The sequence below is a fragment of the Triplophysa rosa genome, linkage group LG20 (genome assembly GCF_024868665.1).
Source record: "Triplophysa rosa linkage group LG20, Trosa_1v2, whole genome shotgun sequence".
Lineage (NCBI taxonomy): Eukaryota > Metazoa > Chordata > Actinopteri > Cypriniformes > Nemacheilidae > Triplophysa > Triplophysa rosa.
The window spans coordinates 15,169,720-15,226,065 of NC_079909.1; the positions used below are offsets into that span (position 1 = coordinate 15,169,720).

At 37.9% G+C, this 56,346-nt stretch overlaps 2 protein-coding genes across 6 annotated transcripts; one reads left to right on the plus strand and one right to left on the minus strand.

Moving 5' to 3' along the window:
- Nucleotides 1-2,271: 2,271 nt before the first annotated feature.
- Nucleotides 2,272-27,968, minus strand: scml2 (Scm polycomb group protein like 2). 4 transcript variants are annotated; one of them, XM_057362690.1, is made up of 16 exons: nt 27,881-27,908; nt 26,771-26,845; nt 25,627-25,709; nt 25,456-25,527; nt 25,294-25,364; nt 24,866-25,100; nt 24,599-24,687; nt 23,777-24,020; nt 11,136-11,434; nt 10,085-10,196; nt 9,120-9,323; nt 7,948-8,124; nt 7,420-7,548; nt 5,547-5,789; nt 3,789-3,949; nt 2,272-3,658 (listed from the first exon to the last, which is right to left on the minus strand). In XM_057362690.1, exons 3-16 carry the CDS (start codon nt 25,646-25,648, stop codon nt 3,536-3,538), a joined length of 2,181 nt encoding a protein of 726 aa, XP_057218673.1. In that variant the 5' UTR covers nt 25,649-25,709; nt 26,771-26,845; nt 27,881-27,908; the 3' UTR covers nt 2,272-3,535. The 4 variants fall into 4 exon arrangements, with proteins under 4 accessions (XP_057218673.1, XP_057218672.1, XP_057218671.1 ...); XM_057362689.1 differs by lacking the exon at nt 26,771-26,845 and having other exon boundaries at nt 5,556-5,789; nt 27,881-27,968; XM_057362688.1 differs by lacking the exon at nt 26,771-26,845 and having other exon boundaries at nt 27,881-27,968.
- Nucleotides 27,969-30,365: 2,397 nt separating this feature from the next.
- Nucleotides 30,366-56,046, plus strand: cdkl5 (cyclin dependent kinase like 5). Of its 2 annotated transcripts, XM_057361779.1 has the most exons (19): nt 30,366-30,532; nt 31,474-31,740; nt 31,937-31,971; nt 39,589-39,634; nt 39,915-40,051; nt 40,320-40,440; nt 41,108-41,167; nt 41,745-41,835; nt 43,254-43,443; nt 43,908-43,988; nt 44,158-44,324; nt 44,865-45,966; nt 48,073-48,174; nt 48,980-49,109; nt 50,373-50,496; nt 51,085-51,190; nt 51,957-52,079; nt 53,807-54,022; nt 54,138-56,046. In XM_057361779.1, the coding sequence occupies exons 2-19, from the start codon at nt 31,677-31,679 to the stop codon at nt 54,513-54,515; spliced, it is 3,273 nt and encodes a 1,090-aa protein (XP_057217762.1). In that variant the 5' UTR covers nt 30,366-30,532; nt 31,474-31,676; the 3' UTR covers nt 54,516-56,046. The 2 variants fall into 2 exon arrangements, with proteins under 2 accessions (XP_057217762.1, XP_057217763.1); XM_057361780.1 differs by lacking the exon at nt 51,957-52,079 and having other exon boundaries at nt 30,367-30,532.
- The last annotated feature ends 300 nt before the right edge of the window (nt 56,047-56,346 follow it).

Here is a 56,346-nt window from a genome sequence, read left to right on the forward strand (position 1 = left end):
AGATTTGCTATAACTATGATCAGCACAGGAGAGTTCCAGTTCCCGTTTAATTTGCCGAGCCACAGATCTTTAGCAAACAGACTGAGCTGACTTCGGCTTTGTCTTTGTTTCAGACTTAAAAATGGTTCTACAACACATCAAAAAAGGAGACTTCTTTATGTGTTTTGCTCTTCAGTTATTCATTTCTGTCGCTTACATCAAACATTTCCAACGTTTTATTAAAAACATCAATAAACCTAAAGATTTAATAAACTGATCCGGACAATAAAAGAACCAAAACCGTTTAAGGCATATTTTCAGAGCGATTTTTAAAATAAAAGTCCTCGCTGAAATGTGTAGTTTGCGAAAACGTTTATAAACGAGTAAAATAAACAAACACGGAATTCTGAATTGATATTTAATTAAGTTGTAACATTGAACGTGATATTTTTTTCTTGTGACACCACATGCGAGTCTTACTGCACACAGAGCTTTAAAGAATTGTCAAACCACTCAAGACTTTGCACGCTTGTTTGAAAGTTCCACATAATGCAGATTTTTTTCATTACATTTTAACCCAAAGCAGCTCTAGCATCTGTTCAATGTTAGTCATTTATATTAGTGTCAACCAAGAGCTTCTGTTGGTTAAATTTCCCAAAAACTAGCGACTGCCTAAACATCTCAAATGCTCTGCTATGATACATTAACATGTTTCATAATTTCTACCTGATGTTATGGACCTTTTTTGCTATGCATTTTACTTTATACATCTGTAATTGTTAACGGTATATAGTGTAAAATGTTTTTTAACATGAACCACATGTGTAAGACATGTAAATAATATTAAACGGATACTCAGAAAAGACATCGTTGGATTAAAGTATTGCACTGCAGTGCTCAGGAAGTTTACAGTATTTGTTCTTGATAACACTGATGCCTGATATATTCATGCATTGAGTTATTATAGATTACAATGAAATGAAATGGATCATACTGTGGAATGTAAAACATCGAGAAAAAAACCTAAATCTGTTCTAGAGAAAACTGTGACCATAAGTATGACCATATTCTGATACGAATGTGTTATTTTCCGATGTTTGGAAACATTTTTTCTCCTGGGGTCTTGACAATCATAAAGCTCTTAGCTGTTAAACCATTGGTACCACATAGTGACTTTTTAGCTTTCCCTGTTCAAAATCCTAATTTGTTTATTTAAAGCTCTTGGCAAGTATTTTAATGGCTTTTGGGCTTGTGGTTAGAGGAATGGGGAATTTATCAAGCTTATGTTTTTCTTTGAGTTTTAATAAATACAAATGCTATTTTTACACTATAAAACAGCATATTATGAAACTAATACATCATTTTCAACTATAGAAGAAAAGACAACACGCAATCAATTGATTTACACATTAGATTACTGTGAAGGGAATAGAACTGGTTATTTTGTGTTTATGTGTGTAGTCTCCAGAGGCAAATGCACTGCATGCTTTCTAGACACTAAGATATAGCAGTTTCTGTCTAAATAGTGACATATGGGCCTATTACCCTGCACTTGACCTCCTCAGATGAAGATTCCATTGGAGGAAAGGAAATAATAATGTGCTTGTTTCAAACAAAGATACTGTATACTGTTTTCAAGAAAGCTGAATGGATTTTGATCAGGGTTTGTCATAGTGCAGTGATTTTACTGCTTTTATATCTTGTATTTGATCACGATTATGAAACATTTACAGTTAAAGACCTTTAACTTGCAGAACGTTTTGTTCAGTGAAACAAATTACTTTCTTCTTAAATCCATCTGTCCAGACAGGTCAGCACAGAAATACCTGATGGAGATGGTACCAGGACTTTTGACCATGGCTTTAGACTCTTCAAAGGTCAATTCCATCTTCAGATGCTGTTTTGGACACTTCACCTGAATTCAGATCTGATGAACACTAAATGGACCTCGCTCTCTAAATGCCCACTGCAGTAATTCTGTCTCGGAAATATATCTTTTGAAGTGAAAGTGACCTATTAGTCAGATATGGTGACCCATACCCGAAATGTGACCTCTGCATTTAACCCATGCAGAGAGTAGTGAACACACGCACAGCAAGTGGTGAACACACGTACACCCGGAGCAGTGGGCAGCTATCAATGCAGCGCCCGGGGAGCAAGTAGGGGTAAGGTGCCTTGCTCAAGGTCACCTCAGTCGTTACCCGCTGGCCTTGGGAATCGACCGGCAACCTTCTGGTCACGAGTCTCTTGCCGCAAAACAAAAATGTGGCACAAAGGACAATTTTAGTAAAGCAATTATTTATTCAAATGGTAGAAAATTTTTCCAAAAAGTAAATACAAAATATTCCACCTGAGTATAAGAGCAAAGTAAATACAGTGTTTCTAAAATGAGCTAAAAACAAATGTATATAAATGTATATTGTAACAAAAATGCTCCATCCCTGGATAACAAAATCAATGAACATTAATACCAATTATATACTAAATGTGCTCAAAAGGGGCAGTTTCTACTTATTAAATAAATGCACTGAATGATAGAATACTGAACCAAAAACAAATGCACATTTATATGATACACAAACAAAATGAACTACACATCCAGATCTGCTGTGTTTGCCATTATTCTTATTCTCCTCTGCATGTTTGCCGCAAACCATTGTGTACGTCAGCAACACGTAACCATATTATCACTTAATTCAGTCACCTGACCATCTAGTGTCAACATTAGAGGAAAAAAAACATGACCTTTTCCAAAACAGGAATAATGAAATTTAATTGTATAAGGGCCCTGAGTCATCTTGAGATAGAGATGGGAATAACATTTCAGTAGAACGGTCAGCGAAACCAAAAGCTTCAAATGGGTTCCTTTTATAAACCAAAACAAAACCATCATCACTTAAAAAAAAAAACAAGTTCTGCGACTGTTAACAGCAGTACATTTAGAAACTATATGATTGTGGATTACAGTTTCCCCTCAGAGAATACAACAAGACATTCTGTCATTTGAAGAAAAATAAACACTGGTGAACAATGGATTTTCATTAAACAGCACCAAAACACGAGTTTCCAAAAACCTCAAATTTACATACATCCTGAACAGATGTAAACAGTATATAAAATACAGTGGGAAAACAACATTTGTGAAGTTGTCTGTGCGTGTTGACGGTACCAGAACATGTTACGTAAACAACACAGTGAAATCCTTTGGGATTCAGCTTTCTTCACTATTGTCTGTAAATGCGGAGCATCATATATTCTGAGGTACTAAAGTCTGTACTTGGCTGCAGTTTTCCACTGCCTTAATAAAGTCCATCAAATCAGATTATTAAAGGTTGCGTTTGTCTTTTCTTCAAAAAAATGAAATAATCCAATCCCTGTTTTTTCACTGATTAAACCAACAGCAGGGACTTCGGTTGAAGTGGGTCAGCATGCTGGACCCTTAACCCACGGCGCTGGTGGTAAATATTCTTTAGCTTCAACTCCAAACACTGAGTGAACCTCCGTTCTGCTTTGTCGCTCCCTGGTGGATGAGTGTTGGCCAGGAAGTTAAAGGCTACTATTTTGTTTGTTTGAGTTTCTCAATATGATGGCAGAGTTTGAGGGCTGGGCCAAGTTTCAGTCCCATGTACTTCATGATCATGTCACTCCGTAAGAGCATCAAAGCTTTGCCGTCAATCTCCTGAGGAAAGGCAAAACATCAGCAAAGGAAACATGAATCATCTTAGTTTCTAAGCATTTATAACCAAAACCGAACTGAAAGTATATTTACTTAATGGCTACTTCCTCTCAAAAGCAATGTTTCTACTCACATGTTTTCTGAAGAGTTCTGCATGTGGGCCCAGTGCCTGAGGATCGGCATCACGCACAAATTGCATCACTTCCTCTATACTCCAGGATGACGGACTCTTATTGGTCGATCTGGAGGATTCTCTTTCTGCTGCTTGATCCGGACCAGTGGTTGAGCTAGCAGCTAGAGAAGAATAAATAACAAAAAATAAACAAACAAAATACACATGGGCATGGCAAAGCAATGCCACACAAATCTAAAACTTTAAGCTTTTTTAAACAAAAATTGAGTGCTAATGAGTAATAAATCGGGCAATAAAAAACAAATAGCTTTACTCAAGGAAGTCTATAATTCCACAAGGGGGCACTGTCGTGACAAATGAACGTCTCTACTTCAACCTACTGAATAGCTTAAGTATTTATTCATATTTACTGATTAAGATATATGTTAACAAAAGCAGTTTACACATCACCGATTTTGTGTGAACACATCTTGGCTTTATGCAGTCAAGAAAGCTTGAATCACATTTTGGGTATGGGTCACCATACAGGTCAGGACAAATAGGTCACTTTCTGGTTCACAGAGCATTAAATTCATTGCAGTGTGCTTAGATGTAATAAGTGAAAATTTGCATACAATTTGTATATAACAGCCACAGACTGAAACTAGGGCATGACAGATGTCTAAAACAGGTTAAATGTTGTGGCTAATTGAACAGTAATTAAGCATTACTTGTTTTATAATCGGCAAGTGATTAAGTCCAGGCACTGGCTTCTTCCTCATCTGATGTTTATTTTAGGAAATTGAACATGCTCATTAAATATCTTTGCACGGATGTGCTGACACAGGATCAGTGCTGCTTTGACGGATTTAGTCCCAGTCACTTTATGGCAGAAAATGAAACTGAACCCCAAACAACACACCCACTCAGACGATTTGTAAAGAAATATGGCATCGGGAGCTGTAACGGGCTTTAATCCATATCAAAGCCTATTGTGCCACTTGACATTTGATTAGAGAAAATATATCGGTTCCACACAGAGCTCTTTTTTGAGGACCAGATGTGAGTGTTTATCCCAGAGTAGAAATACATCAGAGTCTCTTAAGAGCCACGGTGATCTTGTAAGCCAAGCAGCGAGAACAGATTCAGACAAACAATAACACAGCCTGCTTAGTGCTTTCAGTCATGAAAAACAGCGTAACAAACACACAAACAAAACATACAATAGAGGCTCAAACCCGATAAATAACCAAAAACCTTCTATGCTTCCAAAAAACCTGCACTTTATAATACTTTTTATAATTTTTTATCAATAACAAACACTATATAAGGAATAGGAAGACTAAGACAATTGTGTGCCAGATGTTTTTACAAATCGTATTTGTACTAGGTGTATTTAAAAACTGTACACTTTACAATCAGATTGTATTTGTTAACATTAGTTAAAGTATTAGTTAATCTGAATAATTCTTCTACATTTATTAGTCTTATTTCATGTTAATTTCAGCACTACATTTTTTAAATAATACGTCTGTTAACATTAGTTGATGCACAACATGAACAACCGATCACAACATTAACAACAATCAATACATGCTGAAAAACGATATTGCTCATTTTTAGTTCATGTTAGCTAATGCACTTACTCATGTTAACAAATATAACCTAAGTGCTACAAAAAAACGAATCAATTAAACAATACAATCAATAAACAAAACAGTCTAGTCACTCATTTACAAGCACTGTGTGTGTGAAGGTGCTTAAACAAAGCGTTCTTACATAGCCTACCTTCCAAACGTCTGTGTGTGCGTGCGGGACCCAGATCGGAGGGATTGGAGCAGAGTCTGCGGAGCGGTGGGGGCTGAGATGAGTAGTGTGGGCTGCTGCCGGCCGAGGTGTGATATTCAGACGGGCTCCGCAGCACAGGGGCACGAGGGGTCACAGAATTAGAGGATGAGTCCATAGACTCTTCTGAAAACTGCTGGTCTGTGGTCGCACCGTTTTCTACATGTGTGACGGTCTCTGTTGGGAAGACAGAAGTTTATAGTTGAGGTCACAAAGTACATACTATTTTGTTTTGGAAAAAAACACAAAGTACTCAACTGCATTTCATCTTAAAGCGGTTTCACCTGAAGCATGCGCCCGGACCGAAGATAACTTCCCGGTCTGTGTTTGGTTATCGGTCTAGCTAGTGGCTATTAAAAAATCATTTTATTTAATATTTAATTTGCACTAATTGTATTACAAATAAACATCAAACTTATTTTCCAGCAAAACCCAACAGCTCGAGTCATTTTAGGCTTACACTTGCGAATTAGGGTAAGATAAGGAGAACTTTTCCGTTTTTATCTACTAGCTCAATAAATTTGTTTATTTTTTAACCAGTTTTCATAATGAGCTTCCAATTGAAGTCCACACACATAGTATTTAATACATAAACCCACATGCAAAACAAACGGTAGAATGGGATTCCTGTGTTGTGCATAAATATAGCCAACGTAACAGGTAGAAACATGCCTCCAATCAGAGTTTATAATCTAACACCCATATGACAACACACAACCCCAAAGCAATTTTATAGTCTTTTTTTATCTGCAATTACAATGACCTTAAACTATGACACTTTAATAAGCACTGAAGACACTTGTCTGTCAAAATAATCATGATTAAACACACCCACCAGACCAAAATTTTACTTACGGGGTTGTGTACCGAAACTGTAACACAGATTTCGGTGCCACTTAAATGCTGACTGACTTTCGATTGAGACATTTGCCCTCATTCACGTGAACGAGTCGGAAAGCTCTGATAATACAGATTCAACACATCTTATATAATGGTTAAACGGATGGCGAATGATCTGTGATCCGCACTGACTGCATGTTTAGGCATATAATTATACTTATACATTATAGATACTGTCTGATTTTTAAAAGAATGCACATATAATGTAGCCTATAGAAGGCTCTCTGTAAATGGACGTAATCTGTTGATATGTTCAACGCATTTTCTGCCCATATTTAAGAATTTAGTTCTAGCTGTAGGGTAAACAAGGTAAACGGTAAACTTGACAGACAAATGAGAGAGAAAAAAAACTAACCCTCTCTCTTTCTCTCAAGAGGTAGTGGTCTAGCTTTTGTTGAAACTAGTAACTTTGTATTAGCACCTATTGTATTATTGCTCCTGTATGACATATCGCTTATTGCTCCCTGAACTCTCTGTAAGTCGCTTTGGATAAAAGCGTCTGCTAAATGACTAAATGTAAATACTATAACATCTTTCAATGTTAGTGTCCATGCTCATTTCACATTCACTTATATCTTTAATTGTGAAATTGTTTTAAATTATTTAATAAATGTTTTTAATTGAATATTATAGGCACCGTTTAAGCACCGGTACCGTTTTAAAAGTATCGCTTTGGCACCGGTATCGAAAAAGACCCAAACGATACCCAACCCTACTTACTTATAAGGTCATGAGTTGTTTGTGAGAGAATAAGTGAACTAAACTCAACCTTCAGTGAGGATAATCTCATTCAGTTTCAATTGAACCATTCAGAACTGACGTGGACCTGCTGCAGCTAGTGTGCACGAACAATTCACTCACAGATTTAGACATGTACAAACATTGAGAAGAGCTGAACGGGCCGTACCGTCAGAGGGCAGAGCTTCTGTTCGGTGTAGTTTAGGTGAGGGAGCAGCTGTGTAGGAAGCTGAATCTCTGCTGAAACGTCTCGTACCCCGTGCAACAGACAAAGCTTCTGATGTCTCCTCTTTTACAGCTAAAAGAATAACGAAAACATACATTTTAAATTGACATTATTTATTGATCATACCCCTTTTTTCTAAAGTGTCCTGCAAATGACTTGACTACGAACATCGCTGTTCTTCAAAAATCTTGGATTTCCAAATTCACTGTTTTTCAGGAAATTATTGAATATCGTGTAGTCAAAGTTGATTTTTTAAAATACTTTATTGGTTTGATATCTGCAAACCCAGTGACAAAGATAAAGGGTGACGAATAATGATTTATGGCAAAAACAAAATCACAAAATATGGAGAAGGTTATGGAGAATATCAAGGTTTCAGAAGGACAGCAACGATGTGAATCCGCAATGCACGTTACAATTTAAGACCGACCAAACCAAAAGTTTGTACAGCGCAAACACGAAACACTGTACCTGACTTGCTCCTGTCGTAGGATGTGTGTGTGTTGGCTGTTAGCGGACTGAACGGCTGGCTGCTGAACAGGTTGTCACACTGCAGGTGGTGACACAACGTTTCTAGAAAGCGCAAAACAAAGGATGCGCTGGAGGCTGTGGGGAGCTTGACGTAGTGAATTCCTCCTTCAGAACGAACTGAAAGACAAAGAGAGATTGTGCATTTATTTTATGTGTACATCTCAAATCAAACATACATCCCGTTACACACAACCGTGTTTACTGTACTAATAAATGAACATCTCCAAAAATGCACCCACCACCCAATTTTAAATTGTGGGGTTGGTTGGGGGGTTTGATCTGGCTAAATACGTGGCGATTAAGGGGCCAGGGAGTCTCGGCAGATGGCCCCGCAGTCTCGGCGTGGGCCTCGCCCCCTGCATGCACACAAATATAGACGCGAATACTTCCCCCGGGAGCGGCCCAATCAAACGCTCTAAACCAGGTTACACGCAGATGTCACCCCTTATTACTCGCAGTCTGATGACATCAGCTGTGCACACACACGCTTCACTATAAACACACACACCCTTCTCTCTTCAGCTCACACACACCCATGGTTTCACTTCCTTTAGAAAAAGACAAAAACTGTTGACAGCAGTTCGGCTTTTGTAGAATCGCCAATAGTGAAAGTGACCCATTTGTCAGGTATGGTGACCCATACCAGAAATGTGACATTATTTCGCCATCCAGAGAGTAGTGAACACAAGCTCAGCAAGTGGTGAACACACGTACACCCAGAGCAGTGGGCAGCTATCACTGCAAGTGGGGGTAAGGTGCCTTGCTTAAGGGCACCTCAGTCGTTACCCGCCGGCCCTGAGAATCGAACCGGCAACCTTCTGGCCATGAGTCCGACTCTCTAACCATTAGGATGATGATTCTTTCTTCATGTACTCATCCTCATGTCATTTCAAACCTGTATGACTTTCTTCTGCAGAACACAACACAAAACGTCAGTAACCGAACAACACTGGACCCCCATTGACTTCCATTGTAAGAACCACCGAGACATTTCTCAAAATATCTTCTTTTGTGTTTCATTTTGGGGTGAAATTTCCCTTTAAGAAGTCAATTTGGAAACCATAAGAATTAGAAAAGACTCATTTAAATGCTAGCATTAGATTTAGACTCACCTCTGATGATCTCGCCTCCGTCAGACTGCGACTGCAGGAAGCTGAACAAAACTTTGGGCTGAAATGCACAGTCCACGCAGGCTTGGACCGCATGCTGCAGAACCGTGTTCACGGGACCCGGCCCGAAATGATCCGGCAGCTGCAACAACAGCTTGCGGTCCAGGTGAGGCCCCGAAACTCCATGTTTATTCACATACACGCAAACTAAAGAGATGTGAGGGAGGACAGGCGGTCAGGTGAGGTATGTAGCGAACACAAAAAAACAAAGCCAACTGACATGTAGCTGTAACACTTCAGACACTTAAAATCGTTTGTGCCGCTTTAAAAAGATTTTTACATTCGGTTTACAAAAGCCAAGATAGTTCTGAGAAAACATCCAACATAATTCGCTTGCACTTGCTTTTAACTTACATAAAGAACTTTTAGCAAGTGTGTATTACAGCAACAGAATAAGGTGGAAAGTCACGATACAGAGGTTTATAAGGAAAGCAGTACAACAACCTGCCAAACCGCATTATTGAGTACCTGTGATACTATGCACACAAAAAAAAACACAAAACAATTTTAGAACTGATCAGACTTCTTGATGCATTTTAATACATGTAATGCAATCAACAACTGTAATGACACGCAGAAATGAGACACACCTTATAAAAGCCGGAAAATAAGATACTCAAACTAAGGCGGTTGTAGTTCTTAAAACCGTTGCTCAACAAACATAACCTTGGAATCTTCTGAAAAAAGAAAATGAATCAAAATCATATGAATGAGTCAGAGAACCTTAATAAATTGAAAAGTCATATGTCAAGAAATGGGGACCTTTCAAATAGCAATACTACTATTTAATTAGATTTTTGTCTAGATTTTGTCTATTTTTTCCTAATCTGTTCTTCTAATGTCTCTTTCGATTTTGGAGTGAAATCTTTTATTCCACTGAAAAGCAGTAAGACCGAACAGAAGCCTACCGGTGGACACGACTCCCGAGTCTCTCGTTGTCTGCAGGCTAGAAAGTCTCCCGTCTGACACAGAGGACGACAAAGTGGGACTTGAGAGTGAATGAGGAACCTTCGGTTTCCTCTGTGAAGGAGGAAGGCAGAAAATAAGAGATAAAACATGAATACACAAACCAACGCTAACCGTCAACATTTGCCCACAATGTAACAACGCCTGAAGATGACAAAGGCCTTATCTCGCCGGAGATGAAGACAATCCATGAATGTTTAACGGGCCGTTCACGTGGAATGATTCTAAAGGAGGTGTTAATGTCTCATTTGAATAATAGCTCATGACATGTGACACACCCTCAAATCACACAAAAGTAAACTATAATCGGTTACAGTTTTTCTTTCCATTTATTTCTTCCCATTTTTTATGAGCTCGGCTATTGCTGAAATTAGACTCTTAATAAAATGTCAATTGTTTGATGTGAGCTTGTCAGAAATAACCATCACCCCAAGCTTAAAAATAAGATACCCAAACCAAGTTGGTGGCTATTTACAAAACCTTCAAGTCAACAGAAATAATCGTGGTCTCTTTAAAAAAAAAAGATACTGGTTGCATAAAACTTGAAATTAAACAAATGATAAAGGAAACGTGCCAGAAAGACTTAAATATATTGAATAGAGCAAATATCTAAACTAGAGCTGTCAAACGATTAATCATGATTAATCGCATCCAGAATACAAGTTTGCATTTACATAATATATGTCTGTGTACTGTGTATATTTATTTTGTATTTATAAACACACGCATGTATTTAGGAAAAATATAAAAAATAAACATTTATATACAATTAAATGATTGTAATTATAAATAAATACATGTAAATATTACCTATATATGTATGCATGCATATGTGCTTATAAATACATACAATATGTAAACACAAACATTTATTCTGGATGCGATTAATCGTTTGACAGCCCTAACCTAAACACAAAAACTAAGCAAAAAAGGCACATTTCAATCATTCAAACTTATTAATTCACCCGCCCTACCACAAAAACAGATTTGTACCTTGCTGCCGGGTTTGGGTCCCCTCTTTTTATAAGGTTTGGGCATCAGCTGTGTGTTTATGGGGTTCTTGACTGCATGAGACTGCATTTGGTCGTTCTGTGTCGTGCCGGATGCAGCCGCTGCAGCTTCGGCCACTGCTTTCAGCATGGCGATAGTCTGGCTCTTTGGTCTTCTCCCACGTACCCCCTTGCGCACGGGCAGAGGGGGCAACGGGTGCGGCAGGCGGTAAGGGGACTGCATGGAGTGCAGGGACTTGCTGGATTGGCACAATGTTGGAATAAGTGTCTTCGGGAAAGTAACTACAAAGAGATACAACACAACCAATAAGAATTCTTCTGTGCAGATTTATATACATAATGTCATGATATTTACATTTACATTTATGCATTTGGCAGACGCTTTTATCCAAAGCGACTTACATTGCATTATCCTATACATTTGTTTAGGGCTGAAACAATTCTGAGTTACTCGAGTATTTTGAATACAAAAAATCATCGAGGCAAATTTGTTGCCTCGAAGCTTTGTTTAATCCATTTAACTACAGTACACACGGAGCGCTGCGATTCCCCACGGACCCTTATTACTGACGCACAGCCCGCTAAACTCTATTCATGTTACAGGGCTCTCAAGTCTCACGCATTTTGGTCTGTTCACACGTATTGCTCATGCTGATAAATAACTGATAGCTTATTGAAATGGTGAACTGCTATTTTACTTAGTTTTAGTCTATTTTGCGAGTGAAACTTGTTTTCCGGCTGCATTGAGTCCATCAAACTATATGCGGACTTGTGGATGCCGAATCCTGTTATTTACACATGTCATCTGTCTGTTCTGTGTGTCTGAGTGAATGAACTGCACAGTTTAATGTGCTACACGCGTGATGCTCATGAATTTGTCTGCGTCTGCGCTGAATGAGGACATGAACTTCACCTCCAGAGTTGCTCTGAGAGTTTATTTCATGAACATTTTATTGTTTGAGTGAAGAAACAGACATACTAAAAAATAATCGTCTTCCGACAACCTGCCAAAATAAGAGTCATAGGCTATATATTACCATTTAATAGTTAAAAAAAGAAACTAAAACTAATTTATATAAACTAAATGCATCATACATAAGCTGAAGTTAGTTGTTTACCTTTGAAATTATTCTTTCTATTTTTATTCATGTTTCTTATTTATACATTTGTATTATATTGCATTTTGAATTTAATATAGCAATGGAATGTTCAATGTACTAAATGGGTTAGTTTCCACAGATATTAATGTATGCAATTTCAGCAAAAAAAAAACTTAATTGTTCTAAAAAGGAAACAAATTAGTTGTTTTACTCATTTTAAGAGACCTGTCTGATTTTCTCTTGTATATTTAGTATTGCATTTAAAAAAAGAAAAAGTACGATTAATCGATGGAAAATCAGTAGAATACTCGATTAGTAAAAGAATCAATAGCTGCAGCCCTACATTTGTTTCTAAGTATGTGCTCTTACCACTGAGCTACAGGAAAGCTACGATATAATAATTATTATTATTATAATGAGTGATGCCAGTTAATGGGATAGTTCACCCAAAAATGGAAAATTCTGTCATCATTTACTCACCCTTTTGTCATTTCCAACCAGTATGGCTTTCTATCTTCTGCAGAACACAATAGAAGATATTTTGAAGAATGTTGGTAACTGAACAGCGGCGGTGCCCATTCACATCTATTGTATGGACACAAAACCAATGCACGTCAATGAGTACTCTCATTGTTCAGATACCAACATTCTTTAAAATATCTTGTTTTGTGTTCTGCAGAAGAAAGAAAGTCATACAGGTATGAAATGACAAGAGGGTGGGTAAATGACGACAGAATGTTCCATTTTTGGTGAACTATCCATTTCAGAAGCACCATGGTATCCTGCACAACATGATCATTCAGAGGTTTGAATGAAGCAGTTTAAGCAATTGGATCAAACCGAGAGAAAAAAATCCACAAAGAAAAAGCTACAACTTTGATCTTTTCTCTTTGATTCTGACCGCTTAATAGCTCTGCGCTCTTCATATGGCTGACTTTCCCATTTTGCATATTAGTAGCATCACGTTTGGGCCCTGAAAGCAGCACTGTTTGAAAACTGGGAGCCCAAAATTGAATCATCAGAAGATCCTCTTCAAGATGGATGTTTCAGCTTACCATTGTGCTTCTCAGGAGGTACGTGCCTTTCTACACTCCATTGTTTGTGGGCTTTTAACCCCTCCTGCTCTCTGGCCAAATAGGCTACCCCTTTCAGGGACCAACAGGTAATCCTTATTAACAGAGGGACTCAATCACACCACATCACCAGATGTGAGTGTTTCTATATTGTGAGAGAGGTTCACGCCTGGAAATTTTTTTTAATATTTCCAATTTGGTTTTATTATGTGCAACAATAAGCAATTTCCTATGAATACTAGGCAAGTTAATGTATTATTCATTTTGATGCTGGCTCGTAATAGAGCTGTCACGATTATTAAATAATCGTCTCATCGCGATTGTTTGACCTCATCGCGATGGTTTCAGATCATCGCAATTATCGCACATCTCTATAGAAGACACTAGGGGGAGCTGTAGTGCATCTGCATATTGCATATTTTAGTGTATATATTGTAACTAAAGTATGGTAATACTTGTAAAATGTACCACCACAACACAATCACTTAAAAAAAACTAATGCGTATACCATAAAAATAACCTGCAGTACAATTTAATGTTATTTCAGTGTGAAAACCAGTCTACCAAAATCTCATTAACATAGAAGTAAACTTTTAGTGTAGTCTTGCAAGTGAGAAAAAAACAGACTAGAAGCTTTTCTATGACTGATAGTATTTTAATGGTGGCTTCAATTCACTCCTGATCAATTTACTTCATTTACAAGTATTTGGCGGTTGTATTATTGACAGGTAAAAGCCTAAACCTTAAGTATGATGACCCAATTTTTTCCTATGTATTTCCAAGAAAAAGAACATAGTCTTTATATTCAGAACAATATGGTCGTTTCAAAGCTGAATAAAAAATGTATGAGAATTAAAAGTCAAAGCTCTAAAACAGACAATTAATCGTCATAATCGCAATGATTTATTAGACAATTAATCGTCAGCCAAATTTCATAATCGTGACAGCCCTAGCTCGTAATGCAGATGTTAATGCAGTGTCTATATTATAATGTTCATTCGGCTGTTTTTTAAAAGCGCTGACATTATTAGTATTTTCAGATGATGTATGTGTCTTAAAGAAAAGCAAATCTAATGTAATGACAAAACCATGCACAGAATCATTATCTTTTTTAACAAGAACTTGTGTGACCTTTTGAGTTAAATGCACACTGTAAATGCATCAAATGCATTCATGAGAGTATCCTAATAAAAAATGAATCTCCATGTTGTCGTGACTCCTCTCCGGGAGTCAAACAATGCACGTAAACCAAAATCACCAAATTCCCCCTTAACTGGCTCCGCATGAACCATCCCAATAAGATCAGATAAACTTCTCCTATTACAGGGTGGCTGAAGGAGGCGAGGGGGGGGTCAGGGTAAGTCAGCTTTGCTAAGTACATCTGGGAGCTTTCACAGCGTTCCTCATGCAGCTGCTCTTCAGGGCCTCGAGAGGGTACGGAAAGAGAAATGAAGCCCAAGGCGTGCAGACGTTTAATGAGGAGAAAAGGCGTGCGAGGAATGGACAAGCGCGTTCTTTCATTTAAGGGTCGTGACTGGACGATTCTCATTCAAATATCATTCAAAATGCATATTATGCACGTGCACAATGGGCATGCAAACAGACACAAACAGTTTCAGAAACTGCACAATGAAAGGCGCAGACATTGTAAAGCAAACTTTCCACACCCAGATCGACAAATGCTGCGTTTAAAGGTGTAGCATACTTTTTCTCAATGGCTAGATCACAAATGAAGGGGATCGCAATACTGCCTGCTGTGTGTGTGACCCAATGACCTGCAAGTTGACTTCCAATGCACAGCCACACACCCTTCAGCCCCAAAGGAGTGCCCTGTGCAGAAACCCAAGGGGCACACGAGATGCTGTGACTACCTAACAGATGCATTTATAAACTGTTTATTCAGTGCATCCACAGGTTCTTGAAATAGTATGTGTTCGAATTTCCAAAAGTTTGCAACGCTCTACCAATTGAGTTCCAGGAACTGATGTGGAAGGCATTCATGCACAACTAATATCTCATCCGCAATATTTACATTACACTCTACAATATACCTGAAAGACTGGACAATCGGTCTATGGTACTGCAGTTTGAGTTTAAGGAACTAAAACCACATGTTGTGGGGGAGTTACGCTGAAAAAAAGTGTGCATATGTGTGTGTGGTAAGAGGGGATATAGGGTTCCCTAACCCCAGGCGATTTAATGAAACAATGCAAGCTGTTAGGGGAACTACAGTCAAAACAGTTCAACAGAAGCTTGAAAATGTGCCACGTGTAGTTTTGTAAAAGAGAAAACACCAGAGATTTATAGATTTGTGACCCTTAGAAGAGGTTTTTTTTACAATTTATGAGTTTTGAAATGAATGAGAGGATTCAGTAACTAATGCAGAAACAAACTGGCAAGCTGACAAGTAAATTGAACGGCGCATAATCCAAGTATTAAATAAATAAAAACAAACTCTAAAGTAACTGCACACGACTTGACAGATAATAATAGACGAATGTAAACATTCAGCTATGTACAAGGATTAAAATGTTACCTCTTTCTAAGAGTGTTTCGAAACCACTTGCAACGAGACGAACGCTTTTATAAATAACGTTAGAAATAATAGTAAACAGCGTCTCTTACATTCGCAAACAATAAAACTATACCCGACAGTTATTAAACATTTTCTAAAACGAACTAAACAAACTCATGTGACCTACATGCACAAGCCACTAAAACAAAGCAACAGACATCAGAGACAAAAGCCTCGGAAATCCGCCAGAGGAACTCACCAAATCGCCAACTTTCAACTATATCCGCGTTGCACCAAACAATCCGGTGTTTGCGTTTCCCTCAGCCGATGTCGTTTATTTTAAACGCGGAATGAACAACCGGAGCCTGTGCTCACTTTTGCAACCGGGTTGAGGAGCAGCCGCGGCGGCAGAAGCGCATTGACAAAGCCCGTGCCGGTGGTTGGTGCTCTGCTACTCGGGCAATATCTGATTAACATGTAGGCGGGGAGGAGGAGGGGACGGAGGAGGGGGAGGAGGAGGAAAATTGGGGCTTATTCGTGTTATCAGAAGCCAGTAACGTTATTGACAACGCTTGGGCGCCAAATATAGAAAGTAGGTTACGAAAAAACATATAAAATGTCCTATTCGGAGAGATTAATATTTTGATACAGTATAATTTAATAGGCTACTTTATATTTTAATAAGTCTATTAAGATGCAGAGTTATAGATGATTTAGATATATTTTAATAATATTTTTTATTAAAAAATATAGAAAAAGATATTTAAAAACGCCTACTACAAAACAAATAAGAAAAATTACCGTTCTCGCTACGTCGTTTTTGCAGCAAAATTATTTTAAAAAACACGCTTACTACATTTACTGTATTAAAACCATGGTTTTTCTTTTTCCTACGGTTAATTCCTCGTTTAAAATCAACAGCAACGACATCAAGGGAATCAGCGGATCTAGGTAGGCATACATCTTGTTTTTTGCAGCTAAATTTGACAAAAGTTGGAAAGTTTGACCGAAAACCATTAGGCCCTCATCAGTTTCCTGTTGTTTCAGAGCCCCTCCCGCGCGTTCAGAGACATGGGGTGTATAACGGCCAACGGATTCAGCCCGATTTGAGGCAAACGAGTCCCGAGATCTCAAACCACATTTCTTTTTATCCGTATTCGTCCCATTTGTTTGATGCAACTGTATGTGAAATTACGCTTCCCAGCTACAATTATAGGATGGCACAAAAAGCAACCATGTAAAGGCAAATTGAATTTGTCGACTTTTGTCTCGCACATTTCTTTTTAAAGCCATTAATGCAAGTTACTCAGTCTGTGAAATGTGTAAAATCACCTTAAGAAAACCTACCCTTTTGTTCTCATTTTAGGTGTGAGAGCAGGAGCAGAGTTTAAAGCTGTGATAATAAACAACTCTAGAAATAACATATACAATGAGATTAGGCATTTGAGAGATTCATTATGTATTTTAAGAATAAAGGCTCTCAACAGGCATGTCATTGTTATGGAGAAAAGTAATTTAAAGATTTTTTTGCTCATTATCAAAAAACCATGTAAGCATTTGGTCATTCTGCTTAATAATTGAAAAACAAAATAATTTGTTGAAACTAACTCGCATTTGTAAATACTATTATAAACAATAGGTCAGTTCTGGTCCTTGATTCTGATTGGTTGAGCCGAGTTCTAAACCGTTAGAAAATACTCGTGTTACAAGTGCATAATTATAAACAGAGAGCGTCTTTGCAATAACCAAACACATATTTAGAAACTACAATACAAATTTCTCGCTAGAAATGCAATCAAAAGTTATTGAAAGTGAAAATTAAACTTACATTTATTCAAAACTATGCTCCAACGGGCGTTTTTCGAGCTTGAGCCTTCTCGACCAATCACGTTCCTTGCACGTTGTTATGGAAACGACAGGTCTCTGTTATTGGCTAGCTGTGTAAAAGGTGCTTGACGTAGAACGTGTTTTTTTTTTTAGAAAAGTTTAACTTTTTCAACCTCAAGAGACGCTCCGAGCTGCAGAAAAAGATGCTGGCGTTGGCGTTGGCGTTTAAAAAAGCGCTAAGGACTTTTTTCAAAAACATGGTTTACTCCATAGGAGTATAATGTAAAACAGACGCTATAGCAGTTTAAAAAAAGAAGTCAAGTGTGAAAACGACGCTTAGCGTCGTGCCACAACGCTTTATTAAATCCTCAATGTTTCTTTCAAATACTCTTTCAAATATTCAACTGAGATGAGAAGTCAAGGATTTGCAAATTTGGTCAGCCTGTTTTCTTTCAAAGCAAAAAAGATACCCTGAAAGACTGATTCAAGGTTAAGCACACTGCGTTTACCTATGGCGGCAAAACCAGAATTTTTCACCTCTTTCGTAAACCACTGAGAAACATAATCAAAAACTGAAACAAAGCAAACTCATTCTCAAAGACAGGAAATCGTTTTGTTTTTACATTAAAGACAATGACAGATTAGCTTTAACTATAACACCTCAAGTATAGGTTAACTAATCCTTTTTGTGTACAAGGCTTGCCTTACTTGTCTTAAGCACTTATTGATGCTACATTATTAATGTGTGTGTTTGTGCCTGAAGTCAAAACCGAGCAAGAAAAACTAGAAATACAGAAGGAAAAACATAGTTCAGACACCCACACAAAGTATGGGATTACTTTTGTGTCAATAAAAATGAACGCAAACTTTAAAAAAACGAACAAAAATGTACAATGAGAAAGAAAAAAAACACTTTGATAATGAAAACAATAAACTCAGTTGCAAGAATGTGACATGATTTTCAAATAAACTGCTATTTTTCTTTACAATTTTCTAAGTTTTGTTTTTGCCAATAATAGTTTAGAACTCGCTGCTAGATTTTTCATTTGCGCTTTTTGAGTTTTTCGTTTATGCTTCTCAAGTTTTCGTTCGCCTTTCTGGCACAAATCTCATGTGTGGGCGGGATTTATGGCCACTTTACTCTCATTGGTTAGTGAGATTAGAATTGACAGCTCCCTGACCAGGAAGGGAAAACTGTGAGACGTTAGGAGTAGTTAAGAGGACTCCTAAATCACTAAGACCAACTCACAACAATCCTAAAATGGCTGTAACACAGCAGTCTACCTTGAAACTTAAACATTTTAGAAAGATTTCATGACAATGAGCTCAACCATAAAGACTACTAATATCTGCTAACTGTTAATGAGACAGGCAAAATGCTTACAATTAGCTGAACATTTACTTTATTTGAACATATAGTTTATTTGCACAAGAAAAGCTTCTTTTTTAAAATCATAAAAAAAATGTTGTTTATTGTGTTTTGTTGTATTTGTTAGCTGTATTTTTTTTAAGTTATTGTAACTTAATAAAAAACAATAAAAAACAAACAACTTGATTAATATTAATTGGAATGCACAATAAAAACTTGAATTTTGAAAAAAAATGGAGTTATCTGTTATTGTAAATGAACTCTTCACTTGTTGAATTAGTAATTTTGTGTATATTTTATAATCTTAATTTCAATACGGCAATAAATATTAAAACATTTTATTTGAATATGACTACATTTTGTTTTAAGATCTTAATTTAAATATGTCAACTTGAGACCTCATACTATAATATTTCTATGATTAAATGACTGACAGAGACCTATCCTCTATCACCCAATCACTGTGGTCATAGTCAGTAAACTTGCTGACATCATCCATAGCAACGAGGTCAACCCCGCCCTTTTTCTTAGCTTAACATTTATTTCTGTTCCTAAGTAAAAGTTGCTGTCAGCAGCATTGTGAATAGCTTTTAAGTGGAAACTCATAATTAAAAACTTGTTTAGGAGAGCTCTTAGTGTTAAGATAAAATGTTTTGTGAATACGGGCCCTGATTCCTTTGTAAGTCATAAGGTAGTCGTAAGGGTCACCGTCGAGTCCAGCTGCTTGTAGTTTCAGCAAATAATTGCGTGTTTTAGTCCGACACCCCATTGAGGAAGGCTGGATACAGACTTTCACCTACTATAGTCCTACCTTCACAAACTTGCTATCGAACACAAGTGTTTTTGCTAGTTTCCACTCGACGCAGTTCTCATTTTCCCGTCCTGCGCCGCGTTGTTTAAATAGCAAATGCATTTGCGCTCATTTGTGCGCCCATGGGCGTGTTGGTCTAAAAAGAGGTGTGCTCAGGCGCATTGTTGGCGTGTTGCTATTTGGAGGAACTAAAAATAGAGTGCACCATAGACCAACTCAAACCTGGTCTAAAGTCAATGGTGCAATATTTCTTTTGTTTAAAAAAAGAGCGCATTAGTAGAAAATGCGCCTCTGGGCGCTCTCGCTTTATTTATTACACAGAGGGAAGCGCATAAGCACACAAACATGCCAATATAAAAAATAAATGGATTACAATGTAAAAGATTATTATTGTGTACATAAAGATAAAAATCCGGCTTGTCATGTAGATGTAAGTAGCAAATCCGCCATGGCGCGAGCGCAACTGGCTCTTAAAGGGAATGAGAGATGAGACTCTGATTGGTTTACTGCACGTTACACCCAAAAAAACACCCATTACTTAAGAGAATCAGGACATCCCGTTTAGACCATGCGCCCGGGCGCGTTGACCATTTTCCCGTCATTAAAAAAGTGGATTCGGACACGCCCTGAGTGCACCTGCGCCATGCGCTTTAAACCTTGCGCTTAGATCGTGAAAATAGGGCCCTTAGTCTGCAGCACTCATAAGTAATGATCAGTAAACTTCTATGCAAGGCAATTGAAGAGAAAAATAAACATCCTGGCAATGGCAAGGATCCACATGCTCTCACAACCCAATTATATGTCCATGTATATTTTAACCATATGCCTTATCATATAACAGTTTTAATTTGAAAGAAGAAAGTTTACATTGAAATGACCTTATAATTGTGGCATGTTGTATTACATCATGACTGCTTTCATTTTCATGCAAAGGAAAATGTTTTTGGTGCTTTGTGCATGAAAATTCTTTAGGATAATTACAAAATCTTCAAAACTGCCGAACTACCCGTCAACGTCTTTTGACATGTTAGGATTGTATTTGCTCTGTCAAATATTAGATATTTAAAAAGCTTAAGAAAAAAAGTATTTTGTCAGTTGTAGCTCTTTTAAGCCATTCAGACTACTGCTGAGTCATAGAATTATGCAAGTGTTTCAATAAAATTGTGTCAGTGAATTGTTATCAGTCTGTTAATAATTTACAGCAATTCGAAATGAAAGCTAACTCTGACATGTGTGAAAAAAATTGAATCCTCCTTGTGTCTTAGATTGCTTATTAAGATATTTTCACCAATAACTTTATGCTAGAATACTCCAACAAGCTTTAAAAATAACAACCACACATTCACATCAGAATGCCATAAATAATAGGAGCATTTATTGACATTAAGTCGAATTTAGTGCATTTCCCCAAAACAACGTCTTAAAATTAGACAATTTGTTGACACTGGCTTTTTAGATTAATATAATTCAATTGTTTAAACGGGAAACAGGAAAATATGTTGAATTGCAGGAGGAACTCCCAAACCTGTTCCCTGTCTAAGTCATAATCATTATTGATGAAATAAAACTCATAAATGCTTAGTAAAAATGCATGTGAAGCTAACACCCCCTGTTGTCACCCCACGTCCTCTCTCTGTCTGGTTGTGTCCATTCTGGTAAGTGCAGGAACAGAGTAGTAAATAACCCTGCAAAGTACTCCGAGGAGGAAAACTGATAGGACACTTTACAGAGACACAGAGACATAGCCAGCATCATTCATCAACAGCTCAGTGTTCATTCACATCCCATCAATTATCCTGCCAGAGCGACACAGGCGACTTAAACACCTGTTCAACATTTTACACAGCGATAAACCTTCACCTTCCAGATTTATAGCATATCAGGAAGTGATGTGTGCAGAGCAGTCTGGCAAAGTGTGCATGTTAAATGAATGTTTCTATCAGGGAGACTTAGGTGCTGTGTGTCTACTCATCCAGCAATAACACACAAAGATTAAAAAAGAAGTGGATTTATATTTAGAGTTGCTACAAATGATGTAAAATTTCAGAAAGCACTGTTAAAAAGGAAGCTTTTTATTTATAGACTTCAAAATATAATAGGAATATTAATTAAATGAACACAATTGTTAAAAAAAATCTTCCCTCGGTTTGGTTCATTTAAAAAGTAGTGACAATATAAAAAATGTCATTATAATGGATGGAATGAAGTGCCAAATGAATGCATTTATTAATGAGACTTGATATGATAAAAATACAATGAAAATTTGTGTGTCAGTCAAAGTCTCTAAAAACATCTACAGTAAAAAATAATACGTAGATTAGAGAGATGAGACGGTGACAGCACCTGTATTTTTAGGAAACTGGTATGATAAATTATTATTTATGAATGACGGTTATTTTAAATACCTAATATATGACTTCAAATTCATAAACTGTAGCGACATTTATCCCATGAATAATGAGTATACTCATAAATTTGACAGGAAGGATCTATCAAAATACTCACTGTAAGTGAACACACTCTCTTATAAAACAATATGAAATTGAAAGAAAAAATCTAATTAATGTAAGCTGTTAAACCTTTAGATAATCCTGATCCAAATAAAATACATAAAACTCCAATGTTTATTTAGAAAATCATCATCAGGTCACCATTATAAATATTTTCCCTGGCATTTGTTCTGTTCTTTTTAGAGTTGTATAGACATCTTATCTTATAAAAATGTTTGAAGAAAAAACACAAAAAACAATGATGTTTCCACCATTTAAACTACATGACCCTGCTCAGGGCCGGACTCGGACACAAATTCAGGACGGGAAATCCTACACTCATCCAGGCCACAAACCACAACTAGAAACCATGAACCTATTTTTTATTTAATGTAGAATTCTTTGTAATCATCACACAATACGCCATCAATTAATTAGACTGACAGTGTGTTTATATAAATACAGTAAATACATGTAAATAAATACAGTTTGGCTTGAGAAAGTTTCAAGAAAACAAATATTAAAATTGATCATGTAGCCAAACCACAAAATCATGTTTAAATGATTTATACTACAAGTCTATCTTAAACTGAAGATTCATTCTATGCTTAGGTTTTATAATAAAACAACAAATACACATTATATATGCTTAAATTGTATGTGTGAAGAGAAACAATTACATCGTGCTGTCAATAATCTCTCCTGCACTGCTTTATGACTGTTTTACCATTAAATGTTATTGGCGCTAGAAACGTGAATGTCACTTTGTTGACGGTTCCTAAATTCACAAATATCGAATGTCCAACGTCAAACCAATTTTATGTCAGTCTTTTATGGCGTGCTTTGACTGACAAATGTCAAGAGCGCGATATTGGAGCGCGAAATTACGTCAACATTGATGTGTGAGAGCACGAACCTCTACGCGCACACGCGGGATTCTTTTGCTCACGCACAAAACAGGACGCGCCCTTAGATGCTCTCCGCTCGCACGCGGAAGATGCTTTCCTCGTACTTGGATTTCTTTTGCTCTTGCACAAAATTGCCGTCCAGTTTAGAGCGAGAGCAAAAGAAATCCGCGTGCGAGCGGAGAGGTTCGCGCTCGGACATCAATATTGACTTACTTTCGCGTTACAATAACGTGCTCTCCACATTTGTCTGTAAAAAGGTGGCAGCAGGCCAAATCAGTCGACAGGCCACCGGGAATCGTCCTGGTTCTCCCGATGGCCAGTCTGGGGCTGACCCCGCTGTCTTCAGATTACACTCGAAAATTCCACTCTACCCAATTTTTACTCTTTAGATTTAACTTTAATTTTTAATCATACTAATAATGTATTAAAATAAATGCATTTGAATAGTAATATTTCCATATTTTCAAACGCTGAGACACATTTCAGAAAAGTAACACTGTAGTGACGCCTAGTGGTCTGAGACTGTACTTACAGCAGTTGCCAGGAGGCTGTAGATTGTGTTTGGTCAGTTGACACCAGCCCACAGGGAAGAGGTCTCTAGAGTCATACTGGCACCAATAATCGAACGCTCCCCTCCATCCATCAAACATGATGAATACCTTATCCCCTCTCACCTCTCCGATGGTGGCGGGGCAGATGAGGTAAGGATTCTTGCGGTCCACAGCCTCCAGTTTCAAACCAGTTTTAAAGTAATTTTGAGTGGGTTTGGCAGGCTCCTAGGAAATTGCAAATTGCATCAATTAATGTTTTTAAACAGCTAAAATAGTTATTTTCCGCAAAATATTTAAAATTCAAGACAGTTCATATTTTTTCAACTTTATAAACCAAACTATATAAACTACCATTGGTCCAAACTAAATAAACTATAAAAACTACCATTGGTCCAAACTAAATAAACTATAAAAACTACCATTGGTCCAAACTAAATACCGGTTTCACCGACAAGGCTTAAGACTAGCCCAGACTAAAAGGAATGTTTGACCGGTCTTCACTCAATATAACATGCCCAGAAATATCTTAAAATAAACCAGTGCCATTGTTTTGTCTCAAGATGCACACCAGTAATGTATTTTTCTAAGGCATTTTTATAAAAGCCACAAAAATATCTTAATTCAACTAAGGCTTAGTCCTGTCTTAAACTAAGCAATGCTAGGGATAGTGTTAGTCCCTTAAATTCTTTATTCAAGTCTGAATTTGTGTTGTGCAACAAACAAAATGCTCCCCCTTCATTTCCAGGACAAGGAATAATATAAAAACACTTCAATACAGTTTGCAAGTTGAAGATGGTAATTACCTTTTTGAAGGGTGAAACTGGAGCTATCTCTGCCCCACTTAATGTTTTTAACAGGAACATGGGCCATGAGGAGGCGTTCATTCTGAACCCTAAATATGAAATGGCATTAAAGAGGGTGAGGAACATGAAAAGATAAATAATTCGCAGGTAAACACTTTCGTGAAAACATATCCATGCTAAAACTTTGATTTATTAAAAAAGCAATGTTTAATTTTCAGTTATTTTTCATTTGTGACTACCCAGAATGCCTGGGTGTGCATAACTCACCAAGTGGCGGCTGCAGCATGTCGCCAGTCTTCTCGCATGTGCCAATATGTTGAATGTCAGAGGAGTCGACCAATCGCCAAAAGTCATTGGTGTTGTCACTGCCATCTAGTCTGAGCTGCAGCCGCACACCCATTAACCCCATCACGGTGGCAATACAAACAGAGGTGGAATTCCTGGGGTCATGAGCCTCTACCTTCATTCCCACTTTAAAATCATTGCTGGGAGGATTTCTGGACTGGAGAGAAAAAGAGAGTGAGAAACAACATCCAGAGATGAGAAAATAAAATTTTGTGTTTGAATTGAACTGAATTAGTCCCCACAGGATGTTGAATTGGAGAGAAATGTTTAGAACTCCAATTTCCACAAAGTCAATTTTCCAGAGATAAACAAGATAAATGAGGATTAATATTAGACTGTGGGGCTCTTACCTGTCGGAAACAGCTGGGGGAAGCAGGAGACGAGGAAGTCTCTTTCAAATACATCTCCCAGCTGAAAGACTCTAAAAATGAACAGGAGAGTGAAATGCGCATTCAGAAAGAAAACACAAAACACATTTATTTTACACTTTGATATACAGGAGAATGCTGTACCGTTGTGGGCTTGTGAGGGGTATAAATCATCATTGTTCCTCCCTGACTTTTCCTTTATACTGTCTTTTTTATCTACAAACAGTGTGTAAAACAGAAATGTTGATAAAATACATAAGAGGTCAAACTAAATAAATAAATGAGATTTAAAACTGAAATGTGGCTTTTTTTGACCTTTCTGAGGGATTTTGCCCATTGTGATCTGAAGCAGCACATTAAATGCAACAAGACAGCTAACACAGCTCTTAAACAGGCATCTGGAATGAGAAAGCAAAGAAAGAACCTTAATATAGAAAGTGGTGGCTTGCTGGTCATTTACGTTTATGACTAACTGTCACAACATCACATATTTTCTACATTTCAAAACAGGGATTATGCTTTATACTTTCTGCTGGCATCTGAAAGCAATTTATTCCACCAATGTCTTACTGTGCAGAAAATATATATCGTTAAATCACAAATACCTTCAAAGAATCTAAGAGGCTTACTAAGAAAAGCTTTTCTTCTATTTGACAACATAATAAGTTACTGCAGCTTCTGCGGAACCCTACGCTGTGTGATCAAAGCCTTGGTTCTCCCAGCAAGTGATAAGTCACATCACAGTTTGGAGAAAATTGACTACAGCTGATGTACTGTGCAAACTGACACTGGGATGAGGGATGTCCTTTTTATTCCTTGCATACTCTGCTAGAAACTCTTAATGGCTAATTGAGCAAAGCTATAAAAAACATGAAGACTGGAACGAATGGGGTCTTAACTGCAAATACATACGTTTAGTACAGAAGCAATTGAGTTATGTAACATTTACAGAAGTAAAATGCACATGTTTAGCCTTTAAATACATTTTGGAACTGAAAGAACCACTGCAAATCGTTTACGATTCTAGTGTGAATTATGACTTAAGTGCAACTTTAGATGCAACAGGTTTTAACCAAGCTTATTTAACTTGGTTTAAATTCACGCTCATGCATAAACTACACAAAAACTACAAATATACAAACCTCAAATCCTCTATTATCAGCACACTTTTCCATTCACAAAACCCCAGGTTGATAAAAACACAAATGTTTTAATAATAAACTCTTTGCAAAATAAATGTGATTTATTCATTTCAACATTAAAACAAAGTTCCTACAAGAAGTAGTAAGCATGCAATAAAAATGTGCATTTTAACAACTTTCTTACACTTACCCAGACAAAGAATTGAATAACAAAAAACCCAGATGCCAAAACCAAGATAAACAAAATCCTGCTAGTGGGAAAAGAAAGATACAGTCCGTTCAATGTCACACCAATGTCTCTGCTCGAAGACCCTCACCTTCTCTTCTTCAGCTTTGTCTAGAGAGCAGACAATCTCTCTCCCCCTTTCTCCTCCTCATTCTTCTGTCTTAAGCTGTGAATCCCATTCAGAGTCGTCATAAACATTCCAAACCGCCGTAAAAAGGTCATAAGCCAGTGTACATTTGTGGGAGTCTACAGCAGTACATGAAAGGATTCCAGCACCTCCCATTAAGATGATGTCTACATTTTGTGGGCTCTCTCTCTCTCTCTCTCTCTCTCTCTCTCTCGCTTCAAGGCCCTAGCACCACACCCCCAAACAGGAAGTGTTGTCTTTAGACATGGCTGATTTAAAGCAGAGAGGGGATAAAGTTGGAAGATATACTTTGGGCTGTTGAGATGAATGAATTAACAATTGAGTCACATGACAGGGATGTCAAGAGTTGTCCTTTTGTTTCTCAAGCACAGATTTTAATTATTTAAAAAGTAAGCCTTTTGTGATGGTAGATGCAAGGAAAATAAACAACAAATGCCACACCTCAGAGGGTTATGCAATATGTTATTTTTATTTCATGTTATAAATAACAAATAGTTATTTCTTTTACTGAATCGCTATTTATTTTACTGATAGGCACCTATTCTATATTGTTGTATAATTCCTTAATATTATAGTACGTATGTATGTATTTATTTATTTTTATTGAAATATTGCTTGATTGACTTCAAAATATTACAAACAAGGTTATAACATTACATTTTAAAATAAAAATGTCAGTTTGAAAAGGAAGACATTAGCCTACTTTAAACTTTGTTTTGTCAACGTCAATTACTGTTCTCAATAATCGTGTGTTAACAGTGCGTCAGACAACAAAAAGCTAAAGTTATGTTTTTAAAAATAGCAAATATCTGAAGTACTTTTGTTTTCAACAGTTTTAGCGACATATTGACAGTTTTAGTCGATATGAGAGGCAGCGAGCTCTGTTTCACAGTGGGAGATGCAGGACAACATGGCACACACACACATAATGCAGACATGCATTCAGCTTCCGCAGGACCGTGTCTATGTAGATATTTAACGAAGGCGCAATAAAATGTGGCGCAGTTGATTCACTATAATCGCCGTGAAAACGTGCCGCTAATTTTTGCTCACCGTATTGGCGTCGTACAGTAACAGTAGCTGTGTTTTTCTGTACTTTCCATTGAAACTAGGCCGCCATGTTTCGTGCACATCCGCGCATGTCCAGCAGCATCTGCAACTGATAGTAGCTGTCTATTGAAGAGCAAAGACTATATGACCGTTTTCAGTATCTATCTATGTGATGTTTATTCATTTGAGGGACATGTATTTGGTAAGCTTTCGTTTTTAATACAGAAAACACTCGTTACTCTTTATTTACTTACTTCTAAATTCATTTTTTGGCAATAAGTTGCTTTCGTAACGTGGGTTTCAGTTTGACTGGGTTTTTTTTTTGTCAGACCAAACCTTCCTGATATACAGTTGCATGAACCCCGTTTGTAACTTTATGTATTGGCCAAAATAAAATAAATACCTTTATTACAGAGATGATCGCTAGATGGCACCACGCTCTTTTCCAAAAGAATCAGTCGAAGCAAATGAGATACTGCTCCAGAGCAGAGACAGCTGTCTCGAGTTTGGTTTGACAGTTGTCCCCCTTTGATCACGTTGTATACCAAGATCATTTAAAATATTAGATTAAGAGATTATACCAAAGGGTAGATTCATTAAAATATTATTTTTCAATTTTATGGATTATGTAGCGCGCTAAAGAAAAACAAAAAGCAGAATGTATACTGACAGATTACATTAGCCTATATTTATTACAGGTTCGTGACTTCACAAATACAAGTAGTTTATGAGATTTTCAGCCTGTTTATGATAAATTTAATGAAGGGTCGTATTCTGACAACTGAGAATCTTACTGTCACATAAGGTTCCCTTGTGTTTAAAAAGAGAAACAAAATCTCGAAAAACAGGCCCTGAGACTAGGACCTTCAAGACCCCAAGAAACAGCAGTGAACTGCTCTGAACCTAACTCTCTTTCAGTGAGCACCCTTGGATTTAGTGCTTGCTATACCTCAATTAACAGGGGGAATCCTGAAAGATGAGAGGTTGCCGTTCCATAAGAGTCACAGTTCATACAAGTTTCAGATTTACACTACAGACTTGTTAACCCCAAAACAAGTAGTTTATGACATTTGTTACCTGTTTGTGCTAAATTTGTACATCATAGATGGTGTGTGTGAGAATCTTACTGTCACATAAGGTTTCCCTGTGTTTAAAAAGAGAAAAAAATATCTGAATAGGACCACTATGCCAGTACAACCATTTATTGAGCACCCTTGGATGTAGAGCTTTCTATCCCTCAGAGGGAACACATCCTGACAGCTGAGAAAGTTACTGTCACATATTGTTCTCCCTGTGTTCCCTCACAGTCACAGTTCATACATGTCTCACACTTACACATCTGACTTTCTAATCCCAAAACAAGAAGGTTCAAAGATTTTCAGCCTGTTATCCCTAATTTTGTGCATCATAGATAGGATAACATATTCTGACCACTTAGAATCTAGCTGTCACATAAAGTTTCCCTGTGTTTAAAAAGAGAACTGTACATACTGCTACCACGGCATGCGCAGACATTACTAACGGCATGTTTATATACCGTTGCTTACAATTGTACTGGCACATGCCACTGAAAACTGAATAGGGGCCTCCCTTGTGTTTAAAGTGATAGTTCACCAAAAATGAAAATTTTGACATCATTTACTCACCCTCTTGTCATTTCAAGCCTTTATGACTTTCTCGCATCCAAAGAAAACAGAAGAAGTTACTTTGATGAAAGTTGGTAAGCGAACGTTGCACTGGCCCCTATTCGCTTCTACTGTATGCACACAAAACCAATGCAAGTGAATGGGGGCCAGTTACAAACATTCTTCAAAATATCTTATTTTGTGTTCTGTGGAAGAAAGAAGTCATACAGGTTTGACAAGAGGGTGAGTAAATATGTGAACTATCAATTTAATATGCTTTTAATGTGTTATACCACTGCTGGCCGCAAGAGGCTGCAGCTGAGCTTCCAGTGGAAGCTGCTTGTATATTAATTTGATGTTTTTGAACAAACTGTGATGAAAGAAATTGTCTGAGATTTTATTTTTATGATAACGAATAGAAAATGTGATAAGCGAACCGTTTGACAATAATATTCATAATTTTTATCTGCAAAGCTGCACAAAACAAGCACGTCCATTTGGATGTATGCATGTATAAAATTATAACACGTTTGATCAGGAATGCATGTTATAATTGCTCAACCTAACCAAGCCGCAGCTGCTCCGCCCCTTCTGGACCATTCTGAGCGTTCCTTCATCGTGATTGGCCACAGTGGGGTTCAGTGCCGGACTTCAGGGTCTGTATTCGGATTCCATTGGTGAGTAGTCCGTCACTCAGTTTAGTGCCTCTTCGGTTGACAGCGAAATTACGAATCATACTACCGCGAAAGCCTTGGCTTATTAATATTAATTACGTTACGCGATAGGACGCACCATAAAGGTAACCAGGCAACGTCAGCGTGACTAGATTAATATTCATGAGCAAAGCCTTCGTGGTAGTGGGATCTATAATCTCGCCGTCTAATCGCGTTGTTAGGTTGTCAATGGCTCAGAATGAAGGTGGATACTGTTGCAGCTGCGATGATGGGTTACCACTGCAGGTGAAAATGAAAACATCGTTTCTTGGCGACGCGGACAGAGGAGAGTTTGCGCATCGGTGTTACGGACATAAGTGAGTATTGTGGTTGACGCTTTTCTGTAAATGTACAGCAATGTCAAAGCGCTTGTCGTTTTACGCGCGTTCGTTGACGGACGTGTTGGGCTTTTTACAGCGTTGCTGTTTATGATAAGAACGCACGCACACCTCCCGCGTCCCCTGCCCACACACAACAAGAGTCTGAAGTCACCTGTTATCGATTATGTCATGCGTTTAAGTCACGCACCTTTTCGATTGCGGTTGTATACGTTTTGTCTTTACGGTGGCTGGGCAATGTATACATCGTTGTGATTTTTACCGCACCGCCGCGTTTTTACTGTTCAATTGAGAGTGGGTGTGAATGGTGTGGGCTATCAGTCATTTCTTGGTGCTGTGACACCAGCTTTGGCTGTGCTAAGGTGGATACGATGCTTAAAATAATGAGAGAACTTTTATCCACCTACGAGCGTTTCCAGCGTGCGTGCGCGCGCACATACATACCGCACAACACATCAAATGCAGACATGCGCGACCCGTTATGCACAATTGCACAAACATATACAAGGAGCTTTGGGTGTCACGACGTGACCTGCGTAACGCATGTGGAATAATGTTTCACATGAAAGCAACGGCCGGGTCATTACACTGCCCACAAGGCAGCTGGATACCTGTCGCACATCCGAGGTGACAGTTATTCAATGCACGAGCATGTGTGTTTTCATCATATTACATCACTGACGTTTGCTTTGAACGCACCCACCTGTAATCCCCAAGCTCTTGAAACTATATGAATTTGTGATGGCATTCAGTCTGGAGGAACTGTAGTCTTTGTAGTATTATTGCTTTAGACAAAACAAACCACGCCAATGGTATGTGTATCCTGTCTTAATGAAATCATCATTTGATGCATGCATGTGAAACACATGACAGAGTATCATTTGCTGCAGAATGCCTCTTTTTTTGCTCTTCCTCTTTAGGTGACTGAGTGCGCGTGTGTGTCTGTGTGTGTGCATAGTGTAATAGTTTGCAGGAATGTGAGTCAGAGTGTGTGTGTGGATTATGACCAATCGGGAGCGAAATTTTGCTGCAATGACCCGTTCAAGTGCAGATTTTTGTCCCATCCATCGGCCTTCCACTCCTCTCGGCCCAGACATGCACCATCTCGCCATCTTTTGACTTGATGAAGATTACTTACATTGGTAATGTGATGAATAAATTTGAGGTCCTTGGGATTGTAGGAGAGGGTGAGTGCATCTTCTGCTAACAACATTCTGTAGATGGATAAAGAGAATTTGTTTTCCACATTCAATGCACCAGTGGAGATTTGTGAACAGTTGGTGTGTCTATAAGATGAAGTGTTGGTCTGTTGCTGATAACATGAATAAATGGCTTGTGGTATAAGCTTGATATATTTACAAAACATTTTCTTTCTCTCCAAAGGAGCCTATGGGGTGGTCCTGAAATGCAGACACAAGGTAATGAATGTTCTTGGAATCCGTTGGTCAACATAGAATTGAATATAGTTGGGTGTATATATCTAAATGCTGTACTATATGTTCAATTGCACAGCTGTAGTGTATATGTGAAAAACAGTCCTTTCTGGTTCATTCTGTAATGCATAATGGTGTGGCAAGTTATTATTTTACCCCCAAGAAAAAATTGCTTAACAGACTTGCGTTTTATGAGCCTTGCAGCTGTACCTCGTAAGTGTTGCACAACACATTGTAAAAACTCCTTAAACGTTACATTTGTTGTGATATTTAGAAATATATTTTAAATTCTAAAATGGCATGGTTCCCTAGCAACTGGTTCTTTTAAAATTGTGGGCTTCTCCAAATGTATTGCTTGTGGCCTAGTTGGCAGGTTCCCTTCGTTGTTTGGGAGGCATTTTCAGACAGTTGAATATCGCTAGACTAAAACTCACAATAAGGCAAATAAAAAAAAGCATTTTCTAAAGGAAATTGCTGATGCACCGTTTGAAGATGTTGTGCATTCTTCTATTGTATTAATACAGCTTGTGTACACTGCGTATGCATGCCCGCTAACTGTATTTAGCCCATGGTACTGTTACGCTATTCAGTACACGGAATACATTGGATCTGAGATAAGACTGTGGATTATTTTTTACGTTATTAAACCCGCCTGCTTGTTATTTTCAGTGGTCCCCTTTGTATGTGTCCTCAATGCTGTTAGTATTTGAGTCATGGTTGCCTGCCCAGGACGTGTCTTCACTGAATGCTGACGTGTGTACTTTACTTCCGTAGACATCTCCAGTGTATTGGACATTTTTATTGATTATTATATTAGACAACATAAATAATTAGTTTATTTTAAAATGACAATGATTGGATGACGGGAAGGCAAGCAGACATATATTCTATATTATATATGGTCATATTTTCATGCGTAATTGCGATGTTCCATTTCAGGTTCCCATGCATGATTGTTATGATAATGAGACATACATTTAGCAGCGAGTATACTCGTCGGTGTGCCAAAATACAAAACTGTGCTTGTACTTGTAGTAAATGGTCAGTCAGCACTTTTTTCTTGTGTCTTTCATTGAATGCATTTAACATTTCTGAAACCAAGAGTGCTTGTTTCTACTTTGTGTTAGTAACCAACTGAACTATTCTTGTAAGCGTGTACCAACCTGATTAAGAACAGTATGTTTTATTCAACTGGACTGTAATTCTTCTCTCTCTTCTGTTCTTGTGAAGTTTTTATTCTGTCGATACTGGTCGTTACTGATAAACTTAGTCTTAAAGTCTGTAAAAAAATATGTCAGATTAAAAATCTGTTTTTAGTTTTGTCTTTAAAGGTCCAGTATATGAAATTTAGCCACATCTAGTGGTGAGGTTGCGAATTGCAACCAACGGCTCACTCTCCCCCTCTTTTGAAGCAATACGGTGGCTAACACAGAACTAAGACGTCGTCACGTTTTTGCTTCTTTGCTGAAAGAGATAATGTATTTACGAAACGTGCTCTTGTACAGCAGTTTGTCCGTTTAGGGCTACTGTAGAAACAACATGGTGAATTCCCTGTAAGGGGACCCGTGGTGTATGTAGATAGAAATAGCTCATTCTAAGGTACATAAAACATAACACTTCATTATGTAAGGTCTTTATACGCTTCTGAAGACATAGTTATGTATATTATATTGCATTTCTGTCAATAGATCCTCCAAAAAAATTCAGATTGGACATTTAAATAACAAATCCTGACTATTGTCGTAGAAGCTGGCATGATGTTAAAAACGGACAGAAAAAAGAACGTCATTTTTAAGTTAGGGAAAAATAGGTCCACGATTCTTTATTATGAAACTGGATTATATTTTTGTGTTGTATAAGCGTTTGGTGTGGTACAGTGTATAGACGATTGATCTAAGTGTAATTTAGTTGAGCTTAATTTATTACCATTGGTTCCTGCAACATTATGTCGGTATGGCCTTGTATAGTATGTACTTTAAATGAAAACTTTACTGGGAATACTAATGAGCTATATTTTAGATCACCATCGATTGAAATCAGAAACACCCTTATTTACATATTCAACAAACCTCATGCGTTTTACGGCTGTCTTGTTTCATCCTGTGCAATAAAATACATTACCCAATACCCATTTTGCAATTTTACCCATAAGACTACACTTAATGTCCAAGATCTTTGTAGTCATAGTTAGAAATGAATGATTGAACATCTGAACCAGAATGTATTAGCTGAGTCCTCATAATGAAGAATGTGAGTGGGGTCAGAGGCTTCTTATGAGACTGTCGCATTACAGATTGTTCATAGATGGACTGGAGAGATGAATGGTTATTTGGTGATAAGTTTTATTATAGCGTTGGATTAGGCTGTCGTGAATTTATGCGGTCATGTTAAATGCGCACGAACGAACAAAGACACAAACGAACAAACAAACAAATCAGCTTATTCGTTTAAATATTTTATGCATTCCTACTCATTTATATTTTATACGGTTAGTCATTAGAATGTGTTAAGCATAGTTTTGTCTTATGTAGTTATAGTACTTCCTCAAAGACTTGTCTTTGTAAACCAAATCTTCTAAAAGCTCAGCTGTCTGGTTTACAGTGAGTAGGCTCTTGTTTCTAACTATTGCCATTGGAATGCCTATTGTTCCTCTCAAGTCTGCCTAAGTGATGTTATCCCAGAAAGCCATAAAGGCCAAGAAAGCCCAATTGTGTGTAACCAAACACACCAAGATCTGTTCTTTTATTCGGTTTGCATTCCCTTGTGTCTCCTGTTATTTTGTTTGTCAAAAGTCAAACTTTAAGTGTTTGTGTAGTGCAATGGTCACTTAAATTCTCTCTTGTAATATTGCATGATCGTAATGAGCGGTGAAAAAAGTAAGATGTTAGGAGCAGCAATTTATTTATCTTTCAGCAATGTGATTTCACACCCACACTGATTAGCAGCTGAACATCTCTTTTTTTTTAAGATCTGCTAAATGACTTTCTGCTGTCAGTGTGAAGCTGCATGAGGGTGCTTTATATACTCTTCAGTCCTGTGTGGTTCTGTAAGTGATGGAGGTATCTGAATTTCAAGGCCTGTTCTGTCGGTGAAGAGGAATATTTATTTTTATATCGTATAAGCCGAATTGAGGACAGTGAAGGAAGTGGGGACGTGAGTGTGCATTACCATTAAATAGGTCACCTTGAGTGAGAACGCTGGCTGTGGAGGGCCGTGTTGAGATGACTGTGCAAGGCTCCGTGGTTGAGATAGTGTGTGACAGATTCGGAAAGATGGAGAGATAGGTCTCGTTTCATTATGAAAGATGTTTTAGTTGTGGACCTGGGTAGAGGGGTTTGTATTTCAAACATGCCACTTTAATTTTTGATGATTTGTTTTATTATGCTTGAGCGTAAAAAAGAAAATACAATACAAATATAAAACTTAAATGTTATTCTTCTGGTGTGTAAGATTAAAATTGACAGATAGAAAAGGCTTCCGCTATGCAGTGAATGCAGATGCAGATCTACAATTGACAGAGATGAAGTGAATGCAGATGTAGATCTAAAATATAGATATTAAAGGACCATATTTGCAGAAACAAATTATATCGTGAGCATTGATTAATTAATCTTTTTTTAGTGTCTGACCTGGCTTAATCCGCGTCCAACAAATGAGCTCATGGTGTTATAAATGAAATGGTGTTTGCTGTTATTTTGCAAGCACAAATGGTGCTTTAGATCCTGTGGCACATCTAACTGGCAATAAATTAAAAACATGAAGCTTGAAATGGATTTTAATGATATTTAGCACTTTCTTGTGCTTATTTCATTGTGTAGCTCTCAAGGCTAAGCCTTTCTGCCATGTAAACATGTCTGTTGTTAATAATAATAATAATAATAAACTTTATTTCATATAGCGCCTTTCGATGTTACTTCCCAAAGCGCTTTACATAAAAGAATCCAGGTTAAGAAATAAAGAATAAAACAATAATAACCAAGAAGATTAAAAGCAAAACAACAACCTATAAGAAAACAATTAACTATAAGCAAGTCTAAAAAAGTGTGTTTTAGGAGAAGAGACGTAGCTTGTCTAATTTCATAAGGAAGGGAGTTCCAGAGTTTTGGAGCAAAGGAAGAAAAGGCCTTATCACCCAAAGCGTGTATAGGGGGAACAGCCAGAAGGCCAGACTCAGAGGAATGGAGGTCACGCCCTGCGAGTAAACTTTTAAGAGTTCAGATAAGTAGTGAGGTGCCAAACTGTGAACAGCCTTATATGTAAGCATAAGAACTTTAAAATCTATACGAAACCTGACAGGGAGCCAATGTAGGGACTCCAAAATAGGAGTGATGTGCTCCCTATAGTTCTTGTCCTTGTATTCTCGCAGCAGAATTATGAACGTATTGCAATTTGTTTTTAATTGTATTTTTTGGAACCCCTGCTAGCAAAGCATTGTAATGGAACAATGGCCGTGTAGTCGATGAAAACACAGTCAATATGCAGGACACTGTAATGTATGGACCTTGAGGAAGACAACATGTAGTGCTGCGGCTGCCTACTTTCATCTTACACAACCATTTAGGATTGTGAATCTATTTAATATTTGTGCCAACAGGAATTGAAAAAGGCAGAATCAGCTTTAAGAATAAATCACATTGAGTTGTTGCTGTTTTGTTTAGCTGAATTGTGGCCCTTTAGCTTTATTTGTTTATTTTTGGTATTTCTAATTGTGCAAGACAAGTTTCCTCCTCTATGTATTTCATGCGACTTCTTTCAGATGTGTTCTAAAGCCAACATGAAATCAAAATTTACTGTTTACTTTATTAATATGTGACCCAGTCTGTGAAAACTCAGCGAAGTCATTTTTTGTGTTTTTTTAAACATAAAATCATCATAACATTTACATTTAGTCATTTAGCAGATGATGTGATAACGTACAATAATGTTAAGAACATTTAATGAAAATATTACCTTGATGAAACTTAAATGAAACTTTGTTGCTTGTTATTTCAGAATTTGATTTTGAGTCTTTAGCCTGGTTTTCACAGATTGGGTCTCATATATTTTGAATTTCTATTTACATGATATCACCTTGGTTGGCTAACTAATATTTAAAAAGCTGTTGTTATTTTTAGGCATTATTTTATATTTCTGTTGTGTTTTTAATCTGTTTGCCATAGTAAATGGCAGTTGTTTAATGTCCGTTATAAACATAATGGCAATAATAGCAAATTATCGAGTAAAATGGCAAATTGGGTTATTCACAATAGATAAAGGTGTTTAATCCTTTTTATTCATTAAATGACCTGCATCGGTATTAAATATGTTACATCAGAAGTAAAATGTGAATGTGATTTCATGCAGATTTTAAGCACTTTGACGTCCAATCTTATTCTTATGCCTTTTTAATGTTTCACATTTAATCATTACAGCAAAAAACCTGTCCTAGATCGAGTTCTTTTAAACAAGCCCTTGCAAACGTAAGAGAATTTAATCGAGATGACTATATAATAGAGATCTCTTGAATGTAGATGATATCAAATTTAGCTGTGAACTACTCTATTTCTGCTTGAGGCACAAGGGGTTCAAGTTCACAAGTTCTTCATCAAAACAGAGACACTTTGCCAGCTCAGGAACCCAGCTTTGTTTCCTATCTAAGCATCATGTACAATTAAAGTTGCACATGCATTGTTAGCAATATGAAATTAGATCCATGCTGTTTTTTAACAATATATTTGTAACTACCAGATGCCAATATCATTATTTAATTAAGCAATACTACAGGTTGGGTTCCTACATGTTGAAGCCTATTTATTGCTTTAGCTGCCTGTAAAAATGCAATTGATTTATTAATACCAGAATCACTGGTTTGGTTAAACTACAGATTTTTGCACTGAATTTAAGAAATAAATAATATTCTACTTGGATTAAAATATTAAAACAACAATTTTGCTGTTTGTAATCCCACTACGTGGACATGGTAAAGTGATAGACTTAAAGCCATCAACACAGGCTCACTCCCCATGTGAGTGAATGTAATGATATATTGACTATTCTGAGTGCATTGGCCCTTTAGTGGTCCTTATGTTTCGCATCAACAGCCTGTCACTCACAAGTACACCTGACCTATACATTAACATGCTGTAATCCAAAACGGAAACAACTACGCTGAGGATTAAGTTACCGCCGGTCACCAAAAATCAGAAATGTTGTTGTCTGTAATATCAGATTATTTTGTCTATACATATTTTTATCATATTTGCACTTTGTAAATGGAGTTATCGGTTGGTCTCAATGGTTATTAGAAATGTGAGATGTGGATGCAGTGCGTGTGGTGGGTTTTGAAGCCGTGAAAGTCTCAGTTTCTTCATGAAGACCTTTCAAATGAACAATCCATTGTCCGTGACTCATTCACCCTCTATATTTATCCTGAGAGACTGACAGTTTCTTCAAGTATGTGAAAAAAAAAAGTTTTTCTTTCTTCTAAATGGTGTCATTTTGCCGTCTAGTTCCAGGGGTTGTAATACATGTCAGGACTCAAAAGAAAAGAAGTTTTATTTTCATGACCAGGTTGGGCTTGTAGTTCAGATTGTAACTAGTCCCATTACAACAATGACTTAATTCTTTTCTTTAATTTGTTTGTTTAAAATGTTAGATTTTAAATTTGCAATAACAGCTTTTTTGGGCTATACTTTCGCCATAACTGCATGTTTTGCGATATGCACACAAAACAACCTTTTAATATCAAAGGCTATAATGGTGACCTAGTTCTTTATAGTAAAAGTGTATCAAACCCTGACAGTGCGGTAAAATTAAAACGGACTTGACTCTCTGCAAGAAACCTATGCAAGGGCCCTTGTAACTCCATATGGAGAAGCCACTTCCTGATCCAGTCTCGCATCCTTGGTGTGACTCCTAATCATTTCTCATCACGATTCATATTTGTTCGTGACGAGTTGTGCTTGAAGTGAAAATGACTAGTGGGTCCACTATGGAGGAGAAGCATGAGGAAACCTTCAAGGCACTCGGTGCCGCACTGGAGGCGTCAGGTGGAGCTGGCGCCTGGCTCCAGCCCTGTTGTGGGAGTTTAAGTTGGGATTTTCTTTCGTTTTAATTGCAGCTGCTTCTCTCAGCAGTCTACTTAAATCTTGAGAGCTGGGGCGTTGCATGGATTCTGTCCAAATGTTAGCAAACACATGTTTTAGTCAGAGGGTGGTGGTGTGGTTTAATCTGTGTGTACATCACACAAATTAGTGAAGACTTGAGTCTTCATTTAAGGGATAGTTCTCCCAAAGATGTTAATTCTGTCATCATTCCGCCTCTTGTCATTTTGAACCTGTATGACTTTCTTTCTTTTGCAAAACACAACAGAAGATATTCTGAAGGATGTTGGTAACTGAACAGCGGTGGTGCCTATTCATTTCTATTGTACAGAAAGAAAACCAATGCAAGTCAATGGGTCACCAACATTCTTTAAAATATCTTCTTTTATGATCTGCAGAAGAAGGAAAGTGATACAGAATGTCTGTTTTACATGCTTTTTTACTGAGTCCATTAACGGCCTGCTAATGAAGCTTGTGTTTGAGGAAAAAGCTTCAACTAATTTGCATATCTGTTTTGCAGGAGACAAAAGAGCTTGTGGCTATTAAGAAGTTCAAGGACAGCGAAGGTAAAAGACGGTTAGACTGAATGCTTGTTTTTTCATCTGTGCAATTTACTGGTTGGAGGCTTTAAGATGAGCTGCATAATAGTTGCAGTTACCATGACGCATAATTTGCATGGTTTATCGTAAGGGGCTGTTTGGATTGCTATCTTTTACACACAGATGCTTTACCCAACAATTGTAAAATAAGTAAAATCCTACATATGTTTAACTTTGGCAGTTCTCTAACCAGAAGACACAAGCAACTGTCTTAATCTTCTCCCGAACCCGCTGTGTTTTCCCATAGAGAATGAGGAGGTCAAAGAAACGACGTTACGAGAGCTCAAGATGCTCCGGACGTTGAAGCAGGACAACATCGTAGAACTGAAGGAGGCTTTCCGTCGACGGGGAAAACTCTATCTAGTGTTTGAATATGTGGAGAAGGTCAGCTCAAAATATCGTATTTCATTTATAGTTTTCACATGACGTCACACTTGGAGGGTAAAACTAGGCTTTCTGCATGGAAGTTATGTTTACTTAGTTTGTGTAGCCAAAATGGCAGATAGTTTCTTTTTGGTTGTGACCATAGGAAATGGATTTGCTCATTGTTTAGGATGTTTATGTTATTCAGGCTACAGAGAGATAGTATGAAGATAGTACTATGAAGTGTGGTGTAGTCTTGTCTTTCAGATTGTTCTTCTATATATTTCAGAATATGCTTGAGCTGTTGGAGGAGTTGCCTAATGGTGCACTACCCGATAAAGTACGGAGCTACATCCTTCAGCTGATCAAAGCTATTCACTGGTGTCACAAGAATGAGATTGTTCACAGGGGTAAGGCTGTCACACGTTGTAGAAAGTGTCCACAAAGTTTTTTCTTGTTTTTAATGCATAATATAGACATATTATGAATATTATGATTTTGTTATGAATTATTTTGAAGTTGTCGAGTAAAATTAGGTAGATTAGTCAACTATTGTTGCTTACAAAAATAAACAAAATATAATTTTATTATGAATCAAACAACAAATAGATTGACAAACAGGACAATACCTCTACACTACGTGGAGAAAATTGTCAAATCTTCATGTAAAGTTTAAGAAAATTCAACAAAACTAAAGAGATAAGATTATAAATACACATTACACAAAACATTATACCTTAGTAGTATTGTATCGTAATGTCACTTTTTTTATTTTTAGAGAATAAAGAGATTTAAGAAATATTTGTCAATTTCAATTACGAAATGAGTAAGAGTAGGCTGTGAGTTAGTTTTTGCTTATTTCCAAACAAAAAATAACGTAATTTAGTGGAGAACACAATTGACAAAATTGGTGTATCTTCCACCAACGGGACACCAAAATGTGAAAAATGGCTAAAAAGTGGTGTAACAGATCATGTGAGGTTATAATGAAAGCAACTGAGACGTCTTTGCTTTCTATTTTTACATTACATCAAAACGTGCGTTCAGGAAGAACATTTCTGTTGATCTGATTTGCAGACATCAAGCCTGAAAACCTGCTCATCAGCTCCAATGATGTCTTGAAGCTGTGTGATTTTGGTGAGCAGAGACTCTGATTCAGGATCAGCCACCCCCATATTCACACTGATCTCTCTCGCTGAATGCTGCTTAGACTCCTCGAGCTCCGCAGTGACGTCTGAACACAGAAAATAACTGATTTTAATTTGAGTGTATGTGAAAAACAGATTTTGTCCGACTCGTGCAAATGTTTGAGAGACCGAACGGCTGTAATGCAAATATTGATGATTTAAAGTCATGACAGAGATTTTAAAGACTTAATATCAGTTATTTCAGCTATCACTTAAAAGAAAGCTTCAGCTGTATTGGTAGTTTGGTAAAACTATGAGGCCGTATATTATATATGTATGTATATTCACTCAGGGTTAAATTTTGCCTCAACACCGAATGGCACAGGAATCAGGCATGACTCACTCCGCAGGCTTCTCTCAAAGACTTTTATTTTTAGAGGGAACAAAATGGCAAGATTAATTAAGAACTCTGAATGTCGTGCGCAACATTGCCCATGCCAAATACCTCTCTTTCCTGTGTCGTTCTCTGCTCTTCCTCTTTACTTTCTCGCTTCCTGAATCTCTCCACTCTGGCTGTTCACCTCCAGGCTTTGCCCGTAACCTCTCTGAAGGCAGCGATGCTAACTACACCGAATATGTGGCAACCAGGTGGTATCGCTCACCTGAACTGCTTCTGGGGTGAGTTCGGATATCCTCAGGCTTCCTGTGTACATCATGTGTACTTCCTGTTCTGGTGATGCTTAACATAGTTTGTTCTTGACAATAACTGTAACATGACATCAAATCTGTAAAGCCACAAGGGAGCATAAAAAAACAAACTCATTTCCTTTATAGAAATGTTGATTTGATGTATCCATGAGATGTGACATCATGTTTGTGTGTGTGGTGCTTGGCTGTTTGTCCTTGTCGCTATTGAAGCGTTATTTTCTAGTAGATGAATGCAGTGGAAGATTTTTTGAAAGTCTCACCATTTAAATTCCACCCACACAAATATTCTCTCCTCCCTCTTGCTGTGTGTTGGTGCAAAGATTTGTGTCTCAGTGTTATGTCTATCTCTCTAGCCTGCTTTCGCTCTCTCTCCGTGTTTTCATGATTTGAGCTCCTTGCTAAGGCAATGATCGCTATTGCCAAGGGTAAACATTCAAACAATCTAACCTTAAAGGGACAGTTCACCCAAAAATAAAGATTCTGTCATCATTTAATCACCCTCGAGTTCCCAATCTGTACACCTTTCGTTCTAATAAACACAGGGAAAGATAATTAGAAGAATGTTTGTAACCAAATATATATATTATGATAGTGTGTGTGTGTATATATATATATATATATATATATGAAGAGTTTGGTTCCAAAATGAGATAACTCCGTTTAATTTTTTTATTGTGCATTCCAATTAATATCAATCAGATAAGTTGGTTTGTTTTGATTTCAGCCATAATTACTCAAAAAATACGGCTAACTAACACAATAACACACAATAAAAACATAACATAATAAAAAACATGTTTTTAAAAAAAATGTCAAATAAGATTTTTCAAAAAACATGTTTTTATTGTGCATTCCAATTAATATCAATCAAACTGCAGTTGGTTTGTTTTGATTTAAGCCATAATAACTAAAAATACAGCCAATAAAAACATGCTAACATAATAAAAACAAGATTTTTAGAGAGTTATCTCATTTTGGAACTCACATATACAGTATATACACACACACACACACACACACACACACACACACACACACACACACATATAATGATAATATTGCTAATCTCTTCATGTATTCACTATTAAAAGCAATAGTACCATGTGCTCTCTATGTTTCATAATCTTCCTATTTTCTTCCTATTTTTATGCTGTTTCCTTATTTTTATGCTGTTTTTCCCTATGTCTATGCTGCCTGTACTATGTATTTCAAACTTATGAATGTAAATAAATGTTAATAAATAATTTCAAACTAATTGTTATTTTGAACTTTTAAATTATCTTACCTAAAATTTCTTATGGAAAAAAAATTAAACATTAAAAGGAAATACGAAAATAGAAGACTCATCAATGTTTCACTTATATTTGGTTTTGGCTCGACTCTCACAGGGCTCCATATGGGAAGGCGGTGGACATGTGGTCAGTGGGGTGTATTTTGGGAGAACTGAGTGATGGGCAGCCCCTGTTTCCGGGCGAAAGTGAAATCGACCAGCTCTTCACCATTCAGAAGGTGTTGGGTCCCTTACCACCAGAACAGATGAAGCTGTTTTACAGCAACCCTCGTTTCGCCGGACTAAGAGTGAGAATGTGCCTTCTCATTTGCTCTTTACTGTCATGTTCTGTCGTGTGCTCGCCTCTTCGCTTCTCTCTATTCCTGTGGCATCAATCCCAGTATTCTGAATAAGTGACTGGCTATGACTCATGTATGTATGTGAAACACAACTGGCTCTGTATTGACGGGGCTGGTCACAGCACATAATATTCACACATGTGTCCACAGTTTTAAAACCTAGTTATGTGACTCAATAGACAGCATTATAAGTCATCATAGGTGCACTCTCAGCCTAGAGATTATTCCATGAGGTGCTTCTTGAGATAAATTTGAATGCATGGCAATATTTATGCTTTTATTTTTCTAAATTTTACTATACTGGTTGTCCTTAGAAGACCAGAACGAACATGCACATCACACATACATATACAGTATTGTTTTAATGTGTCAGATTTTTCATCAGCAATACTACTGTTGTGTGTTTGGGACAGTTTCCTTCTGTAAGTCACCCTCAGACACTTGAGCGAAGGTACCTGGGTATTATCAATGGACTCATGTTGGATTTAATGAAGGTAAAGCAATTTGCACCATTCATTAGGGTACAAATTCCTCTCTTACCCAAGCAATTGTGATACATGTGGTGATGATCTATTTAAAAAAAACTACTGATGTGTTAATAAAGACTGAGTTTTATTGTTCCTCTGTGACATGACTTTCCTCCTTTTCCCTTCACCATGTCAGAACCTGCTGTGCCTGAACCCGACGGAACGCTTTCTGACGGAGCAGTGTCTGAACCACCCTGTGTTTCAGGGTTTGAGGGGTCCGGAGCGACCAGCGCCGCCTTCGCCCACCCCACCTCGTTCTTCAAAGAGAAAACCGTACCACGGAGACAACACTATCCCCAGCCGGTTAGCAATCCTGCAATATACTTAAAGGGATAGTTGACCCAAAAATGAAAATTCTGTGATTCTTTACTCACCCTCTAGTCATTTCAAACCTGTATGACTTTCTTTCATCTGCAGAACACAAAACATGATTTTTTGAAGAATGTTGGTAACCAAACAACGGCGGTACCCATTCACTTCTATTGTATAGACACGAAACCATTGGAAGTCAACGGTTACCGCCATTGATTGGCTACCAACATCCTTTAAAATATCTTCTTTACTAACTATCCCTTTAAATCTTTAAAAAACTATTGTTAAAAATACAACCTTATTGTAAGGGTGTTACCTAATAAACTTTACCATTGCAAATTGGAGTAAAATAAGGAGACCGCTTTGACCGTTTTTTATGTATTTGCGGAGTACTGAGTTTTATTCTCTTTTTTGCAAAAAAAGCAGCTTTAAACATGAACAGCTAATCAATAGTGTGCCGTTATTTACATTTCTTTCACATGTTAAATCATGTTAAGTTTAGTTCACTCTTATTGGTGTGTTCCTCTGCAGGAGTCATAGCAAGAGCTCAAGTCATCGGCGAGCTAACAGCAAAGATTGCTCGTCTCTTCCCCGCCACGAAGACCTCCACCGGAGTACCGACAGCTTCCTAAATGGCAGCAACATGCCAACTTCTTCCACCCTGAGCCCTACCTTACACCCCAAGAGCTACCAGGCCCAGACCCTAAGTCGCTCTGCCTCCAGCAGCAAAGACCTGGCCAACAACAACCTTCCCCACCTCCTCAGCCCCAAAGACAATAAAGGAAAGACCGAGTTTGATTTCAACCTGGGGCCTAAACCTGGAGGTGCAACTGCAGTAGCAGACATATCCGGTGGAAAGTACCTCAAGTCCTCTAAACCAGGACGCCACTCATCCTTCTTAGAAGGGAAGACCAGCACGCTCCAGTCCGGGGACAAGCACAGTCGCCATAACTACATGGAATCCTCACACGGATCCATGCCTTCCACATCCTCCTCCAAAAGTTCCTCGTCCTTCCTCAGCCTGTCCAAGAGCCATGGGGCGCTGAGCGACGCCAAGTCCGTGGGGAATCTCTCCGAGACGCGGCTTCACCCGGAAGACCCCATGGCCGGGTCGGGCTCGGGTTCCAGGTATTTCCCATCTAGCTGCCTGGATCTAAACGCGGCTCCCGGCAGCCCCAGAGGGGAGCGGCACGCTGGGACGGAACGCCAAGGTCACAGCCCCAGCGGACGGGGGAACTCACGCCTGGAGGGAGGCACACTTGACTCGCGCCGTTCTTCAGGACGCAAAAAAACACTGGATGAACCGAAGGCTTCCGACACGCTCGACCCCAACAGGGTTGTGGGAGCAGGGGGCGGGCACTCTCACAATCTCCCGTCCCCACACGAGTCCTATCCTTACGGTCTCGGCTACACTAGTCCGTTCTCCTCACAGCAGCGACCTCACCGCCACTCCATGTACGTTCGGAGAGAGCGACACCGGCCGCACGGACAGGAGGTGGGCTTAGTGGTCGGGCAGGGAGTGCCAACGCGTGCCAGCAGCTTACAGCTCCTCTCGCCTCAGCTGCAGCACAGAACTCTCCCACGGCACAACACCAGTTCATCTCGAGAAGAACTCACGCAAGATCTGAGCAGGGTCAGTGACCTTTGTTTTTATCTCTGTGTCCTGTGGCGTATTGAATGGTTATCTTACTAAACAATCATCTAACGGTTTCCATTAACAGCATTTTATCTTTCTAGCAAAAGAGTGTCCCAAGCAAGGATACCTTCTTATTTCTGCTTGTCTCTCTCTGAATATAGCTTTTCTGTTTTTTTTCTGGGAGCAAACAACAATAATGTAAATGATGCTTGTTCAGGCCAGTATTTTCAGAAGATTAGGTTTGTGTTTGTGTGTGTGTGTGTGTTCTAATGTGATCTAATTTAAAGATATGACTCCGCTGCATTCATGTTCTTTATTGTTGTGTGCACAACTATTTGATTACACAGTGGACCACTCACACCCCCACACACAAAGATATGCACAATTCTGATGGGATTACATTTCCAAACCACATTTGTGGTGTTTAAGGACATCTGTGATTTCAATCACAGTGATCTCCGTAGTTTATGCTATGATGGAGATGTCAATCTTTAAAGACCAGGGCCCGGTTGCAAGAAACCCCTTAGGGCAAGAACACCCTTAGTAACAATACTGTTACAATTAGAATTAAGGGGTTTCTTACCCTAAGGGTTTCTTGCAACCGGGCCCTGGATTTGTGCATCTGAAATGTCAAATTATGCAAAAAAAGGAAATTGAGTTGAAATTATAATTATTTCTAGTGGCTGTTTCAAGCAGTCTGTGTTCTGTTTATGGATTGAATGGGTAACACTTTACAATAAGGTATTAACAATTAGTTGATGCATTAGCTAAAATGAACTAACAATGAACAATACTAATACAGCATTTATTAAGATGAATTCATGTTAATTTCAGCATTTTCTAATACATTATTAAATTGTCACTGTTAACATTAGTTAAAGATCGCGTATCACAGGCAGTTTCTGCCAATCTCATATTAATCTTGAGTGCCTGTACAGTAGTATTGCATACGTCGTATCTTCGAAGAGTATTTAGTTTGATCAAATTTATAAAATAGAGATATAGCTATACGATTATTTCCCTGAAAAACACGAGCTGCTAGAGGTGGGACTAGTGGGGAGAGTGGGACGGAACTACAGCATGAGCAAGCAACACATCACATCATCCCTTCATGTTTTGTACATTGTGCACGTACACGCCGATTGCCAACAAAACACAGACGTATGACTTAGTTTGACTTACCGCGTGCAGTTCATGTCCGCCATCTTTTAGCACCGGGTCCTCGCCATCTATCAGTTTCAAACAATTCCAAATCTAGGATTATATCCACAATTTATATAACATCCATCACTGAAATGCCGTGAACAAACAGCCACACCTAAACTTCACTATCGCAAGAGTATCGAGCTGCAGCCCAGCCCATCTTGACGCAGCTCAGATAACCTTGATGGTAAGCGGGTCCCGCTTGTCGGTTGGCTTGTGGGCGGGCTCTTTTGCCTTCGCCTTGCTGTGCTTTTGGCAAATAAAAGGAATAGGATCCCTGTGATGACACAGGGATCTAGAATTAGAAAAAAGTTTCCGAAACAAGTTGGGAGTGCTGGGGGAGTGTATCAAGTACAGAAATACTACATCATTTTTTAACAAGTTGACCATGTTAAGCATGAGAAGCATGTTTAACAGTGTAAAGAAGTCAGAATGCATGACATTGCATGATACCCGATCTTTAATGCACCATGAATTAACATGAATAACTGTATTGACATGAACTAACATCAAGGATCAATAAATGCTGAAAAACGAATTGTTCATTGTTATCTAATGTTAGCTAATGCATTTACTAATGTTAACGAATAGCACCTTATTGTACAGTGTTACCATTGAAGGTTATGGCGAATGATATTCCAGCAGTACTATTTTTTACCAATTTTTGTATCCAGAAAGGTCAGAATCTATAATGGCAGTGAATCAGGCCGCAGAACAAGAAACAGACTTTTACTTGCATCTTCGCTTCTCAATTTTCCCAACATTATTCTAAGAACATGTTGTCTGACCTATGCTATCCACATGCTGTACATTTAATTTCCAGTGTATTTTTTTGTAGGATCTATTGCACACTCCCAGCATCTTTCAGTGGCTTATTTTGCTGTGTGTTTATGTCTGCAGAATGACCAGTCTCCCAAAGAGAAGCCTCACTCTCGTCCTCCAATTAAAGACTCTACGAGGGACAACACAGCTTCTTTCCACACACAGCGCCCAAAAAACGAGGTCTGGGGTCCTAACATGACCCATAAAACTCTTATACACACAGCCACACATAAACACACTCTCTCAAAGTAATATAAATGTCAAATTGAAATGTTACTTGCTTGTTTTTCATGCCCCCTCTCATCTTTGTTTTTTAATACATTGAACATTAAGGCAAATTACATTTTGCTTGTAGACCATTGCTGCTTCCTCTGTTTGTTGATATGGATGTTTTGTTAATGTCATTATGTTAATAATTTCTCGAGCATTAAATATCCCGTTGAAAATTCACTCACCGTCATGTTGTTTGATGACTGTTTATAGGTATGCGTTTAGATTTATTTTTGTTTCATTCTGTGGAATACTAACAGTATTTTTACCACATTTCAAATGAAAATATTGTTTCTATTTGCAGAAAAGGAAACTGGAGAAAAAGGTCAAAATAACAGAAAAGATGCTCCATATTTTTCAGACCTCAAGCACTGCAAAGAAAACAAATTCATATTCACTTTTAAGCAAAACAACAGCAATATTTGTACATGTATTTAGGAAAAGTTAAAACGAATTATGTAATAACCTCATGTCCTGCTGTCAGTCTTTCTCATTGCTGTTGGATGACTTTATGTCACTCCTGAGGTGAAATTTAATAGACACTGGACTGGAATGGCAACAATAGAAATGCTTACATAAAATGAAAATTTGGAGCGGTCTCTTAATATTTCCGAGGCTGTACATATACTATATATACTGTATATAAATAGAACTTTTGTGAGATATTGAAGATATCTGTACTTGGTTTTCTCACAGTTTCTGTATTGTTTCTTAGTGTGAGCGACCTCTCGTAACCCAGCCTGGGATGTACCATGACACTCATATGGAAGATGGAACCTCGTCCAAGGAAAACCGAATCATCTACAGTGACTCAATGCCTCGTAGAGTAGGAAGCTTTTACAGAGGTACCCGGAACACTTTGTAATATGGGTTTAAACTGTGACTTTAATTTCTGCTTTCTGTTAACATTGCATCCACTTCCGATTATGTTTTAAACAGGGATGAATATAATGCTTAATCATTAACTGTTTTTAATCGGTTAAACAATCAAAAAAATCAAGTAATCAAGAAGTTAAAATAAGTGTTTGCTGCTACACTGCTGTTGTTAAAAGAACCACAGCGTCCGTAGCTCTTACGTCTTTAGTGGGAGAGAGGCAGTGCGTGGAGCGGAAGGTGATTAAATGAAGCGTATGCTATATATAAATACTAGAAGATGTGGCGCTGAAAGATCATCATCATCATCATCATAAATGTCCCTGAGCGCTTGTGGTGTGTAAAGCTCCGTTGTGTTGACGTGCAGCTCACTTTAAACTGTAGAAATGGTGTTTACATGGGTCATTATGTCTTGTGGTCCGCTCTTTCCCCCGGTCTAGGCTATTATTATTATTATTAATATGGCGGTTCAGCATAGAGCACAATTCAATATTTTTTCAAATGGTTGATCAGGTAATTATGAAGTAAAATATATTTTGTACATGACTGTTTATTATATCCTGTCTGTTTTGTCCCTTTACATCAGCACTGCGGGTGTGTGATGTTTTGCACATTTATAAAAACACGTTCTATTGTAAAAAAAACACATTTGTTGTTATTTTTGTTGTTTATGCTCTATCATTTTAAAAGTGATGAAATCAGCTCAGTTTGGTCATGCAAAGAATATTTACATCAGTTTCTATAATAATGACTTTAAAGTTCTGTCATTATTCACTCACCATCTTGTCATTTCAGACCTGTCTGACGTTTTGTCTTCCGCAGAACACAAAAGAAGATATTTTGAAGAAAGTTGGCAACTGAACAACGGCAGCACCCATTCACTTCTACTGCTTGGACACAAAACCAATTCAAGTGAATGAGTGCCGTAGCTGTCCGGTTACCAACATTCTTCAAAATATCTTCTTCAGCATATCTTCTATCTGCAGAAGACAGAATGTCAAACAGGTTTGAAATAACAAGAAGGTGAGTGAATGATGACAGAATGTTCGTTTTTGGGTGAACTATCATTTTAAATATCACCATCATGGCAAAAGACCTTTTTCTACAACAACTGAGAGTAGCTGTCAGTGTGGAAAGAGAATTTTGTCTCTGATTTGTGCTGTGCCTGAACAAAATCGAAAACCCTTTTTCTTTTAATGTCGATGATTCTTGCTTTTGTTTGTTCTGTTATAAAGTCCCCTCACCTCGACCCGACAACACGTTCCACGAGAACACTGGGCAGAGCAGAGTGCCGGCCGTGGCAGCAGAGAATACAGCCATGACAAACCACCCCAAACGTCAGACCAATTTCGACCCCTGGTGAGCACACAAGCCTGTTTGGGCAGCACATACTGCCCAGCAAATAAATCATTCTGTCTGTGCGCGTCTATGAGATGAAATGCTTTGACAGAGGGGAAGTGACAACATGAAATATTTGACTAGGAATGAAAAACTATTTAATCAAGGTGTGTAAAAATTAGTGTTATTTTCGGTTTTGAGGTTTTGGCAACTGTAGTATTGCTGTTAGTACAGTGGTTGCAGAAAATAAAATTGCACGCTTTACCCACTATATCCATGCATCCTCTCCACATTCTCGGCTAATATCTTGGCAGAGAAATATATTTTTTATTATAAAGGGATAGTTCACCTAGGAACAACTTGAGGTTGAGTAAATGACAGAATTTTTATTTTTGGGTGAAATATCCCTTTAAAAATCAATCATGATGTTTCTGAAGTGTTTACCAGTTAATTTGACAACATGTCTCTTTATTTTAAATCAAAAGCCAAGCATAAAACTAATATTTTATATGAAGAAAATGAGCCTTTTAAAGGTTTTTTTTTTTTTTTTTACTTATTTATGACCCACGTGTTTTCTGTTGACAGTTCACATTTTCAACTTCTTTGTAGGAATAACTCTGAGGCTATGGTCATGAACCAACCAGAGGTCCCAAAACAAAAAGAGAAGCAGGGTTTCTTCAGAGCCATAAAGAAGAAGAAAAAGAAATCGCAGCCGGTATCAAATTCCATTTTTACTCTTCATCCAATGTTTATCAGTTGAATGCAGGACTGAGACAGTAATGCTTAAGCCAGGAGACCTTTCTGTGGGTACTTTATGTGTACGTATACGTGTTGCTTAGCTGCTGTGTTTGCGTGTTGTTGTTGTATGTCTGTCCGCTAGTCATTAACCTTAAATTATGTATTGTACACACAGGATAATAGTCTGGGAGAGATTAATAGAATATGATTTGTCATTATCACTAGGATGGTTAGGAGTGTTCCCCTCTTAAAACTGATTCAATCATGTTCTGAAGTATTCAGACAAATAAGTGGCTGCAGAGGTGAAGTGGACGTATGAGTTTTTAACCAGGGGTCTTTGGACAATATACAACATTTATTTTAGCTTTAACCTGATCTTTTTCACATGGAGTGTTCCTAGTTTCGATCTTGGATGGGGGGGGGGTGGGTCTATAAAGATTAAAAAATGAAAAATGAGGTCATCCATTTGAGCAAATCCTGAAGTTTCCTTTTCTTTAGTCTTATTTACGGCCAACAAAACCCATCGATGACTCTCATAGTGCAGTTCATTACCATTTCCCCATAACAGCCATATGGAGACCAGTCCAGACCCGAGCAGCATGTGTGGCAGATTCCGCCTCTACTGTGCTCTGTCCGCAAATATTGAACCAGAGGACCATATGTTCATCTGCTATATTCAACAACAAAAGATGTTTGGTGTTAATAGAATGAGCCACTGGGCTTTTGTGCGTCTTATATTGCAGACGGACGGCAACGCGGGAAGGAACCCGAGCATCAAGAAAAGCCTTTTCCCCCTCTTTAACTCAAAGAATAGCTTAAAGCATAATTCTGCTGTCAAAGTGCTTCCTGTTGTCCCGCAGCCCATGGTATTGCTCGCATAAACCGCGCCGCTCCACCAAACAAACACAATATCCATTGCATGACAGTTTTTGTTGTATAGCTGTTTTATGACTGGATGTCCTTTTGTCATTTTTGTTCCTTTTGAATGGTTATGAACACAACACTAGACTCAGATCCATGTCAACACCAGGCCGAGATCTAGGTTTACAATGTGAAGTGTATCATTTTTATTATACTGGCGTTATTAAACAGAATTCCCAAAATGATGGCTGTTTTCGAAATTATCTTATGAATAGTCGCCCACTCTGCTATTCACAGTTTGCCCTTTGAACTTTGTGTTTTACACTTTTGAGTGAAATTAACCTATGAACACCTCTATGTACTGTAGTTGTATCTGAATATTTGATTATTACGAAAAAAAGACACATTTAAATTATGCTACAGTTTTAAAACAGTAACTGCCGGACTGCTGCAATTAAAAAAAGTGTGTTTAAAGAGCAAAAAACGATCTGCATTGGTCTTCAAGCCTAATGCATACTTGTAAATGCATACCATGCTTGCCAACAGCGCTTAGTTTATGGTCTTAATAGCTGGCAGCCCAGACAGCCTTATAATTGAATATCCTGTATTGCCAAGTATTATGAATCATTTTTGGTTAATACAAGTTGTGTTTCAGGTTCTTTTTAAAGTTTCAAACCACCCCATTAGTGGATAGGCCTTTATTAGTGTTTATGTATGTTGATATAATGGATCTGGTTCTCGTGTTTGACACATCAAGCAGCATCGCTTAGGTTACTGCTAGCATCGCAGCAGCATCAGCATGTGTTCTTTGACGTGCATGGACCACTATTGCACGTTTTTACATCTACTTTTACATTTTACAAAACCTGGACAGAGAGGGAGAAGTGGTCAAAACATTTCACACACGCAAAGGCTCTGTCTTCTGTAGGCCTACATGTTAGAAATACTACAAAGGGTCAAAAACTGCTCACGTTCCAAAACACCAGCCTGTTCTTATCTACAGCACATTTAGTAATTTATCTATCATATAAACAACTGCAAAAAGCTTTTGTAAAAGCTAAAATTTAGCATTTTGTAAAATGCTAAAATGCATCTATCAAAAAATATGGCAAATTATATTTTGCATTATGAAAATAAAGCTTAGATAAGACCAAAATTTTTGCATTGTATAGTTTTTTTCGTTAAGTACATTTTACCTCAAATTGTTACTTTTTTATTTGATTTATTTATGTATTATTATTATAGTATTCTGAAGGGTGATTGTCATTATATTACTATTACTGTAATACAGTATGTTTACTGTAGTATAGCACATAAAACCTAAAGCTAACATACTATGAATATTTTTAAAATGGAAATGATCATATATTAAAGGTAGTAAAATAATATTACCATGATGTGTAAATACTTTAAAAAAAAAAAATTTAAAACTCAATGAGTAATGGGAATGTGTTTTTTGTTTCTGGTAACTGTTCTTTGTTGTCATGAAAATAATGACACAATGCAAAAAATCATACCAGTCTTTGCTTTCTTTATGCAAATATAATTTTCTGTTTTTTTTTGTTTTTTTTTAGGTTAACAGGCTTTGTGCATTCTGTTGTGTTCTGGTGCGTTTTCAGTTTTCTGGCCCCATGCACGTGATTTTTGGTGCACTTTTGTTGGGAAAGGCAGACATTATATTTCAATTCTTTCTGGTCATTTCAACAGCTTTTTGCTTTCCTCTGTGTGTCAGGTTCCCGGTGAAAGCCAGCAGGACCAGCTAGTGATACAGAGACCAGTGAAATCCTCCTCTCATCACAGCAGTCGACATCGGAACCGGGATCGTGACCGGGAGCGTGACCTGGAAAGGGACAGGGACCGAGACCGGGACAGAAACCGCGAGAGGGATCGCGAAAGGGAGAGAGACAATACTTGGCCGCCTGAAAAGCAACCGGACGTCCAGCCTCAGGTAAGGCACACGGGACAGATCTCTTATTTTGATGTGCCTTACTGTGGGTGTCAGTGTGTGTTTCAGATATTTTTTCAAACCCAAGCATACAGCATCCGCTTGCTTATCGTTTTAGAACCAGCCTCTGAAGTCCCTGCGTAAGCTCCTACACCTTTCTTCTCCCGCTACGTCTAATCAGCCGCCGCCTCCCGATCGCTCGGCAGAATTGCGCTTCCATCCTCTTCCTAACCCCCCTCCCAAAGGGAACCTGAACGAGGGCAGAGGGCACCCGGTGGGCAGCGTCACCCCTAATACCAAGAGCCGCAAACCCCACAACTACCCTCTGCCAGGGCAGATCGAGTCCAGCTGGCACGTCTCTGCTTTGACTCGAGCCGAGGGCGCCCCATATCCAGATCAAATGGCAAATAAAGGTGGGCAGAACGGTATTGGCTTTAACAGAGCCCCCCGCGCGAGAATGCCGAACCTCAACGATCTAAAGGAAACGGCTCTTTAGAGGCGGCCCCTTGATACTTGGTCTCTCTTTTCCTTCTTGGCTACCTATGGAATGCTACACGATATTGTTCATACAGTGGTACACAATGCCACTTCTAGCCAGAAGGTGGCAATAGTTATGTCTCAGATTTGTTTTTTAAAAGCATCCACATTTGATAGAATTTGTATTATTGTTCATTACATCTGGGTTCAGTTTTCTGTTCAATATCTTATTGATGATGATATGAATCTATGTATTTGTAAATGGAAACTTAGGGACGGGGGACAAATCTGTGGAATTGTAAGAACTTTAGTTTCTACACAAGAGAATGTATAAATATTTAATGTGTAATAATTCTATATTTCATGGAGATTATTTGATGAATAATCGGTGTGTTAATAGTTTCAATGTACAGAGTGCATTTTATGGTTGTAACAGACGTATCTATTGTTTGAATTACTTTCCTCTCTTTGTTGAACATTGTTTTCAGATATGAATTTTCAGTAGGTCTACAGTATATTACACACTGCTCGTACGGCAGGTTAAAGAATGAAACCTCTCAAGGCTTTGGACTTTTCCCCAATGAAATGAGAACAGCAATTACTGATTCTTTCTAAGCAGGTTCTGTAATGCTTTTCAGGTGAGACCATTAAATCAAAGTCCCATGATGCCTATTTGTCTCACTTTACCTTTAGCCTCATGTCTTACAACATTTCCATTCATTTAAAAAATCCCTGCTTCCCATGAGCTCAGAACAGCATTAAAAACAGGATATTAACATCATGTTTTGGGACCATGTAGTGATTGAAGTGCAGTGCCGTTCTGTAGTGTCGGTTCAGCGCAGATCCCAGAAGAGCCGGATTTCCCGCGAATAATCAATTTCAAGCTGGCAGGAGAGTGGGCGGCCGGGGGCAACGGAGGCCTACGATCGCATTTTCTCCCTACGATCTAGACCCCGCCAGGGTGACTTTGCCTGAGGCACGAGCTGTGGTTTACATGCAGCTCTAGGATAGGCTTTGAGAGTCAAGTCTGTACGTGCCTTCAACGGTCGCGCTGACTGGCAGTTTTATTTTAATCAGTTTAAAAAAAGATGTTTTTGAAAAGATGAAAGCATTGCCTCGGGACCCGGTGAAAGGGTTTCAAAGAAGTAATGTCTGTATTGATCTGGTCGTGGGAGGGCAGGTGTGGGACGCGGTGAGATTTTGTTTTCAACCTGGCCCCCAAAAACAACGTTTTGATTCATCCCCATGCCACTGTTTGCTTTAGATTTACCTCTCTGTATACTTATTAAATTATATTCTACAAACACAAATTAAAAATGGGTACAACAGAAATATGCAAAAACACTTTGTGAGGAATTCGAGGCATTTGAAATAGAGCAATATATCATGACTTTGAGGTGAAGCAAATTGTCTTGATTTTAAGTATTATATTTTCATGCCTAAATGTATTTACAGTGATCATCATGTTCACCTAAAGCGTCTCACAAGATCAAGAGAGCAACAGAGCATTTACATTAAAATAACTCCATTAAAATGCGTCTTTATTTTTATTGGTTTATTGAAAAGCATTGTTTATTAATAGCACACTTTAAATAGACATTTCTCACAGGTGTTTGTGTTGATACGGTATTTCATTTTTTTTTTTTTTGAACTTTGTGTCTACCTACTGACTAGACTTGAATTATCATAACTAAGTATTTATTAGACACAATTAAACAGTCTATACATTTTTTTACAGTTAAGATATTTTCATCACAGGTTGTTGTTTTTTATTTTTTTGATTAGCATTATTGCATTATTGCAGTGTGTTTTGGGTAAGAAGGATTCTCAACATCTATATACATATTTCA

What these genes read in the sequence shown, in the direction of transcription:
- cdkl5 (XM_057361779.1), top strand. Translation starts at nt 31,677, where the DNA reads ATGAAGATTACTTACATTGGTAATGTGATGAATAAATTTGAGGTCCTT. An exon ending in CTTGAAGCTGTGTGATTTTG is followed by an intron (nt 41,168 to 41,744) that starts GTGAGCAGAGAC and finishes GTTCACCTCCAG; the next exon opens with GCTTTGCCCGTAACCTCTCT. An exon ending in AGAAAAAGAAATCGCAGCCG is followed by an intron (nt 51,191 to 51,956) that starts GTATCAAATTCC and finishes CTTATATTGCAG; the next exon opens with ACGGACGGCAACGCGGGAAG.
- scml2 (XM_057362688.1), bottom strand. Translation starts at nt 27,960, where the DNA reads ATGTGCACGAAACATGGCGGCCTAGTTTCAATGGAAAGTACAGAAAAA. An exon ending in GGGCAAAATCCCTCAGAAAG is followed by an intron (nt 25,528 to 25,626) that starts GTCAAAAAAAGC and finishes CACTGTTTGTAG; the next exon opens with ATAAAAAAGACAGTATAAAG. An exon ending in GACCCAAACCCGGCAGCAAG is followed by an intron (nt 10,197 to 11,135) that starts GTACAAATCTGT and finishes CCTCCTTCACAG; the next exon opens with AGGAAACCGAAGGTTCCTCA.